Below are 60,948 nucleotides of genomic sequence, written 5' to 3'. Positions count from 1 at the left end.
GTGTTTGTATTTCTTAAGATCCTTGTTTGAAAAGAGAGCCACAAGGAAGTGGGCAGAGAGAGAGAGAGACGAAGGAGAGACGAAGGGAGAGAGACGAAGGGAGAGAGACGAAGGGAGAGAGACGTTGTAAACTTGCCGTGCTCCGCTCCACTTCCACTTCCCCCAAGCCACACCCATATTCCCTCATCCCCATTTTGATTGGCCGCACTGCCAGCAACAGTCTGCTCTCCATCCTCCCTCCTCCTCTCCTTCGCTTCCTCTCTCACTCACTCTGGAGCGAGTGAATGAGTCCAGTCAGACACAAGCTGGTAAAAACAGTGCAGCCTCCTCTCTCTCTCTCTCTCTCTCTTACACGCTCTCATCATCTCTCGCTCTCTCTCTCTCTCTCTCCCTCTCTCTCTCTCTCTGTCCTTTCCCGTCTCGGGAGCAGACAGTCAGCCGAGCATCGGCACGGCAACAGAGGACAGAGGAAACGTCGTTGACAACAACTCAACATTGAGACCATTCACAACAACAACACCAGCAGCAGCAGCAGAGCATCACCTGCGATACAGTTCAAAGCAGAAGCAACAGATTGCCCCTCAGTTGCATTTGTTCCTGCAACTGATGCTCGGGGCTCGGAGAAGCAGCAGATTTGCAGCAGCTCCTGCAGCTGCCGTCCCCCGGGGGTTTGAAAGTCAGGTTCTCTGCTCCTCTGCTGTGTCGGTGCACGAGGAAACGACAGCGCTGTCAGACGCCAACGAGAAGCTTTGATTCAGTCTGAGAGCAACACGTTTTCGAGCGGGGCGTCAACATCACCTCTACCACCAGCAGCGTCTCCTCCCATCCTCCGTCCTTCCTCCGCCAGGATCTGAAGAACGACCAGAGCAATCAGAAGGTGGAGGACGAAGGATTGACATGCAGAGTTCGGGGAGTTTCGCCGTGAAACCAAAAAAGACGAGATAAGGTTTCTTATCGGCGTAAAGACGCAGGTAAGATTCAGACGTCAGGAAGTCCATCAGACTTCTGAGGAGGAGACGGGGATGAAGAGGAGGATGCGCACCAGCATCTGCCTGAGAACGGAAGCAAAACAAGAATCCACAAACTAGAGAAGGGATGACAGCAGGAGGGAGGTATCACTCAGCTACACAAAGCCATAGATAAATATTCAGTTGAAAAACACCGTGAACCAAACAGAAACATATCTTGGTGCCCAGTTTTATTTCTAGGATGATTCTGCACCAGTGGAAATTACATCTCATCTGATGCATCAACATCCAAATCGCTCTTTGACGTCAACTTTTCCCGCCACTTTCACCGCGAGAAAGTTTTCGCGCCGATTTCGGTCGGTGTGAGAATCTTGGGGTTTCTTGCGCGACTCTTCTTTTCGGGGTGAGGTGGATCTGCCGTTGGGGGCAGCTGACAGCCATCCAAGACGCCGCGCGCCGTACTCCGCGTGAAGAATGCCCAGCCGCGCTTGGCCAAGCCGGCCGACCCGGGCCCGACGGCGGGCCTGTACATGGAGAGATCGCAGAGCCGCATCAGCCTGTCGGCGTCCTTCGAGGCCCTCGCCATCTACTTCCCCTGCATGAACTCTTTCGACGAGGATGATGGGGGTGAGTGGGAATGACACACACATGCACACACACATGCACACAACCACAACAGGATTGAGAGGCCATACATAAAACATGGGACACGCAGCACGACATTTGTCACCTGTCAGGCAGCATGAGAGTCACACTCGGTGAATCACATTGCAAAACACACACGTCCTGTAAAAACATTGTGTAGCGTTCACGTTCACGAAGACACATTCTTACCCCAATATGCACAATTGGCATTTCTATTTAATGATGTTTAACCCAAGTAAGTGTTTGATCCTCTGGGTCCTGCCAACATCATTTAGAGCTCAAAACAATTAACTAATTAATGGATGAATCAACCCAGAGAATATGAATCGTCAGCGGTTTGGGTTTGTGGACGGAAGCCAGTAGAGAAAAAGACAAACATTCTCTGGCTGCAGCTTCTGAAAAGTGATGATTTGATTATTTTGTCATTAAAATGAAAATATGTTGCTTCCTGGACGGAACCAGACTGGAAAACTGCAGATTTTTCACTGACCTGAGGTTTTATAGGGAAAATGATTCATATGTGATTCTGAAGATTAAATGCGAGTGAAAATATGTGTTAGTTGATAACATTGAGATATGATGTGATAAACCGGGACAAGGAGTCACATGTCCGTCTATAGTGTTCGGATTTAAATAGATTAAATAGATCTCTCTGTGTGTGTGTGTGTGTGTGTGTGTGTGTGTGTGTGTGTGTGTGTGTATCCACATGTGTGTCTATACTTACTTGACTATCTAAAAAACTATGGTAGAATCAGATTCCATGTTTTTTCGCTGCACACCTGAGGTTATGTCAGTTCTTCTTTGATGAGATCAAATATTTCCTCGAATCGAAAGCATCCGATGATGTAACATATTTTAATCTGAACTATTTTTATTCACTACATTGCTGCTTATTTCCCGTCATATGATTCCAAGTGTACATGCTGGAAAACGTTGGTACCGGATTGTTCTGAAGTACAAGATAACGGGTATTATGAGTGAAGGCCTATATAAGTACAAGTATACGAGTACCTCTGGAAAAACAAGTAGCAGCAAGTCCTGTTAAAAACAATCAAGTATAAAGACAATTCAGCAATTTGATGTTTTTATGAATAAACACGTTGATTGACAACAGATGACAGGACAATAGAGCCAGAAATGGAGGCTAGTGTTGCTAAATTAGAAATTCAAAAATGTTTCAAAAACTTATTTTAAAAAGCATGAATCAGGCGGACGTAGGTTTGATTTTTTTTTTACAAAAGATGAGACTGAAAGAGCCTGAAAATGTCAAGTGGTGTTACCACAAAAGGAATAAGAAATATGAAATGTTTTATGTGTATGTAAGTGTACTCGGACATTTGCCTTCTCACATGCAGTTTCTCCTGAGAATGTCCAGAGGTTCTTAGTTAGTTTGTTTCACATCACCACACGTTCACTGATAAGTTTGGTTTTTAAATTTTATATTTAATGCTGCATAAGCAGGACTTCGATTCTGGCTTCAAAAGCACAAAATAGGTGTTTCAATTCTGAGATTCATGCAGTTTTTAAAACGCCGTTCATTTGACTTTCGTTGTGTTTGTTTCATTGTCTGGAATCATATATCGATTCAATGGTTTTTGTTACTTAAATTTCCCTCTGAAACTGGATCCCAGTGATGTTGAGGCGTCTCAGTGTTAAACCACATAGACACATCCTCACCAAAGCTTCTTGCGATTCCAAGGTTCATGTTTGTGTTGACTGAGGCCAAACAGAGGAGCGTGATGAGGGGCTGCACGCTGGGCGGTCAGAAGGTGTGAGGTGTGAATCCTTCTTTTTACACACTCAGGATTCCAACCTGTCCATGTAATTCTGGGCGTGTCCACGCGAAACAAAACCAATCAAAATCAAAAGCCCTTTAAACGCCCATTTGTACGTTCACAAATACAAACGTGTGTTTCCAGACGCGCACACACACACACACACATGTGAAAGCAGTGTGTGAGGTAATCAGAGCGGAGCGGCAGGCCGGGGTTTGTGGCTCTCAGTCTAATTAAATGCTAATATGGCTGCTGATTGTGGCTGACTGCAGCTAAACAGAGGCCTGATTGCAGGTTAATTCTCTCTCTCTCCCCCCCGCCCTGTCTCATTGTCTCTCGGCCGAGCTTTCCACTCTCTCTCTCCGTCCTCTCGTCACTCTGTGGTCTCATAATCCTGTTTGCAGGTTAACTCCGTCTTTCCACTTTAAATTGGGCTTTAATCACTTTCTCTTTTCATTTCTTTGTCTTTTTTTTTTTTTACTGTCTCCTCACATCTCTCCCTCTGACCTGAATTTGAGTTTGCTGTTATTTTTCCTCTCGTCTCGCACACGATCAACCCACACACACGTTACACACACACACACACACACACACAGTTACACACACACACACACAGTTACACATGTGTTATAGCGGCTCAGGCGTCAGACTGACAGCTGAGGTGATTCTCCTGCATCACACAGTAAATGTAAAACCTGACAAATTAATTGTTCTCATCCATCTCAAAACAACGTCCAGCGTCCACTGTGTTTAAAGCAGAAACTCACTCGCACGCACACACGTTCACAGTAGTGTCGTGTTTTCCAGACATTATTTACCGTCCCTCAGATCTTCTGTTCTTCCACCTCTGGTAACGTTTTTTTTCCGACATTTCCCAGAAGGCTTCTTGATAACTGCCAGATCACATATGTCTACTCATGCTCGTCAGCTGAGGATTTTAAAGTTAAGTGGTGAGGTCGATGCTTAAAAGGAGAAGTTTTCCAGTTCAGAAATGAAATAGGAAACCAGTTGCTGCATTTTATTTGAACCTGTTTCCTGCCTGTTCACAGAGCTGCTTGCCGACGTAGAATAAGTAAGAAATAAAAAAGCATCAAAAGGGAAAATCACAACCTGTGCATGTGCTTTATACTTTAATCAGAGAATGCTGACAATAATTTGCTTGCAAACATTAACGTATTACTACACTACATGACTTAATAATGTTTTAACTTCATGTGAAGTCATGATGACGTCATTCCTTCCTCTTGATCATAAATCCTTTTTCAATCCAAACTCGTTGAGTCTATCGTCCAATAAGATGCAGAGATTCCTCCACAAATGCATTTTTGCAGGATAACTTCCGGATCGACATAAGCTTTATATTGTCTCTTTATTATTTATCTTGGAAAATGTGTCGTTTTGCACATTATTTTGTTGCCCTTTGACCGATCAGCTCCAAAAGTAAATCATCCGGTGAAACACTTTCAAGAAATAGTCACAACAAATTTGGTGAAAATCCAATTATGTGTTGTTGAGTTATTTTGTACATACACACACAGACAGGGGCAATACAAATAGTCCAAGAAGATGTTTACTTGTGTTTTTAGCTGCTCGGACCTATACAATTATTCTCATGTGCTGAGTCCCAATCACAGAGCGATCTTAAATTGCAAAAAAATAAAGTATCATGCAAACACTTCTTAGAAGATTGTACAAATATTTTTTTCATTTAAATACGTGGAGCTGCAGCAGAAGCCTGAACAGTAGATCTGTCTCTCACGTCTCTGTCACTAATCGTGAAACTCCTCAGGGTCTCCAGGTGACTGACCCTCCTTCTGTGAATCCCGTCCGGAGTCAGCGCTGCAGACTCGCGTCTTCGTGTCACGGACTCAGCTGCACACAATTCAAACTGCCAACACAATAATCTGCACTTTGTACAAGTGATTTATGAGCTTGTTGAAGAGTTGTTCACGCTCCTCACAGTGATTTGTGTGATTTCTCCATGAAGTGTTGACTCACGACAAGTGCATCTGCAAGGAAGAGTTCAAGTTTCACACAATGAAAATACTCAAGTATCTACACTCACACATTAATATAAGTAATTTTTTATGTTTATAAACTTACAGTAGTTACTATACTTTCCCTATAATATATTTACCATATACCATATACTTACTGTGCTTTTATTTACACTTCAGTACACTGACATTATCAATTCATTACAAATCCCACTTCACAATACATCATATGATACTTCAACTACAGTGTACTTAAAAAAATACAAGGAAGCAAATGTATAGATTTATAAATATTTTATAATAAATAATATTTAAGTGATTTAAGGAGGAATTTCCCCCCCCGTCTCTTGTTCTGGCTTGTTTCTTCAATTAAAATATAACCTCTAAATATATACGAGCAGAACAGGAGACAAACTTGGATTATATTTTGTTCACTTCTCTGTTCGTAGTTTAAATATTCACACAAGGAAAGAAAAAAGATTTTAATATTTATTTGCATCCACACGAAATTGTTCATACTGTTAGATTTCGGTTTATTAGTTGCACCGTGGGGAAATTAGCCGTGTTACAAAGGGGATATTAAAAATAGACACTCGGTAAAAGTAATGAATAAGTACATTTACAATTTAAAAACAAGGAAATGTAAAAAATTTAAAATAATACATACAATCTAAACAGTGTACAGCAGCATTGCACACATATGAAATGAAATTGCACGGATAGAAAATGACTATTGCACGGTTGAATTAGTGGAAAACCTGCGTGAGGTGCATGTGGTCTACGAAGGCTGAGGGTCAAGTTTCTAACTGAGACAAACGTCAAAGTTTCCTCCAGAAGCCAAGTTCCCCCCCAAAGACACTGAGACTGTTTGTAGATCAATAAGTTACGAGAGTGTCGGCTAAACGACTGTGTGACGTATGAACACGCATCAGGTACGACGGCATCGAAATAGCCGCAAACGGTAATGAGATGTCACTTGTTGTGGGAGGAACTGGAACATTAATCTTCCACGAATTAGGTGGAAGCGAAGGGAGGGAGGGAGGGAAGGAAGGAAGGAAGGACGGACGGACGGAGGGGAGGAGATGGGAGGAGGAAGCTGAGGTGGAGTGACGAGAGAAGAAAGGAAAGGGCTGGAAAGAGGCTGTTAGAAATAGAAAAGGAAAGCAGCATCAATCATACATCAACCGGGCATAGAGGGGGAGATGGAGGGATGGGAGGGAAGAGTGATGGAGGTGAAGGAGGCTGGAAGGAGGGAGGGAGGAAGTGAGAATGGAAAAAATAAAAAATGACTCTGTCTTTGCTCATCACCCTTACATTTCCTTTCTCTCGCATCGTCCTTCCTTCAACCCTCACCGCCCTTATCTTCCCTCTGTCATCCCTCCGTCTTCATTCCTGCCGTCAAAGCACGAGGACGTCCAGCGCAGGAAGGACAGAAGAATAGGTCGGGACGGTACAATAGTCGTTTTATTTTTTTAATGAAAAGATTTTAAACAAAGACGTGTAAAGATTTCTATCCTCGTGAATGTGGCCACGGTGACATGAAAAGGGCGGATTCATGTGTCAGAGGCATGAGTTATAGAGGAGAAAGAGAGGGGGGGGGGGAACGAGAGGAGGAGCGAGGTCCCTGGTGAGCTCCTGAGCTGCAGAGCCGACCCAGAAAAGTCAGGAGTAAAAAATGGACTGCCAGGAAAGGAGGTCTATTCTATGGGGAGGAGGAAGAGGAGGAGGAGGAAGAGGATCATTTGTTATACTGAGGGTTGTGGTCGGCAGCAGCAGAGAAGGTGTTAAGCTTGTTTTGAGTCTGATGCAGGAGCTGCACAGGAAGTACAAACGCTGCACCGAGCAGACGTGAACATCAGCAGCTGCAGCCGGTCCCAGAGGTTCAGTAAAGGTTATAAAGTAATGTGACGTCAAACAGGTCTGATTCTTTGCATCAGAAATATCTTACGTTTCATTCCCTCTTACCCGTCATGTCCACTTTGTTCTTCGTTCGTTTCCCTTCTGCCCTCGTTTTACTCTTCTCAGCCTCGGTCCAACTGTTCCCAGGTGTTACAAGATGAACTGAACTCTACACCTGGCTCACAGCTTTTAAACGCTCGGCCTATTCTCATCGCTAGCTTCATCGTCAAAATGAAATTAAAATAAATTAGCACGTTCACGCAGGTGTCTTGTTTCCATCTCTGCTGTTTGGAGTCGTTTGACCCAGGAGTCAAAGCTGATTGCATCCAGGACAAAAGCAAGATGTTAGTGGGTGTTGCTGGTTTTTTGACGAGTGGGAAAGAGGCTTAATTTCCTATTTTTAATTAAGAAAACTCCATTAGGAGACTCAATGAACCCACAGCCCAGACGACAATGATTTTCTCTGCTGTGAACAAGAACAACCGATGCCTTTATAAATAATCAGCCGGATTTTTAACTGTGTGATTAGTTTTATTCGACCTCATAAACGCCTGAGATCCGGTGGAAATTAAACAAAAGTGTTGGAGGCCGAGGTCGAAAAGGGAAAACAGAAGAAGGAGAATAGAACGAGGGAAAGGAAGAAAAGGAAGAGGAGATAATATCGAGCGATGCACCTCCAGCGAGCTCGGCCGTCCTGACGGGCGTCATTGTGACAGGTTGAGAGCAGGAAGTCCGGTTGTCATGTGAACTTCAAGTGTGAGACAAACGAGACGAACAGCGGTGAAACCCTCTTCAAACACAGCGTTACATAATGAATGACGGCTTCGCTCTTAACGCCACCGACGATTAACAGCGGCGCTTTGTGTCAGGACGACAGGAAATCACAGGGAGGCAATTTGAATGTGTTGATCTGACGAGTCACCTCCCATTGTCTGTGCTGACGGGTGAAATCCTCCCTCTGCTCGGGACCATCGTAAAATCGTCTGATACGAACGCGTGTTAGCGTTGAAATATAAACATTACTGAAGAAGAGACTTTAAACGACGGGTTCTCATATCTTCCTTTCACTTTGACCTGTTTTTAAAAAAAAAATCTAATTTTCTTCTCGTTTGACTTCTCTTGATTTTCTGCTCTCTTCTCCTCTTCCTTTCAATCTTCTCCTTCACCTGTTGCTCTCTCCTTTGTCGTCATCCCTCCCGCTAACGCTCTTCCTCTCACTCTTTTCTTCTTCTCCCATCACCTCCCTCTTCACCTCTTATCTGCACACTCCTCCTTTTTATCTGCCTACTTTCAAAAGCTTCGATGTTGTTGTGTTCAAGTGTCCAGAGTCCTCAGATCATTCGCTGTCTCATATCTTTTATAGGAAATACAATTTCTCGAGTGCCGATTAAAACATTTTTAAATAGGAGAGTCAATGTGTAACAGCTAGTGTTTCTGCTTCAGCTGTGCTAAACAGGTTTTTAGTTTTACCTCATGTTTAATAAACTCAGAGCTGGAGATGGAGCTTTTGGTTAAATATAATGAGTCATTTTTTACTCTTGTGTCACCGTCCTATCTGCATCGCTCCGTACTTTGATTGGCCGCACTTACTGCAGCTCAACCACCCGCGTAGCTAGCTCGTTAGCTTCGTCACCAGGATGGAGTGAATCCTGGGGTTGGTTGGCCAAAGAGAGATCCACCTATTTAAACCTTTGTCACTCGGGATTCTAACAACGGATCTGAACAGTTCGGGACAGTTAAGTTTCACCGCTTGAAACGGTGACAACGTCAAAGATGATGCAAACAACCGCATCTTTCCTCCACCTCGTGTTTCTTTAAGCTGTGAAAATACACACACTGTGCAACACACGTTCGTCTCTCTCGTGTCACGTTTGCTAATTAAATGAAGGGGAAAAAAAACAGATGGAAAATCTGAAATAAATGAGCTTCATGGGATTCTCCGATGTAATCTGCTCTCACTAATGAATCTAATTGACTGCTGTAATCTGCTTACATCACACTTGTGACACCGTCTGACAAACCTCAAGGCACCAGATGTTTCGTCTCCCTTCTCCCGTCAATGCGTTTTCTAAATAGGCCGATGCAAAGACGCCTGCGATGTCGAATTTCATCTTCATCTTTTTTCCTAATTTCTTCATTTTCATGTAAAATGCGGAGCTACAACGTCTCTAACGACCGGCGGCGTCTCCCTCTGCCTCGGTGTGATAATGAAGTGAATGTGAGGACACGTAGAGAATGGCCGTCTCTTCATGACGAGGCGTAACGCGCTGCAGACTGAACCGAGGGCCGAGCAGTAAAAAAAGCACTTTCCTCCGGCACACGGCTCTTTATTGCTGCTCGCTGCCGCGTCCACTCATTATTTGGCAACAAGCTGTTTGTTGCACCCGGTGTTTACGAGCGGGGAAGCATCCGGAGAGCGCGGCGGCTTCTGTGTTTAAAGATCCACCCTGCGATTTTGTTACCGCTCTCAATGTCCTCCATGTCCTCCATGTCTTCTCTCCGCTCAGTGAACAATGTGATGTTTATCACTGAAGACATTCATTCTAACGTGATACTTTCTTATGTTCCGATGAATTTCAGAGATAATAACTTGTTTTTTATATTTATTGACTAGTATATACAATTTTTTTTTCAGATTAGTTTTGTGTTTGACTGATTTTAAACATCATAATGGGATTTGAATTGTTTGTTTTTGAAAAGGAATTCGGTTGATTATAGATAATATATTAGCACAAGGAAAGAAAAAAAACCTTAATATCTCCATTTTGAATTTTCATAACTTAATTCTATTGTTGTTTTGAATATATAGAGTTGAAAAGTGCGATGGCAAAGACTGTAAAATAAAATGAACGTCATGACAGCTCCCCAAAACGTCTTGATCATCCCCAGGCTACAGGATATCTAATAAACTGTCCCTCCTCCATGTTAGTGGATGGGACATGGACCAAATTTAAAGGCAAACTTTTATGTTGTTTTTATCACACTAATATTTGTGTTAGTGTTATTTTGGCCTCATTTTTGTACAGTGGGAGGAAGAGGAAATGCGTCAGCCATCTTTATTCATAGTCCATGTGCCAGGGACACTTGTCAGGGACTCGTTTTACTCGCAGATGTCCGTCAGTAAAAGTGATAAATTACTCAACTTTACTTTAAGTGTATCGGGCTAAACACTCAAAAGGTAAAAAAACTCTAAATATAAGCAGAGGTTGTGAAGCAGCCATTAATTTGTAACGCAGTGAGAACGTTAGCTGAGCCTCAGTCACACATCGCTTCATCCCTGGGGCGTCTTCTGGGATCTGCTCCGAGCGGTGGCAGCTGGGAGGATCTGAGGACGCTGACGTCAGGGTGTTTATACATTATTTATCTGCACAGGCTTTAATATCTCCTGTGAATATCATTTCCATACACAGGCTGAGGCCTCTTATTGCTTTGAATTAAATATAAAACGTTGTTTAACTGTGTAGTTGGGATAAAGGAGTTTATACGGTGAGAGATGGAGGTATAAAGAAAAACCGAGGGCAGGAGGCTGGAAAGTAAAAAATTGTGAAGACACAATTATTAGGAACAAAAGAGCGAGAGAGCAGCAGGACCGAGAGAGAAAGAAGAGTTATAGTTACGAATAAATACAACAATAAGGGACTGACAGCATCACTAAAGCATCATCATAATAGGAGTAAAACAGAAAGATGAAATATCTTTTCTCGTCCAAAGTCCTGCTGTCGCTGAAGCTCGACAACAAACTGATAAAGTTTGTTTCACTGCGGCTCCTTATCTTCACTGTGAGACAGACGAGAAATAAAATAAGACACTGCGAATAGTTTCTCTAAATGTAAATGCTGATCTTTAAACTTCAGTGTTTTCATTCTCCGTCGCGTATACAGTCCACTATAGTGCGGAGCGATGATTGGACAGTTTACATGTTGCTGCAGGGGCAATAAATCACCTTAAAGTGGTGGGGGAGGGTATTAAATACATTTTACATGATTTAGAACACACACCTACACACACCTACACACACAAAAAGCACAAGTGCTAGCACACACACACCAGAGTCCTCTATTATAACTGGCACAGAGGTGATCTGTTCCCGCCAAGGTCTGTGCTGAATCCACGGGGCAGCGCCGAGGACCGACTTTTGAAAATGAGGAAAATGCCTGAGCAAGGACTTTAGGAAATGAAAAGGCTTCTCTGAAGACTCAACCCTAACAAAGACCTGATGGAATTAGGAAAACGCTGCAAAAGAGCTCCTGAAGCCAAGTTTAACTAATGAAATGGTTTCATATCGACAACACAGGACATTTTTAACTGGGACCTGACCTTAAAAAGCACATTTTTTACAAGCATTGCTCACCACTGAAGTTCTTATCAAAGTTTATTTATCTGAGCTTTATCCAACTCCCCCCACCCCCCGAGCACTTTACACTCTGCGACGGCCTCACAGCTGCTACGCCTTAAAACTTTTATTGCATCAGACGATAACATTCTGCTGCTGTTGTGAAGTTCTTGGTGGAGTCACATTCTGAAATGATCCAACACCGTTTGAATTACTGGACAAACCAGATTCAGAATCACTTCATGAACAGTTATGAGGTTCACACATGGAACTGTGGTGCAAATAGATTATCGATACTTATATCTGTATTCTGATTATATGGTGTCATTGTTTTTACCTCTTTGGTTAGTCCACGACTTTGGTTTAATCTGAGTAATATTAGATTGGATGTATATTCATGAGGCCCAGACGCTCAATCTTTTCATAAATATAGCGCCACCAGCAGGACAAAGTTTTCCCATAGTCCAATATCTCAACATTATTAGATTGATTGATTGCAAAAAATTGGATGTAGATATCAGGATTCCTGAAATCCAGTGTTTTTATAGCAGTTGTGGTAAATCCCTGAATCTTTCTCTGAACAGCTATGGAATAAACTGCCGTTAAATTTGATTAAATAGTTTGTTCTCCACCATCAGGTCAAATTTCAAATGTATTCAGTTTGATTCATGACGGACGTTCAGGTATTCTCATTTGAATTTTGTGTAGAAGGCTTTATGTGATATCTGCCAAACATTAGCACGTTAACAACACCACTGTGTGCATTGATTAAGAAGGAAGATAAATAAGAAAATACTCCGATTAACTCCACGTACATTATATCCAGACATTGATTTATGGTTTTTCATAACAAATGCAATATGAGGGTCATAAAATTCCCACACCAGATTCAAATGTTTTTCTTGTGTCAATAGAATAGTTGATTGTTAAGTGTTCTGCGTCTAAAACAAAAGCAGCTGAGTCTCAGTGCAGCAGCTTGAAAACTCATTAACAAACCAATGATGAATGTGAACTTTTACCACAGAAAATGTTTAATCAATACAAAGGTTTAACCAGAGGATTGGCAGCTGCAGGCCCGATCAATAACTTTCCCACAGGTCACTGAGACGCTCCGTTTGCTCCGAGCCCAGACGGTTGAAAACATCCACTTTAATTTTCAGGAGAAATTTCCCCCCTGCAGGGAAGAGGAGGAGGACGTGTGACATGTGAAATCAATCGACTCACGCACAGAAACAGTGTCACCAGCTTTGAATCGATTCCTTTCAACCACACGGTGAACCTTTATTATTTTATAACACTTTGTAACATCAATGCTGCTGTTATTTAATTTCCCTATGAAAGTGTTACGGTTTTCCAATCGATTATTTTATAAGAAATCTCAAGTGATTATTTTGCCAATGACGTACACTAACATGGTGTAAAATGTCAGGAGAGTTGGGAGCATAGACAACATGACGGCTCCTCAAAAGTGAAGCCACAGCGTCTTAATCGCCCCCTAGTGGCAGACTGCAGTATAGGTCACAAATCCCCATCTCCTCCATGTAAGCAGATGGGGCACGGAGTGTTCATGTGTCTGACACGTTTAGTTTTAATTAGTTGTTTGATGATATAAAATGCAGTTAAGCTTCTTATCTCATCAGAGCAAGATGACAGCTTTTGTATCAGGGATATTTTGGCTTCATTTCTGGATAGTGGGAGGAGGATCAGGTGCGTCCACCATCTTTATTTAGTAGTGATGGTGGAGGGACCTTATGTCTGGAGACCTTCAGGTCTGCAACCCAATAGGAATATATTAAAGTCCTCCAGCATCAGGTGCTTCAATCCCATTAGCAACCTTCTGTTTTGTTCCAGTGTTTTTTTTTGTACTTTGTCTTCCTCAGGATTCGAATAGAACATTAAATCAACAGCATCTGTCTTGAATACAAAGACCAGTGGTTCCACTGTTTTGTTTCGTTTTAGTTTCTTTGGCTTTTACAGAGAGGACAGCGCCAACCTCTCGTTCTGAGTGAGAAGGGGCAGGATATTTGCTCTTGTACTTTTGTGGTAGACAAGGAAGTGATGTATCAGGAAATGAGGTCCTACAGGAGTTATTCCACTGGGTAGTATGGCTTGTTTTTGTTCTACTGGCTTGCAGCACTCAGAAATGGTTCTTCACTAATGGTCTTCCGCTGTGCACCACTTCTTCTTGGCATATAGCATTTCTTATTAACATACGTTACCACATAAAGTAATTAAGCCCTGACTCCATCTTCTGGCCCCGCAACATTCTGCTTCGCCCATCGCTTTCAGTGCCAGGTTTCAAAAAGCCGCTTCTTATTCATCTCCGGCCTTAGTCATCACTCATCATCGGCTGTAGCACCTCAACGGGAAAGTAATTTTTCAAATGAATGCCAAACTCTCCCAGTGCCTCCCAGGATCCTCGTTCTCCTCCGTCTCACTCTGACAAACGCCTTACGCCAGAATTTCTCTCTGTTTGAAATGAATGGGCTGAGGGTGACGGAGCGATTTTACCCACTGGATATTGCAGTATATTTATTTTTGTTTTATTTAACAACTCACTCATCCAATATGCAGCATCACCTGGCCCTTGTTTCTGTCATTGTGTTGCTTGTATTTCAGAAGGAGAGAAGGTTTTAGTAGATGGAGAGATAACTTGCTGCTTGGAGAAATGACAGATAACAATGTTTTTTTAAAGAAAGCGGAAATGCAAGCATGTCTTTAATGAAGATGAATGTCTAGAAAGTTCTGAATCTCACCTGAAGAAGCATTTTGAGACGTCTTCTTTTCGTCCTAGACTGCGTGTGTGAAATTAGGTCGAGCTCAAATGCATCGTGATGTTTTATTCTCATTCTCCAGATGAGGAGACGCACCCAGACTGTCTTCATTAGCTGCCAGGGCGAACTCAGTGTGGGGTTATGGGGCCAACACAGCATCAGATGTGTGTGAAGTTTGAGAGTTTTGAAATGTTCTTAAAGGAGTTCAAAAGAGAGAAGGAAGAAGAGTCTGAACAATGCTTCAGTAACACCAGCAGCGTTAGGAGCTCTTTGATTACCCCCCATGTACCTGCTCCCTTCCCCTGTGAGAGTCGTGGATCTATATACTAAATACTGACTCGTATATGAGGTTGCTGTTCAAATGTATAGAAATGTGTAATAAATAGACTCGACAATGCTTTTTATCGCCCACATTCTCCTCCATGTTTTACCCCAATGATTAGCTTTGATGCTATAAAACAGGAGGAGATGTCTCTTCCATCTTTATTAACGATCTGTTGATATTTTAGCTTTCGAGCGTTAGCATGTAAAAACATTCCTGCTGGATATTTAGCCTAGTGTAGCTGTATGTTAACACATTTGATGTTAGCTTACATAGCCTAATTTGTCGTAAAAAAACTATTTGACATTTGTCTTTTGTACGTTGTAGAAGCATTAGCATGTAAAAACTTGCCAAAATCCTATTCATCCTTCATACGCCTTTGTTGTTAGTGAGCTTACACAGCTACGTTTGCTATAAAACTATGAGACATTTTCACTTTGGATAACGTACCTCATCTTTTATATTATCGTAGACCTAATATTATAAACTTTATCTTAATTTACTAACTAGCAACTAACTAACGACTAACTAGGTGTAGCCGGCAAAATTCTCTTGGATCGGTGGCTGCTAGAAACCATCGGCTCTTTGTGGTATTTTTCCTCTGAGGTCTAAATTGGTTCTGAGTCATTTACTAGGCCACAAGGTGCGACCCACCTCGTTACAGCCTCCCTGTCTGTCAGTCAGTGTGTTGGCTGAATGGGGAGCAGCTATTTTTGTATCTGTTCTGCTTTCATTAATGTGTCTCTGCTGGGAGACAAACTAATGAGTCCCCGCTCTCTGATTGCTACATCACAACTTTTTGTGCGTCACATCAGATACTTTTTTGTGCTACATCACAGTGGGTGCTCCGCATCGCACACTGTGATCTACATTCACCAGGATACTTGAGAGTGAAGTGCGTTATTTTCTCATGCATTTTTCTCTCCTTGAAGTACCTGTACAGAGCACAGAGGAAGGCAGATTGTGTTTGAGTAAAATATTACAATCATCCATGATAATGAAATCTTTTCTTGCAGATGTTTAATCATGTTTTGACCTTAGTAGGACACGGGTGTGAGTCACTGACATAGATAGGTTCAAGGAAGGGGAGAAACCAGGTTGTGAAAGTGGATATTAACACACTTTCTGATTCCTGTGACTAGCGACTTCCAGATTTCATGTGAAGGGACCAGACCTGAAACATCTGGAAACAAATAAACAACAGCTGGTCACAGAGGGAAAAAGTGGTCCAGCATGGCTTTCCCAGCAGATGCTAACCTCTGCATTACAATCGAAACACAGTTTATCTTGAGACCTTTTTTTGTGACTTAACTGGCAGAGCGAGCAAGACCCCTTCATTTTAGAAAAACATCTCCGTCCACACAACCTTCGTTTTTCAAAACACAAAAACGACTACAAAATCATACCTGTCCAGCAGGTGTTGATAAAGTCCACATTCATGATTAATCAATTACCAGTGAAAAAACGCTGTGGATTATTGAGTTAGGCAGATGGCTGTGAATGTCGGTAATGTGGTGCAGTGATGCACAATGTAAGCTGCCATTGCTGTTGTTTCAGGGACGTTCTCATGGCACAAAGCAACAGTGAGGATGTGCAAAGTAAACTGTGATGTCAATGTTTCCCAAATGCTCTGATTGACATCTGGATACACAGTTATCAGAGTTTTGGAAAATGCAGAGGGAACTTTTTTTTTGTGTGCTAAATATCTGCGTTAGTGGGAACAGGGGATAATACAAGATGTTAAACAGCTTAAAGACATGGAGAGCGATGAGGAACAGAGGAGGAGCCACAGACCTGAGTGTCGGGGATGAAGAGAATCAGTGTAGAAATATTGTAAATAAGAAAAGCTGCCGATCTGCTAAATTGTAATCTTTTATCCTGATTGCCTGGCAAGATTGCCTTTCACTCCGCGACAGATAAAGCACGTTGAATTGGATTGAATGGAACGGAGATAATATCCCATCAGCGGCATGGAAGGGTCGCAGCGGAACAGAGTGGTTGATGTGTCTCCCGCCATTATCCACCTGCTGTGTTCGTTATGTAAGTCTTACCCTGACTCAATGCAACACCTGTGAGGAGAGGTGACAGGAGGCCACACACACACACACACACACACACACACACACACGCACACACACACACACACACACACACACAGAGTTGTGTCTTTGACTTCAGAGGACATTACATTGACCTACATCCATTTCCTTCTTGGTGTTGTGTGTCTGTGAATGTGTGTTTGTGTACATCTTGGCTGCAAGACAATTTCCCTGTATGGACAATAAACATATTGTTAATCTTTGTCCCCATAAGAACCACAAGTCCTCATAATGTGCAAAAAAGATTTAGGTCCCAACAATATGAGAAATACAAACACCACACACACACACAGAAACAAACCCTCACCCACGGTTTGTTTCTTTCTTTTTGAACCAAATAAAACCTGAAACAATTTTTAACCTGAAACACAAAATCAAGTCTTAACCCTGAAAGTGAGAACTGGCCAAAATGTCCTCACTCTGTAAGGGCTTATAGTCAAAGTGTCTGGAAGTGCACGTACACAAACACACACACACACGGAAAAGTAGAAAATGACATGCCGCTGTGCGTCCTCACTACGGGCTCAGCTTCCACTATGGTCTCCGTAGTAACCACATCATTGTCCTTGGCAACTGTGTCTTTATTTCTGTCCCTGCCGATGACACAAGCTGTGTCCGGAATCACTCCCTTGTTCACTCATTACCCCCAATAAATTGTGCAGCGTTGCATTGTGGCACCATTATTACAAAGTAGGACCCCTGCTGTGGCCACTAGTATTTTTAAAAGAGCACTTTATCAAGCAAACACAGGGTTGAGACAGAAGCACAGATACTGTATAATATTGTATAAGGTTGTGTTTTCTCCCAAAGCAGCAACAACTTTTGTCTGACAGAAGTAAATGCATTGTCAGTTTCGGCAGAATAGAGGACATCCACATAATTATGTAAATGAACACAATGCATGAACAGAAACACTTTTACTTTGCAAACAAATGCATAACTTTACTGGCTGCTGAGGAATTGTGGATTTCTATTATTACATGATAATCAGAAAACAGCTCAAACATTTTACTGGATTTTAACAAAACACTATTTACATTTTACTGAGACGTTTTCAGTAACTTTTTAAGTTTATATATGTTGTATTTTAATTTATACAAATAACAATTTGAAGTGTCCAAAGTCACGAGGTGATTTATGTAAAGAGTAAATTACTGTGAAGGAAAGAAACTACAAAATAAGCAAAGAAGTAGATGTATAATAAAATACTAAGCAAATAAAAACAAACTAACAAAAATACAATACAACAAAATACGAAGACAGGAGAATTATAGGAAGTTATAGACCAGGTTTATATAACGAGTGTTGCAGAGCAAAGGAAGGAGACAGAAGAAAAATAATTAATAGAGAAGAGAACATGTGTTTTTTCTACTCTGTGTGTTCGTGAATATGTTTTTACACGTGTTTTGTGTTCATGCCGTCATGTTCTGTGATACTGTGGAGATCAGGGAGATTTTGGTCTTTGTGTGAGTATTTAGTTTAGAAGAGGATGTTTTCCAGGTTTTATTAAAGACTGGGAACTGTCATTCTCTCTATTGAAACATTTTCTGTATCTAGTTTAATCCTGTGGGTGAAAAGATGTTCTACCTTTCCAGTTTTTTGCATTAGGTAAAGAAATCATTGACTGTGTTTCTGAATTGATGTTTGGTTTCACGAGAGTAACCTGTGTGTGTTTTGATGCTGGTAAAGACGAGCGTGACTCGTGACTGTTCTCAACACAATGGTGCGCATTCGGCTGCAGGGCTGAGAGCAAAGCAGATTTGGTGGCTGGTAAATCCAGATGTGGGGCAAGATTAGGATTAGGAAGTTTATTTTACAACTCCAGGGGTCTGAATGTGGCTGTTCAGGTTGCTCATCAGGTCACACGAGCATTAAAACTTCATTCTGACCTAATTTCTGCTGCTTGTAATCTTTACAACCCTTGAGCTTTAAGCCTCCGTCCTCTACAACTCACAGTTAATCACGCTGAGCGATAACGTTGAGTGGATGTTTGGAATGAAACATGTAAATGCAGGTTCGTATTGTTACGACCTTTGTCATTTGCATTGTGAAATCATTTGAAATGTAAACTTGTGAGTTGCTCATTAGTTGCTCGATAATCTTTAAAATATCCTATGTAGGGACAAGATTTTGGGGCCTTTTAGTTTTTGTTTTAAAATCGGCTTTATGCTTTTTAATTTATCTGCGTTCATATGCTGTTAAAAGAGAAGAGCCAAAATGTCGTCTGGACATAAAACACCTAGAAAATCTATCATTCTTTGTGTTTTTGTGTAGATATCTACTGAATACAACGGATTCCACAAAATGTCGCCTGGTGTCCCCACTGGGTACACGTTCAGCTTCAGTCAGTTTTGGCCCATGTTAGGCCAATGTGAATGTTTCACCTTGTGACAGATTGAACAGTTAAATATATATAAATAAACATTTACAAGATGTCTCCTATAGTTCGTTCTGAGCAGGAAAATATTATTTTTATCTCGGCATCACTTGATTTCTAGGGATCATTATCGTCTGGTGTTTTTTACGCTCACACAGCATGTAACTAAAATGTCTCTGGTTCAATTCTGCTGAAGGACTAATGTGTCTGTCTGCCACCACCATTAAATATGTTTATGTCTGCATTTCCACTTTTGATAGAAGCAACAAATTGCCAACTGATCTCTGGAGCCACAGACTTTTAAAGAAATGAAAACCACAAGCAGACGGAGGGAAAACTAACCTACATTGCTTAAAAAAAAACAAAAGAAGATTAAAGTGGAATGATTATTTCCCGTGATACTAATATACAGTATGTGTAGTTCCAGGTTCTATTGACCTTTGCGCTGGGTCGTGCTGACAGCAGCTGAGTGGCAGCTCTGCTCAGGAGATCACTGATCGTACAGAACCAGTCAGGGAACAGGAGCTTTAACCCAGATCTGCCAACAGCCCGTCCCACGTGGGCACGATAGAAATAGAACCATTCTAGGTCGCGCTTTAATAACTGCAGAACTAACTTCATAATTTGTATGTATGTATGTGTGTGGGAGTGTGTGTGCCAGCGACTTTTCTTTCCATTAAGGGGATTGAAACTGTCTGAGGAGAAAGAGACGACGTCGTCTGGAATTGATCAGGAGCTGCAGGCTGAGGAGGGAGGAGCAGAAAGATGGATCTTAATTCATCGATTTTAACTTTCAGTCAGAAAATTCAGAGTAAAAGAAAATGACCACTCGACCTTTTTAAAGAAAACAGTGTCACATGGTCTCGGTACTGTGTGTGTGTCTGTGTGTGTGTGTGAGTAAGTTAGGTTTAAGTTGAAGTTGACGTTAAGGTTATGGGTGGGTTTAGGTTATTATTAGAATACGGGGGAAGGTTTAGTAGTTGTTATGCTCAAGGTTACAGTAAATCTCCGGAAAATGATTGCAAGTCAATGAAGTCATGATTGTGTGCGTGTGAGATTATGAGTGTGTGTGTGTGTGTGTGTGTGTCCTCACTATTAAAGGAAAACAACTTCCCCGTCCTGTTCTAAAAACAAGGTCAAAGACCTCCTGTAAGAGCACTTCATTATAAACCTAACCTCCATCAGCACACTCACACTCGCACACACACACACTCACACACACACACACACACACACTCTCTCACACACACACACACACACACTCAGAACACCTTGCAGCTCGGTCCCATAAAACGAGCCGTGCATCGATCTCCTGGTCTATTTTGCAATAAGATGTATGTCTTCGCTCTGAGGGGGAATCCGGGGCTTTTGTCCTCGGCCTTGTTAAAGTGATTTCTCATCGCCGTGCTCGTCCTTCTCTGACACTGATGAGGTCACGGCAGGAAAAACACATTAACAGTTACACCACAACAGCAATGAGGGCAAAAACTAAATCCTGCTGAGGGCAGGAGGCAATGAAACGAGGCCCCAACAGCAGATATGCAAACATTTTCTGAAATTTACGAAGATGTTGATGAATGCCCTAGAGACGGTGGAAAAATTATTCTGAATATGCTCTTTCATACGGATCCACGGCTAAATTTAATGGGTTGTTCCGTGGGTCATGGCCCAACCCTTGAAAACACAACCTCTAGCGAAGGTAATGATCCTAAAATAGCAATGAGTTCACCTCAAATCATTTCAAGGACGATACTGTTTTCTTCACTTGCACTGCGCTGTTTTCACACGTGTGTGTTGCAGCTGAACTCAAGATGTATTTGTGTTGGTTTCGCCCACAGTGGACACAGAGGGCAGGAAGTTGAAGGGAGGCATCCAGAGGAGCACAGAGACAGGTCTGGCTGTCGAGATGCCGAGTCGGACGGTCCGTCAGGCCAGTCACGAGTCCATAGAGGACAGCATGAACAGCTACGGCTCCGAGGGCAAGTGAGTAAACAAAACTAACACAAACACAACTTTGAAAACAACTAAATCTGGTTCCGACAGGTTTTCCTTGGCAACAAAAAAGCTGGTCTGCTTTGGTTCAGGCACCGTTTAGGCACCAGTACCTCCAAATTTAAGACTACATCCAAGTTTTTGTTTGAAACTACATTAACTCTGCTACAGATCCGCCTGGAGTTCACACTCCACTTCACACTGGTTCAGAGCCAGTAAAACAGAGAAGGAGGGAAACGCTGCCGACCCTGTTTGAGTTTGAAACACTTTTTGGTCACGATGTAGCCTTCGCTGATTCGTAAGGCTCCCGTCACACAGAAGAAAATCAGCCGGCATCAGCCTCAGTGGAACACAACATGGAGATCAATCACAAGTGTTACTGCCAATTTTTATCTTTGCTCACAAGTCTTGTGCAGCTAAATTCTGTATTTCACAAAGATAAAACTGTTCGTAGGAGACGAGCTGCTATTTTTTACAATCTACCGCAATTCAGGTGTCCAGCAGGAGCGGAGTGAGTGGTCACATGATTTGTGTTTTTAAGCATGTTATTATGGACGGGGATTAAAATTGATAGAGAGACAAAACGCTTGTGTGGACGGAAATAGTTTTACTTTGTGTTTCGGTGCAGTATCGATCTGCAGGACTGTTTAGTGTCGATGAAGGTTTTTCTCTCTGAAACTGCCCTCGAGCGTTTTTCTTTTGTGTTTCCATTTAATTTGCATCGCCGGAGACGATGAACTGATGGTTTCTGTCGTCCATCAAAAAGAAGCAGTCAGCAGGGGTTTGGATTATGGTTCACACACACACACACACACACACACACACACACACACACACACACACACAAAGCATACAGTAAAGCCCGGTGGAAAAGTGTCTATGACATCAGCAATGCAAGTGTAGTACCACACACACACACACACACACACACACACACACAGACACACACAGCCCCATGCAGATCAGTGCCAACCTGGCTACCAGCTTGAATTCCTGCAGTTGCGTAACGAGACACGTCCGCCCGAGCGATGGGGGCTGGGAGGAGCGTTCAGAGACAAACAGTGACGGGAGGAAAACAAGAGGAGAGGTGGACACTCAGAGCGGATGATTGCATCATCGAATGCGTTTGCATGAATATTAATAGTCCCATTTTATTTGGGGAAAATGCAAATATTCTGTTTATGCTGCGAGACAATCTGGTTGAGTTTGTTTCCCATATAATGATAAATATGGCAGCGATGACCGGTTTACTCTCAAGTAGGAACACGACATCCTGTGTAAGGAAGCGAGAGACGCAGGATTTCTTTATGATATCCGGCTTAACTGAACCTAAACCTGAAGTTACCCCGATAACCAAAGATCCTGCTTTGAGGAACAGAAAGTTATCGATTGTTTCATGATAATTCTGGAATTATCAAACTGAGGCTTTGATCTCTTTTCATTTAAGTTCATTTTCAGAAGTGTAAACAAAGACAGAAAAGTAATGAGGAGGCATCAGAACGACAGAGATTCAGAGAGGGAAACTAACAATCTGTGTTTTCACTCTGAGTTTGTTTGGTAGAATTTATTGAAAAGCTTCCGTCTGCTAATTCGCAACTGAAAATAGTGTTTGAAAAGAACCACGATACTTTCTGGAGTACGGATTCAAGAAAAGCTGCTAATTAACGCACACGTTGTGTTTACCAGGTGCCAGATTGTTTATACTAAAACTATTGTTGTACAATATCCCCCCCCCCCCAGCAACTACAGCATGAGTTGTGCATGTGAGCAGTTGAAATATTAGCAAAGAAGCATTTTTTTTAATCCTCGTAAAATACAAACCATAAGCATTTACTGTCTGCAAGCAAAATTGTTGTTTCTGCCTGTGAGTGTGTGTGTGTGTGTGTGTGTGTGTGTGTGTGCGTGTGCGTGTGTGTGTGTGAGCTCCTTGTCCGTCCATGTCTCCATCAGCTGTTTGGCTCCGTGCACCGATTGGAAAGCTCCTTGCTGTGCCTGCCTCTGCATGAAGAAGCACTTTGTTAGCAAACTCCATCCAATCACACTTATGAACTTATTGATGAATGGCTGGTGTGTATGTGTGTGTGTGCACTGGTGCTGGTGATTAATTAATACAGATACACTATTATAGCTTTTAGCAGCCATGTTTGAACTGGGAACTGCCTACTGTTCAGTTTCATTCTCTCAGTTATCCTGACATGTTAAACGATGAGTTGTGTTTTTGTTGTTTCTGGCGGCTTCGTCCAACTTTAACTGTCCTGAAAACACATGGACGCATTTATACAACACCTGGGAACAGGAAACCGAACAGACAGAGTGACAGACTGTGTCTCAAAGACACGACTAGGCCGTCCCATCTCCAAATGCGTCCATGGGAAACACATCAGGGTGAAGCAGACAATCACAGAAGAGACAGACAGGACAGATACAGAAGGTAAAACAAGCAAGAGACATCGGTTAAGAACTACAAAGTAAAACAGGAAGTTCAAAAACTAAACCAAAACTTCCAAAAGTCCCAATTGAACATAAACACGGAGTTCCTAACAAAGAAAACAATCCGTCCATTTCATCAATGTCACTGCCCCCATGCGTCCTTTACGTTGTCATGACCGATAAGAAAAACATCCACTAGAGGGCAGCGCTAGAGTCGAACGTTTCTGAGGTTGTGATATATACGTCTTTAAAAAATGCTGTAAACGGCAGAGGTCCAAGAGGTCCAAGGTCCAGTGGTCGTATCACTTGAACTGTTGGCTACGCTGCCCCCCCATGATTTCAGGTGGTACTGCCCCATTTTGTCCTTTTCGTCCGAAGTTCTCAAAAGATGTGCACAAATCCGCAGAGTACGCACAGAAGGCTTCGTCTGTTCATCTAACGTTGAGCATAAACGAGCCTCTATAGGAGCAGATCCTGACAAGATGTATGATTTCATTCTATTGTAAATGATATAATGCAAAAATACTGGATACGATCTATAAGCCGGAGGCAAACTTGTCACTAGTTTATGATCAATGTAGTAAACATGAAGCCATGAAGTCTTTTGTTGGTTACACATATTTAATCCTGGCATTGTTTTACAGTTATGAAAACTGATGCATGTTTATAAATCCACTCTCACAAAGCTGACGTCTATTTTCATTGGTCCAGATCCTCCAAACATCCAAACCGCTCCATATTTGCCTCTAACTAATCCAGTAAAAAAGTTTCTTCCCTACATTCATTTGTAAAAACTTGATGACAAGTGATTATAAAGAGTTTTGTCTTTCTGAGCTGCAGCAGCGACGGTGAATAATGTATTTATCCAGTGTGCGACCTGCCTCCAGCACAGTTTACATCCAGCATCATCTTTCTGGGAAACAGCAGCATAATCCCCAGATGTGCTTCACACACCAACACTATAATCTAAAGCTCAGGATTTTATCACCCAGTAATACCCACTCCGCGGCTAATGTCGCCTGAATTATTGCATGTCACCGCACTCCTACACACACACACACACACACAAAGGTTTTTATCTTATTACAATTTCTCAGGATTTAACATGTAAATGTAGTAATTGCATGTACTTTAACTTACTTATCACAGCACATACTGCACGTGTATGAAGTGAAAACATACACATAAGAATACGAACATGCAACACACAAAATATGTGATTCTCAGAAAGATACCGTCGTCCATTGGTGTGTGAGCTGCCGTTTTGAAGCCCTTGAGTTTGGACCAGCGCCATCTTGTTTGTTTTTAAACCAGAGGTTACCATATTTGGAGGAGTGGTGTGGGTGGAGCCTGTACTCATTGGACGATACCGGCTGTCAATCACAGGCGGTGTCCACGCCCACTTGCATACTTTGCTTTATCGTCTATTATAAAATGAACATCCTCGTCGTTGACAACAAACAATCCTGCTGCTTCTGCTTCTTTGTCTTTCTTCTGTTTGATGTTGTCTTAATTTCCAGGTTTGGTTTTGAACAGTTTTTCAAATTAGATTTTACACTGAAAACTAATTAACTAATTATTAACTAAGAGATTGAGACATAAACTCCTTCGGAAAAAATACTTATTGACATTATAAATCAAGTGAGAAGTAGAGTCATGTTCTCATAGACTTCTATAGAAACTGACTTCTAAAACCAGTGGAGTCGCCCACTGCTGGTCATCTGAGAGAATGCAGGTTTCAGGCACTTCGCATTGGCTTCGCTCTCTACATCTAAGTGACCACATAAAAACACAAAGCCTGAGATGTTTAACGAGACTTCAGCAGCATGAGGGAATATTAATTATTGAAAATGACCTGTGATAATTTAATGTTTGCTGATGTCTGCACGAAGGACTAATGTTTGCTAAGTGATATTTTGTGTTAATCACACAGGAAGGAGCTGCCTTGTAAATTATTTTGTAATCTCTGCTGAGCTGCTCATTCTGAGGTTAATATTAAATGTCGGCCCGCGAGACTTTGTTTTCTGGAACAATCCAGTAAATATTTAAACTCCCCCTTTCCCGTCATTTAATATTGAAGACAGAGCTACTGTATGAAGTGAGGTTGTCGTCACGGTAAAGGAACTGTTGAGTTTAAATAATAATACACCTGTTTCCTTAAATGTGCAACGCTCCAATCAGAGCAGCGTAAAATAAAACCCAAATGTGACATGAAAGGATGAACGAGGCAGAGAAAGGTTAAAGAGACGAAGAGGAGGAGACATGAGGGATTCTCGTGAGGAGAGAAAGAGGAAAGTGAGAGATTGATGAGAACCCGGGAGAGAAAGTGTGAGGAGGACATGACTCGCTGATCTGCTCCGGTCTTTATCTGCTCAGCCCCGACCACAATCAATCATGTACAGCTACTGAAATAATAAACAAATACACCAGAGTAACATTTATACATTTCAGTAGTTCTGGGACGTCAGCATGTCTGGATAAGGATGCCACCGCGACCGCCATGACGTTATTAATCCAAGTTAAAATCCACAACCTTTAAAGCAGAAAACTGATCACACACAAACTGGTCACTCGTCCCCGGTCTGATGCATGATGGGAATCAAAGAGTGATGCTACACACCAGCATCATCACATATAAGGGAGGATTTGTCCTTTAACTGCTGTGAAACACACAGAGTTGTAGTATAACTGGCAGTCTGCCACTAAAGCACTCTGAGCTGATTCCTTTGCACACACGCAAACACACACAGAAACACACAAACACAAGCAGATGCAAACACACACAAACACGCAGACACACACAAATACACGCAAACACACAAACACATACAAGTGAAGCACACAGGGGGTCAAACAGGCTGAGTTTAGTTGATCTCAGTCTCTTTGTCTCTTCCTGTTTCCTCCTGACTTCTTCTTGTTTTCTGTCGTCGTCCTCTGTCCCTGAGTCACTGTCTCTGTCTGACTGAAGACCTGCGAGTCCCGGTCGTGTTTAACCATCCGTCTCTTTGTCTCTTTGTCCCTTTGTCTCTGCAGCCTGAACTACAGCGGCATGTGTCTGGCATCTGATGCTCAGTTCAGTGACTTCCTGGACGGGATGGGACCCGCCCAGTTCGTTGGGCGACAGACGCTGGCGACGACCTCCATGGGTGAGAGAGGACGTTCCTGTTCTCTCCTCAACAGAGAGAAGCTATATGTTCAATTCCAACAGTCAGACCCGCATCTATTTCTTATAATTACTGCATATCTATGGACTCAAAAGTCTAAACCGTTGATTGGAGGCTTTAAATTATCCGTAGGTGTGAATGTGAGCCGTGATAATCTCGTGTCTCTCTATGTCGGCCCCGTGACACACTGGCGATCTGTCTTGGGTGTAACCCGCCTCTCGCCATGTCGGCTAGGATCGGCTGCAGCTCCCCCTGCGACCCTCACAGGATAAACGGTATCGATTAAAGATGGATGGATGGAAGGTTTATAGAGAAGCACAATGTTGGATCTGTGTCTAAAAGACTTCCACACTCTTGGGTGATGAGCAAACGTTAAGAAAATGAAATGTTCAAGTTATTACGGCCAACAGAAACACGTTCCACACGTTAATGAAGTAAACAGGAGATGTGCTGTCACCTCCAGTGCTCGTGAGGAGCCGTGAGATCGACAGATATATACTATATTCATCCCGAGGGAAATTAAGGGATCTGCTGTAGCTCTAATGACACATCGGTGGGACTCTTGTTCTCGCTTGGACTCGTGGATTCGCTGCTTTGTACCGGATGCAGCCGTGTTTGAGACGTGAAGTCATCGAGAATGTGATTGTGATTGACGGAGCCACTTATGTCGATGAGTTCGAGCCGCGGCTGCTGCAGAGCGCCGGCTGCCTGTTTTTTCTCTAAATGTATTAATATTGAATGTGTCACATGTCTGAACGGCACCAAATGCACAGCACACCTGCCAAGTTTGAAGTAGATTGTATGATTGGTTTCTGGGAAAAGAAAATTGCAAACATGAACTCCAGAAAAGGTGTGGACCCAATTTTCCAGACATTTCCTGGATTTGTGAAGTTTGACATATTATCGCCAAAAGGTCTTGAATCTTTATTGGCGTCAACTACGAGTGTGTTAGAGCCGTGAGTCGGAACCCGTCCAGTCAAATGTTGATATGATATTCAGGGTGAGGTTCAGCTGCTCTCAACATGTGTGACACCTCGTTTTCATCCTGACACGTTTGTAGTCTTCTAGTTTCGCGTCTGTCAGTTGATAGAAAATTCATCAACACGTCCACTCGCTCAATTTTCTGTACATTTTCCTGCTGTGTTCTCACGTGGACTCACTCAGACATTTTTCGGGTTTGATTTACGAGAGAAACCCACACATGCAGACAGAGAATCCTCCCTCTCTTATTCATGTCTGAGCTACAATACAATATTAAGTTTTGAGGGTCAAAATCACCTTAATTCTTCATAAAACTGAACCAGTTGACTTCTCCTTTCACAAAAAAGTGCCTCATAAATCTGAGCCGTGTCCTGCTGCAGTTCCTCCTCATCGTCTCCTGCATTTATTAATTTCCAGGTTATATTTACTGGATATATGCAGCAGTGATTTACTGTAAGTGGGTCAGGTTCCTCTCTGGCAGTCAGACTCTGTCCTTGGCCCGACAACAGTGACACTGACTGGACCGGCTCCGCTCCAAACCTGCTGTCCACTCCAGCGTTATATAATGTCGCAGAACCCAGAATAACTTGGCCGTCATCCGCGCTCCGTCGCTTTCAAAAGAATGCGTTTGTCATTTTGGGAACATTTCGCTGAAACTGTGACTTTCAGTGGGTGGACTGAAGAAAAGTTTGGTTTCACAATGATCCATTTCACGCCAGAGGACACGTTAGCGAACACTTTGTTACTGAAGCATCGAGCGGACACAGAGAAATGTTCATTTAGTCGAGCTCCAGTTATATCTTGGTCTCCATCGACTCTTTTAGTTTCACGTCACCTGCTTGAAGACGGCGGAGGTGCAGCCGAATCAAAACAATGAGCTAAAAGAGAGTATTGTAAAAGTAGATGTTTCCTAATGTCACTCAGGGAGGTTTAAGTCCAGAGATTCACTTGTGTTTTCTGCACCGATGGAAAAGAAAATATTCAATCTGGAACGGCTCAAGATGGAGCAACATCTTTTATTTTGTTCCCTTAAATATCCTTACACACTTAATATAAATGATTTTTCCTTCTGGGTTTACTGGACACCCTAATTTACAAAACAAATATATATTTTTCATCGCTGTGTATTGATGTTAGACTTTGCACTGACACCTCACTAATAAAACTGATTTAAAAGGTACTTACTTGGAATGAAACACACACTGACCTCCTCTGTTCTCACGTGACCTGTGTTCTCATCCGTCCAGGCGATGTAGAGATCGGCCTGATGGAGAGGAACGGAGGTCTGGAGGTGGAGGTCGTCCAGGCCAGAGGACTCACCATGAAACCGGGCTCGAAGGGACCTCCAGGTGAGTCTGACCCAGCTGGACCACAAGGGTCAAAGGTGTCTCTCCACGAAAACGCTGCTTTGCTGATAAATGCATCACGAGCCCGCTACACACACACACACACAGTTTCAACTTTTTCAATTATTATTATTATTATGTCATCAATATCACATCACATCATATCAAGACATTTGTTTGAGAAATTGTCATAATTATCGCTGCAGTTATTGAGCTGTGGCCAAAACCAGTTTCAGACCAAATTCTATAAAACTCTTCCGTCCATAAATAGTTTTTTTTTAATCAATGTAGTTATAAATGTGATATTAAAACCAGCATTAGTGAATTTCATCAAAGTACAGTCACATAAATTTGCTTACAGCTCGAAATAAACATTTAATAATATCAAAAACCAGGTTTACAAAATATTTCACTGATGTAAAAAACAGAAATTACCTGCAGTGCAAATACAGATGTGAACAAGTTAACGAAAGACAATGGATCAAATAAGACAATAAAACAGATAAACGCCTGGTTAAAAATATATAATAATAAAAAATAATAGAAGTGTGTCCATTATGTCTTTGAACGGACTTTCTGTTGTGCTGATGTTTGTATATTTGTATATTCTACTGTATTTGCGATTGTGTAACAACAACAACAACAACTAAAAACTCAGATTGTTGCATAATATTAAAACCAGCCATTGATCCTAATTACATAAGAACAAAACAGCATCAGCAAGCAAAAACTATATCTGGTGAAAACTATGTTCGAGAGATGGAAGGGTGGGGGGGGGGGGGCGTATTTAATGTGAAATGAAAGAAAGAACACATGATGAAAACAAAAGAGGAAGAGAAGAACAGAGAAACTCCAGGTAACACGAAGACCAAGAAGAACCTTGATCCAGATTTTAATGTGGCAGAGTTTAATCTTTAATCTTCTTATGCAACGTGCAGCACAAAAAGCTTCAGAGTGTGTATGTGTGTGTTTGTGTGTGTTTGTACTGTACTATAATTAGTAAGCTGTATTTTCTTCTTCACAGCTGTTTAATGAGTGCGTGGTGCAGGAACACAGTGGAAATCAAAAAACACTCAGTGGACAGCTGATGAATCAATGTCGTGAAAAATGACGGAGCAGTGATTTATTTCAGGTTAATAAAAACCCTTTGTAGAGACGCTATCGTCTCCTCGAGGGGAAGAATCTGCTGCTGACAACAGTTGCTCGTGGGCGGACGTCTAGATTTCAGGGAAGCTAATGATCGGTTCTTTTGCGATTCATTTTTCTTAAACCACTAATTTCCTCTACTTTCCTCTGGGAGACATTTTAGACTTTACATTTCCATACGTCTATTTTGGGCTGTTGGCCGTGTGAGCTCATTTAAAATCAAAGCCAGCAAATGATAGAATTCAAAATCTAAAATCATCAAAATCAAGACAGAAGATAAAATAATAATATAATAACAAGGCAAATGGAAAAAGAAAAGGATAAAGGAATCATAGCTAATAGCAAAAAAAACTAGAAATACTGCACCATGGTTTTATGCCTCCAAAAACACACAAACAGGTCACAGTGACCTTGACCTTTGACCTCGTCACTGAATTCTGTGCAGCCGGTTTGAAAAAGAGCTGCAGAGTCCTGACTTGAGCTTTCTTTGATTTCTTTGATGTGCGGTTCCAGCGGCCTACATCAAAGTTTACCTCCTGGAGAACGGCAGCTGCGTGGCCAAGAAGAAGACCAAGTCGGTGAGGAAGAGTCTGGACCCTCTCTACAACCAGGTCCTGGTCTTCTCCGAGAGCCCACAGGGGAAAGTGGTGCAGGTAGAGACGCAACATTCAACACCACAGTTTCACAACACATAACACACAACACGCTGACACACAAAGAAACTCGTTCTCCGTCAGTTGAGACAAGGTTTGTTTCAGAAAACTGAAATAAATGTGTTTTAAAAGATGGGAATACATTTGCTTTGTTCACCTTCTTAGTTTATGGTGGTAGCAGGCTAACGTTTGACTGAAAATAAAGATTGACGACATGACAGCTCCTTAAAAGTGAAGCCAAATACTCTTGATCGCCCCCTTGTGGCTGTCTGCAGTATAGGTCACACCTCCTCCATGTTAGCAGATGAGACATGGACCAAACGTAATGTTTCTGTAATATGTTTTCTGTCATTTTAGGCTGTTCTTATCACGTGTTCATGTTTCTGATCATTTTAGTTTTAATTTCTTATTTGATGATGTAAAAACAGAGTGAAATGTCATGATTGACAGCTGAGATTGACTCGCGATTGGTCGAGTGCGTGCATCGGTGGGACGTCGATACCGTGGCGCCAAATAATTTCACCAGCACAAGATGGCCGCTGGCACAAAAGGAAGTGACCAACAAAGTGAATTAGGTTAGAAATAAGAAAATGAGCATAAAATAACACCACAGAGAAAACAGTGGCAGAAAACTGATGATGCCGATCATTTACCGATGGTTTACCGATCGTTTACCGAACTCAAACCAACGGCTCTGGATCCTCGCTGTGAAAAGATTCCTCCAGGATCGTGTGTCTCCTGCCGGCGGCAGAACGCAGCCGGAGAGTTTAACATTCACAGCGAGGCTCTGACCCGAGGGACCGACAGACGGTTTGAGCTGATTTCCAGACTTCAGCTGCTCTCACGATCTGAAATGTCACAAAAGGATGAGGACGATGATGAGAGAGGTTTTCTTTTTTTTTTATCTCAGCCGATTCTGAGCTCTCCCACTTCTCTCCTTCCTTTAAACTGCTTTACATTCTTTACCTTTTCCATTTATTCTCTTTTCCTTTCTTTTCAGCTGGGGTATTATTTTTTATACATTTTTTTAATCAACTATTTCAATGTGTTTTCTTCCTTATCATTCTGTTCCACTGCTGTTTCATTTCCACACGACGCGTGTGTTTTAAGCTGTGTTTCCTCGCTGGGTGCAGAGGCCTCTGCCTCAGGCGGCTCCACTGATCCTTTCTCTGTGTAATTAGCCACTAAACGCCTCCCTCTTAATTATCCGCTGTCTCTGTCGCTGTCCTCTGAGTTTCATCAAACTCATTCACGCTGCATAATGAAAATCGCTGAAATCAGCAGCGCTTTTCAATTTGTCACTTCCTGATTTTGCAGAGAGCCGAGAAAGTTCATTCAAAATCTTTCCTTAACTCCCACACACGTCACGTGGGGGGGGAACCAAGTTTTAATTCACTGCACGTGATGTTTGACACGTGTTAATCAAAACGTCACCATGTATTCATCTTATATTCGAGTATTAACTTTAGTTGTTGGTGGTCGTTGCTCAACAGATTAAATACTGGAAATATATCAGAGTTAGCTGAACAGGCTAATTATCACCTGTTATAAGTAATAAACTCAACTTAAAAGAAATATCTATGGATAATAAATGTTGAGCGTCTGCCATCATCACCAAAAGCTCTTGAAACTCGTTATTAACACGCCCACTCGCACACTGTGGATGTTCTTGCTGTATTCTCACACTACACTTGATAAAACACAATAGAAATCACAGCAGATTAATAGTGACAGAGGTCGGAGCTGTGGGTTTTTAAAGGCGTCGGGGAAAAAAGCCTTAAAACAGCCCGAGGACGCTCGGCTGCTGTCGCTGAGTAATTAGCTGCTAAACACCTCCTTTCTAATTATCAGCTGTCTTCTCCTCCGCTCTGCTCTCCATCTTCTCATTTCCTCTCCCTTATCTCCGACTGGAGGAAGTTTCATTGTGTTCTCCACGTGTGTTCGGTCGGTGTTTTCTGGTTTGTCCATGTAAAACTACAGACTTCATTTACATAGAATAAAAGACATTGTTGCTAAAAAAGAAGATTTGAATTTAAGCAATAAAAAGTGAACCAACAATAGATCTAGGTTTTAGTGTATTTCTATAAAAACGTGTCACTTTTATCTCTCTTTTCTCGTTCTTTATTATTCTGTCTTGTTTATGCAGCGATAGAGTCGTGTCAAGTATTTGATGGAGACTTGTCGTGTTATACCTTCAAATGACCACTGTCACTGTATCTAGAATATCATCGTACTCGCTGACATTAAGATTCATCATCGTAGAACAAAGTCACTTAAAACAGTTTTTATATTATGTTTCTTGCTGCTGCCATGGTAACATTATGTCGCACCATCCTTCACTTCAACGTCCACGAAAAAAAAAGGCTTAAAATGTTGTAAGCCTCTGTAAATTGTTTCAGTGTCATGTGTAAAGTTGTTTCTGTGAACGATTCTCAAAAACGCTGCAACCGGCGTCACCGCAGCCCAACAACAGCTTTGCAAACAGCCTTGTTTAGAACCAGCTCTGCACCGTTACTGTGTGTTTTCAAAGGATGTCTGAATATTGTGCACTTTCTGGTGCGGCTGTCCACTCAATGTTTCCTCGAATCCGTCACTCGTCTGTACTTATCCTCACTTCAATGCATCACGCGGTTTTCAAAATAAATCAGGTTTTGTCTGCCGTACATATATTTTTAACTTTGTTCTAATTCCCAGAGAGTAGAACTGTATTTTTCATCTTCCACCCGTTTCTCGTCCCTCTCTCTCTTTGTCTCTCCTCAGTCGTAGTGGTTGAGGTCAGGGCCTTGTTCGGATTGAGCTGATCGCAGGCCGACAGAAAGAGAGAAAGATTCTCCCTCTTTAGAGATGGAGGGAATAGATTGAAGCAGATTTGGCCTCTGAGTCCCTGTGGAAATCACAGACACACAGACGCACACACAGACACACAACGGCCAGAGAAATTGGCATGCTGGCATGCACGGACACACAAGGCCGCCACGTGAGAGGACTGATATTGATTATTTTGTCCACTGGTTGACAAGATGTGGGACCGTCTCTGTTTCAGCCCCGATGTGATCAGGGTGTCAGGAGACAGAGGACAGCTAACGTACAGACTCACACAGGTTTCCAGGCACATATCAGCATTATAACGCGCACACACACACACACACACGCACACACACACAATCCCTCTTCATTCACCGACTGACATCTCTGCTCTGTGCTGAGATCCTCTCCTGCTTCAGAACAGATTAAAAACCATCTGGATTATAGTAATTATCATCTAAACCTCGTCAGTTCATCAGTTTGTTCATCACCCGCTGACGGTTTTATGTGTTAGATTTACGGACCTTGTCGTGTTCACGTAAATCCTTTGTAAAAAAAAACTGAATTCTGATGAGTAGCAGACTGAGCTTTGCTGATTTGAACAGTATATTCTGGATAATGTGATATTTATACAGGTATACTAAAGGTATAATGATGGTATTTATTATAAACACTGCAGGTTTAATGCTTTTATGTATCTGTGCGACATGGAAATGAACCTTTGTCTTGGGACTTTCTCTTGTAGGTGATCGTTTGGGGAAACTACGGACGAATGGACCGCAAATGCTTCATGGGTGTAGCTCGAATCCTATTGGAGGAGCTGGACCTGAGCACGATGGTGATTGGCTGGTACAAGCTCTTCCCTACCTCCTCCATGGTGGACCCGACAATGGCGCCACTTATTCGCCACTCGTCCCAGATGTCCCTGGAGAGCACCATCGGGCCGTGTTGCGAGCGATCCTAAGACTCACGCAGAGATGTTTAATTTTTGTTGTTTGCGAGATGCTCTTGCTGTTTGGACACGTTTTTTATACAGCCTGTAGACCTGCGCCAGGGTCGACCAGGGGGAACTGCCCCTGGAGTGGGAGGTTGTTCAGTATCTTACACAACGGCACTCCGACAAGTCCAACCACACCAGGGAATGAATCACTCCCCTCATCTGGAAATTATTTTACAAATCAGTAGGTAATCCTGGCGCTCACTGGAAATGCGCTGTATTTCTTTTGATATTGTATCAGACTGTTTTCCAGAGACTCGTGGGAGGCACATTTCTTTTGTTGTTGCAACAGATCGCCCCTCAGACTTACGAGAACTTTTTGCTCTCCTCGGATCTCTTTGACGAAAAAAACAAAAAAACATTACTTAATGAGAAAACTTCAAAGGACGGCTCAGTTGCCGACATTGATCACATCCTGTTGGGACCACGATACACTGCGGGCTCGGCTTTGCTTCAGCTACGCGCCTTCTTCACAGCTACCTTTGATTCTCACTCCCAGGACTGCTTGTTGTCTTTCAGTGTCCTCATTAAGGGGATGGGTGGCCCCTGAGTGTTTTCTGTCCATCCACCAGTCTGGGAAGTGTGGGAGACTGTCCCCAGATAGTTTGAGACACCCAGCCTCCCAGTTTGCAGGAGCATGGGGTCAACCGGTTGTACGTGAATGCATCTGTGCGCCGCAGGACTAAAGAAGACTTCCAGAGACTCATTTGTTGTAACCAACCGAGACATCTTGGTTTCGAACACATTGACTTGAGCAGTTTTCGTATGTTCTCTGTCACACATTTGGCCCCTTCGGTGTTCTGCAGGTTTTCTATCCTCCCAGTTTGTTAGCACTGTAGTAAAAATGTGTTTTACCTGCACTGCCAGCTGTTCAATTGGTTCCTGGGTGGAACTATTCAGCTCACAAGCAAGTTCTGAGTTCCCAAAGACCATGTGCCATAATGCTCGAAGGGCCTGTACATTTTCATTGCAATCGATGAAGACATTAGCTGATTTAACTGATTATAGTCATTTTTGGGGGGCAGGGGCACTTTTAAAGGCTCATTTATGCTCAACATTAGATATGGAACCGAATGGAGCCGTCTAACGAACACAGAAGAAACAGACTAAACAGAGAAGTACCACCAGAAAAACATACGGTTGTGACGTTTACATTGTTTAAGATGGATTCATCTCTTGTCCTACGTCAATGCAGCAACAATGAGCCTTAAGTCAAATCAGTAAGTGTTATGTTTGGTAGGAATGAAAATGAAAATTGTGATTCAAGGCCCTAGTTTACCTGGTGGTTCGTCAAATTTGAAATCTGATCGTCTGAACCACTATAACAGTTGATTCTGTTTGAGCCAAAAGGGATTAATTGAAATTCGTATAAATATAAAAGACCCAGAACCTTTTTTCTCACATGTGCATTGGTGCATATCAACGGAAGCCCAACGTGGAAACACTGTAAGTTCAAACATCTGGTGTTACATCTGGATTCTGTCTGAATCTTCTGCATTTAATATAGTATGTGACGGAAATTACAATTCTAAGATCTTACCACAGAAATGTGTGACTTTCTCGTCTTTAAACAGTCTTGAACCAGCCAGGTTTCAATGGGCTCTGAACTCCACTTGGTTGTGCAGGTTACATCAAATGCAGGGGGCAGTATTGTTCCCATGTAGCAGCACTGACACGTGACATCACAGTTGCTTCCAAAAGCATGGGGGTGGGGGAGTAGTGGCTTGTGGCTGACAGTGTAGGGCTGAAAACTTGCTGTATATCCCAGTTTAATTGTAGTATTGAAACGCTTTTCAATTAGCTGCAACTCTAGAAGTAGATTTTTAACATTCCTCCTCCCTCTTTCAAACTAAAAAAAAGGCTTCGGCTAACGATTATAAAAAAAAAAACAGGTTCTACTTTGCCAATCTCAACCAGCAAGTGTCTTCTTCTTCCTTCCTCTTCTTCAGTTACCTAATGGCACGTGCCATCCCGAGGAAGGAACAGAAACAACCACGTGGCCGCAGCGTTCAGGGCCGTGCGGAGAAGCAGCCCCTTTATTCTAAATTACAGCCCTAATCCACAGGCACCCGGTGATTAACCATGGTACGACTCAGAGTGGAGTGAGGGGAAAGAGAGGGAGGAAGAGGAAGCATGAAATGTTCTTTGCATCATCCGAGACAAAGGATCTGTCTGGACCCATGTCAGGTTTCACCGATTTCAGAAACAAGGACACAAAAATAGGAATTTAAAGGGAACACAACGTGCACAACGTCGAGACATTTATAGTTTGTTGAATAACAGTGTATGTATTTAATTTGGGAACTTTATGATTCATTTTTTTTAACAAGTGAATTCTATGGTTGTTAGTGTCCTTTGGAGTGAGCCAAAGTTAATCTATAAGGATTTAGTTGACTTGTGTTAAACCTCGGAGGGAGGGAAAGGATAGCCTTGCTAGTTAACCGTTAACGATTGTAGCATTAGCTGTTAGCATCCGCATGCCTGATTACACGTCTAATTAATTAGCAGACAAATTGATAAGGCTAAGCATGAGCTAAACGCTACACAGAGAGAGGAGAAACTAATTTATGTACTTTGGGTTTAGAACCAATGTAAATGAAGGAAAACATAGATATGTAGCAATTTAAGCAAGATTTTTTTACAGAAGTGTCTGAATTTAATTTTTGGCTTATTTTCCTTTCACGGACATAAAGTGAAAGATGGTAGAAAAACAAGAAAGAAAAAAAAAAAGAAGATATTTTGCTAAGTAATTTCTGTGTTTTAACTTCAAGGCAATATTTCAGATGAAAGTTTCTCTCACACTCATCAACTTACATCGCAATCAAACCATCCAACAGAGTGTTTCACTCTGTTTTGCCAGTAGCAGCGTTGCAGGGATATTAAATCTATTTCCAGACAAATTAGCTACATTCTGTAAAGCAATAATCACAACAGCATCAAGTCATTACTGTTTTTTAGTTGCTCTGTACAAACTGTGGGAAATGAGAAGCCGGTGGTTTTCAGGGCAGTCGGATTAAGAGAAATTAAGTTATGTGGCAAACGTCCTGTCGTCAATATGATTTAAAGGAGACATATTTCTTCTCATATTCAGGTTGATCATTTTATTAAATGAAAAATGTTTTCATGCTCAAATGTTCAGAAAACACGTCACCATCCTTAAACTGTCCATCGCTGCTGCTCCTCTTTTCAGCCTCTGTCTCAAACACTCGGTTTTAGCTCCTGTCTCTTTAAGGGTCCGCCTCCTGATAAAGCCCAGTCTGCTCTGATTGGCCAGCTGCTGGTTCTCTCTGTTGTGATTGGTCAACCACTTTCAGCACATGTAGGAAATGTTTGGCTCCATTCTCTCTTCCCCTGATTTTGTCAGAGTAGCCATGAGGCGTATTTTATGCAACTATGGTGGATCACAAGTATCGTCCAGACTTCGGACTGAGGTGTTTCAGGAGCTTCAGTGTTTTCTGTGGAGGAGACGAGCTCCCTTCACCCTTATGTTAAATAAACAACCTTTATAATTCACTGGAGGGAAGAAGAACTGAAAAATCATCATCTGTCTCCTTTAAAACATCTTGAAAAGCCGATCGCAGGAAACTGAAAACCACTTTTTCAAGGTCTGTCATTTTACTGCAGCACATTCACGTTGTTCTCTGTAACTTGTTGGAGGGAGAGCGTCGCTCAGTCTGAGGATCTCTGTGAAAATCATCATAAGCTAAAATTTAATTCCCTTATTCAACATGAGAATTTCAGATTTGAAAAAATGCAGGATCATTTTTCACAAGTCAAATTAAATTGGAGAAGCATGGATTTTAAAGTAACGACTGCCTGGTAGCTAGAACAAGAAGGTTTTTTAATAAAAGGGAATGAATTAAAAAATGGTGATATTAGAAGAGTTGTATAACTCAAATATATTTGAAAAATCAATCAATGTCTTTGACTGTGACTTTAGGAATGTGGGGGGTTTTTTTGTCCGTGTTCTTTTGTGCCAAAATTCAAACATATTTCGAGGGCTGATTTCCCAATCGAGGACCAATCAAAGAGGAACGATTACACAAGTGGCATTAAAATTCTCAATAACCCATGAAGCAGAGTGCATTCTGGGGGAAAGAACAGGGACTGTGGTGTAAACAGAAAGTTATATTGCATGATAATGAGCAACATTTTACTGCAGATGGATGATATGAGGGTTTTGTAAATTAGCAGTGGTAACCATCCTGGAAGTTTCCCATCTCTGGACATCTAACCTGCAGCAGCTGCCTTTATAACACACGTATTTTATACAAATTGAAATACCATCTAAAGTACTTTCCGTGCCTCTTGGGACGGAGCAGCATGGCAGCAGTAGTCTGAATAGCATGCAGTGAGCGATGGGTCGTCTATGATGGTTACGTGTGCAGACATTGGCGGACACATGAACACAGCTGAGCCACGCAAGAGCATTGTTCAGACATGAATGCCGACATTGCCAGCCGGGTTAAGAGTTCCTGTTTGTTCACTAAAATTGATTCTGTAATTTTGTTCTTCAACGGCTTCTTGTTCACGTGTCTGAGTTCGTTTGAGACATTGTGTAACTTCAAATGGAAACGATGATCATGTACATTTTTCTTTTTTTCATGTTTTTGCATTCCCCCCCGTATTCTGATTGTATCCGCCACATGGATGTTCATGATGTATCCACTACTATCAATTGTAATGTAAGTAGAGGCCTTAAACACACGGATATACATTTTGTCAGGGCTAAGGACTAAGAAATGTCACGTCAAGCGAATCGAAACCACGCAAAAAAAAACAAACCATCACTAAAAGTAATTCAAGTGTCATCGAGGGAGACGATTAACTTTGCGAATGTTCTTACTGAATTTCTGACACGCAGGTATTTCAACGTTTGTGTATTCTTCTCCCTCCGTGGTGTGTAAACCATCTGAGCAAAAAAAAAAAAGGGAAAAAGTTTTTGCAGCATAGATAGTCGAGGATTCTGACCTATTTCTAAACAAGACTTATTTTCTAAACTTAGAAAAATGATTCTACTGTTTCTTTATTGATGTTTAAATGCTCGTTATGGTGTCGTGTGGTTTCAATCAAGTAGAGTACATTGAAAAAAAAAAGATCTGTCGGGGTCTTTTTCAACCCTCGCTGGCTTTTAGGTCGTCATTCTGCAAAAACAGACATTTTCGCTCACTTCCTTTAAGATATATAGGGAAAACAGTTGGTTTATATATATGCTATCATAGATACTCACATTTAGCAGCGGTTGACAGGTATTTCCCTAAAATGTTCCAATGCCATTCACCTTTACTGACTTCATCTGCATGTGCACAACAACGTGGCTGTTGTAGCAAACATTTACAGGATTCGTGTTAGAGACGGTGGAACCACGAGTCCCTCATACATTTTCCTGAACTGTACATTAAAGGCCGTCTGTGCAGCAGCTTGTTAAGACCCAAAGAAGAGCAAAGCAAAAGACGATTTTCTATAACGAGCAACAGACTCCACGTTTGCAGGAGGACGGTCGGGTTTCGATGGATGCGTCAACAAATCCCAGTAATTTCACACAGGAGACCGTTATTCATTACTGGTGTAAAAAAAAACTAAACCATTTGTTTCTGTTATCCGTGACTGTTCCTCAACTTATAACACATTTTCAATTCTGCAACCATGACAAAGAACGTCCTGTAATCTAAAGGAACGAGATCTGTTCCCAAACCTAAAGCCTATTACTGTAACTATGACGACCAAGGTTCGTTATGCCTGTCGATACTTCAGACGTCCTGTGGGTCGTATCAGCAGGAAGTAACAAACGACCTTGGGAATATGGTCACTCGGTTTGGAGGATGTTGGTGAATTTACAGTTCAGGATAAACACATAAGCAAAATGCAAACAAATCTAAAAGGGCCATAACTATAACAATACATTTTAAATGGATTTATTAAGATACAGTTACATCAATGCTCTCTCAATGAAAACGTCTCTCAGGCTTTCTGGTGCTTTTGCATTTCCTGGGTCCAAATAGCAACATATAATAGGAACAACTCAGGTAGATACGATTTGAGGAAAACGTACATTGAAAAACAAACTTCTGGAAATATCAGCCACCATATCCAACATATGTTTGTGGTCTGTGGACCCCTCAGAGCAAATGTCAGTGAAAAACTCATATTTATTAATCCTGATTATTCCAGACGGCCTGTTTTTGCAGAAGATCAAACTAAAAGCGAATCCTTAGCGTAAATTGTCCATATCGTTTTTTTTCCTCATAAGTACATGGGTTTTAATTATATAGAAAGGAAGCGTGCACTGTTTGTGTCCCTTTCCTTTTAGCACCACACTGTGTACATTTGTAGACACATATCATGTCCTCTCCTGGGGAGGAGGTGCAGGAGTGGGAGGATGAAAGAGAAGCTGCAGCTCCTCTGTGGCTGTTACGAAACGGCGGCTGCTGGATCCCGACAGCAACTCGTCTCCTCCGGTCCACTGTGCCGCGGAGGCTCCCAACGAAACCCCGGCCCTAATAAAAGCCTCCCTCACACGCCATCTGCTCCATCCCCTCATCCGAAGTGTTCCACGTTAACACGAGGGAATACATTTTTAGGTCGGGTGACCCCAGTGGGAATCAAAGTGCCATGGAGTTCTGTAACTTGTGTTTCTCCACACGGCCCCCCGATAAATTGACCCTTCACCTTTTTGCTGTGAGTTCACGTTTCAGTCCGGTGTCGACGCTCTTTGGGCTCCAGCCACAGCAAATCCTCCTCGTGATTTGTCCTTTGATACAAAGCCATTTTATCTTCAGCATTCACAGCCTTAAAATCGACAACACTAAACCATCATTTGAGGCCTTTTGAGGACACTTGTCATTTCCCCCCGAGGCCCCTTAGATTATATGTAGGTGATGTTTTTTGGTTTTGAGATATGATCTTTCATGTCATAGGGACAACGTTTGAAAGCAACGTCCATGGAAAATGTAATTTTGTCACTAATAATAGTTTATCCAGATCATATAAGGACATTTATTCTCACCTACACCCGCCACGTTCAATGTCAACTGTTGGCTTCATTCAAATGACCTTGCTGCATTGGTTGATCGATCAAAAACTGAGCAGCCATTGGATTTCAAACTTCCACTTACAAGTAAACACTGTTCATCCCATCGATAAACGTCAACGCAAACTATTGTTAGCAAAGCATTACGCAGCATTGTTTTCCATTTCGTTGTTCATGTTCTACAGCCTCGAGGACCTGAATGTTACCGGAAGAGAAGCAAACTTGTGCAACTTTAAGTTTTACTCACCATTCTGTCAGTATATTTGCAGATTCTTTGGAAAAACTGTTATATTGTTGAGTAAATGCACAATTTGGTGTATTGTTATTCTATTCCAGCCGTCAATAAACTTGTTTAAATCCATCATTAGATGCTTGATTGTGTGTTTTTATTGTGTATTTGTTGAATTTGTGGTGGTAACATCATCTGACTCAATTTGAAGGTGGTCCATCAGAAGAAGGTGTCGCTACTGTGCCGACTATTCTGGCTTCATTTCTGGTTAGCGGGAGGAAGTGTCGACATGTCGTCCATCTTTGTTCACATATTCCTCACACCCTGATTTACTGCCCCCCACTGTTCATGTGCTCAACCGCATAATCGAGAGCATAGAATTCATTTCTGATGTCATGCATGGGAAGTTAAAAGCAAAGAACAGATCAAGGCGGCTGAACTGAAAATAACCTGCAGAACTCGGGATGGGAACAGACGAGAACGGGAGGGAAAGAACAGAGCAAAGACACAGGGGAGGAGGAGGAGGAGGAGGAGGAGGAGGAGGAGGAGGAGGAGGAAGAGGAGGAGGAGGAGGAGGAGGAGGAGGGAGAACACAATAATAAGAATGAGACGGGAGCTGGAGAGAGAAGCAGAGGAGAGGAGGGATTCATTTTGTTTGACAGCGAAGGACGAGCGAGTACGAAGCTTCGGCCCGTCTAGAAGGAATACTCTCTCCCTACATCCTCCCTCTCTCCATATTGTTTTCTGTCGCTCTCTCTCTCTCCTTTATTTCTCTCATTGTATCTCTGTTGTTCTCTTTCCATCGTTCTCTCCACATCACTCACAATATCTCTCTCCCTCCGTCGCTCTCTCTCTCTCTCTCTCTCTTTGGCAGACATCCAGACTCCCCGGCGACCAAACTGATCAGATTGTATTAATGTCTCTCTCTCTATCTCACTCACACACACACACACACACACACACACACACACACACACACACACACACACACACACACACACACACTCCTATCTTACCAACAGGGGGCTGCCAGGCTTCACCGACCAAATTTGGACGACAGTTTCTCTTGATTGTGGAAAACACTTTTTGTTTGGGAGACCTGCGGTAATTGAGCCACAGCAAATTGAAGATCTGCTGCTGAACCTAAGAGCTGTTCAACTCTTCACTCAAAGTGGAGTCGGCCCGTGAACACGCTGTTGTCGTCGTCACTTAGGTCGATGAGTCCCAGCCGCCGAGCTCTGGTCATCCGTCTGCACAGAGCTTATTAATATTGAAAGTATCACGTGTTCAAATTCAACTCTGCTCTTCCTTGGGTTACGAACGATACACCTGCTGAGTGTGAAGCTGAGGAGACACACACAGATATTTCTGGAAATAGTAGATAGATCGTTTCATGACGTAACTACAAACCTGTTTCTGTAGTTCTTTCCCAGTAGCAGGAGGTTGGGAGGCATCGCAGCAGGATTGGTTTTGACACATCTGGTACGTGAACAGATAAGATTTGAACCTCAAGCTGCTTCACGAGTGCCGTGAAGATTCACACGAACACACAATGCTCCTGACTGCACTTTCAGTTTTAACTTTGTGTTCCAGAAATACACAAATAATCCCTGGACGCCCTGAATTCTTTGGACAGACACTTCAATTTATTCAACATAATTTCAACGTGATTCATAACACGACCAGCACTGGTCTGCAGGATGTCCCCTGTTGGCTCAGCAGTCGTTTTTTAAGTGTGTAACAACTGGCAGGTCCACTGTTGGATAGATATGGAATCACACACACACACACACACACCAACACACATGCACACGCTGAGGCATGACTCATGCACAGACTTACGGACGAATAAGTTACCACATCACACACTTTCTCTCTCTCTCTCTCTCTCGTACACACACACACACACACACTGAGCTCCAGCGTGACTTGCATGCACGACGACACAGAGACACATTCACACAGTAAAATTGGATGAAGCAGCGAGGGGCCTTCAGATGGTGCAAATGCAAATGGAGACAAACTGTAAATCATTTTGTCCGCAGGGGAAATTACGATTCAAACAACAGCGTGTTTCACCTCAGTAACACACTGACGCCACAGAGGACAGAGTTCGATACAGACGAGTCTCTTCTTTGTTTTGCCATCTGATATTTTCAGGTACTTAGATTTGTACATAAGGAGGAAATAAAGATATGAGACTGCCTTTGTGCTATATCAACTTTTTTCCTTTCTCTAATATCCTCCACTTCTCTTGTTTTGTCTATTTCACAGATATCATTCTTTCTTGCTCTCTTCCGACATTTAAAAATATGCTTTGAGCTCTATGCATATTCTCACAAAATGGCAGAAATATCCAAATATGAGAATCAAGAAATGATGAATATAGGTTTTGGTGATAAACATTAAATGTAAAGGAATCTTATAAATCCACAGCAGGGATCTGGGATGTCTCAGGCGGCCTCTGCTCTCCCCTCACCCCTCCTCTGGGAGACACCCCGGTCGCAGAGGTGGGTGTAGTGAGGAGGAAAAGTGAAAAAGCTCAGCGATCTGCCAACTGAGTCTGGACTGACAGCCGCAAAGACTGCGAGGGCTTAAGACTGTCTCACTGCAGCATCAGCAGGCGCTTAAGGGCTCTGGCATGAACTTCTGGAGACTCCCCCCCAAGGATTTTTTTTCAGCGAGTGTGCAACCCTGTAGACTTTCAGAGTGAATGGGCCATAATTCACTGCAGCGGTGACATCAGAAAATGAGGACACCGGGGAGGCGTCCAAGAAGCTGAGCATTAACCCACTGGAATACAAAGTTAAACCTACAACTGTGAACAACCGTTCTGACGTCTTTAATTGTTTCTGGTCTTATTTTAGGATGAAGGGTTGTCATCAAACGGCATTACGGCACCGTCATGACCCGTGAATCATTTCATTCAAACGGCGAGGTAGAGTATTGTTTCACTGCTGCGACACACAGACACGTTTCAGTGTAAATCTGATGTGAGGCTCCACTGATTTAAATCTGTCAGAAACACCGTTTAATTTGTTTTGATGAGTTGCATAAAAGTTGTGAAAACCTAATCCAAAGAAAAGTAATCATTAAGCTTGTGGAGTCTGTCCAAAATTCAAAATGAGGTAAATTATATTTCACAATTATTTTCTTGTAAACAGTCACACATCAAACATTCAGTCAGTTGACGTACATGTAAATTCACAGATCACTTGCGACCGCCTATGTAAAGATAAACACATTTTAATGTAACATACTAAACATACATATAATAACACAAGTGTTTTTTTTTAAAAAAAGTATATTCACAAATTTCCTAATCTTAATGTAGATATTAGCTCAATCACGTAACTTGAGCTCTGCTAGTGAGAAACATTCAGGTCATATTGTTGTGTAATTCTTGTTTTTCGACCTGTTTTCATTAACTTAATCCAAAACACTTAAACGTCTCAATATTCCGTGTGTCGGGGGTTGAGCTTTCAAACGTGACGGATGTGATGGATTCTCAGGCCGTGTAGCGTGTAGCATAGTTAGCGAGGCGAGCATGGTTAGCATGCTAGGGATAGTTTCCCTTCACCGGACGACCCGTCAGGTACATGAGAAGAACTAATGAGTCTGGTGTGAGTGTAGATTACACTCATATGTCTGGACAGTAATTTATGTATATTAAACATTTGAGCAGTTTAAAGTATGAACAAAATAAAGTTTTTTTGATTTTGTGTTTAGATTTTGGGGCTTTTTACTAATTAAACTATTATTTCCTTACAGTTCATCACTGAAGCTGCGTGTAATGTGTGGATTATTTTTATGTCTCTCTCAAATATTCATCCTAGCGTTTCGTTGTTTCTCAGTTCGGGCTATTGTGGGAGATTTGTCGTGTTTGTTGTTTGTGTATTGTTTCGGATGTTTGTACGATGTCACGTCCGTCCTCAGTCCCTCAGTGTGATGAGGACGGCATCGTCCTGTCCTTTCCACAGCATTTCCCCCTCAAAGTCCAGCATCTTGTGCTTGCGGCAACGCAGCAGGATGCCCACCACCTTATCCGAGATCTTCACGTAGCGGTCGAAGAGCCGGCCGAAGCTAATGATGGTCCTCCCCTCCTTGTCCGTCAAGCCCAATTCTCTGATAATCCACACCATCTCCTCCATCTCCCTGTAGATGTGTTTCTGGGCCCGGTCGCCCCTCTCCGCCGTCTTAGAGCCATCTTTGGGTCGACCGTAGCCGGAGTCGCCCTTGCGGAGGCGCTGGGCCATGGCGTACTCCTGATCAAACTCCTCACTGAAGGGGTTGAGCTTCTGGCCCTCCATGTGCTGGTTGGACCACTGCTGCCAGCGGCTTTTGATGTCGCCCATCGTGGCAAGCTTGATCTGGAAATACATGACGGCATACAGGTTAACATCAGGGTGCAAGGATCGGTCTGATTTCACACCGTTAATTAGCTTGATGTTGGCCAGTGATGGTGAGAACTTCCAGCTTGTGGAAACAGAGATATTGTATCTTCTGTAGCTGTGTAGGACCTTTGTCAAGTCGGAGAACATAACCCAGGTTAATGTCACGGAGATGTTATCAGAACAGAATTATCATGATTTGGGCTTCGAGAATACACATTTCGTTGAGCTGCACTCTGGGAACAGTAGGATTCAGGATATCTTGACCTTTCCTGCACAAGTTTAAATGTTGGTTTCAATGTCCTTCACTTGCTGCCACTTTCCCTGACGTGCAAAACGAAATAGTTTTAGCGTCTTCGATTACTTTTCCAACACACCCTCTGTATCCTGTTTGAAGATGTTGCTGATCTGTAGGTTGTTGTTGTTGTTACAGTGCTGTGTATGGATATTGATTGACGACCCTCCACCTTAAAATAAACTTTCTAAGTTCAACTTAGTGTAATAGATGCCGTGCTTGGCCTTTGCTTTGCACATATGTGTTAATGGAAGTTATCAAACATTACACGACCTTAAGGACTCAGGACTTTAAATATTAAAGAATAAGGGTTTTGTTGCTCTTCAGATAATTCAAACTTTGAAGTGATTATAGAATCTGCCTCTTATTTCCTCTCTTTATTCTTTTTCTACCCTCTCAGACTCTCCTCCTCACGTTCTTCCTCGATGCCCTCGTTCATCACAACCTCCCTCTTGTTATTGCCTTTGTTTTGTTGTCTCTTCTCTTCCTTTCCACTCAGTTCTCTCCTTCCTCTCTCCAATCATGCCGTGTCCTCCTCGCTCCTTCCTCCCTCCCTCCCTCCCTCCCTCCACCTCTCTTGGTATTTTCCTCAGCTTGCCAGGCCTTCACAGCAGTGTCACCAGATCTCCTTGGTATTTGGTCTGTGAAAAGTGAAGACTTGTATCTGTGGAACCTTTCACGAAACTCTGTGAACCCTTCGACTGATCGTGTCCCGATTCCCCTTTAAAAAAAAAAAATCTGTGCTTCTTGGGGGGTGCGATGAATCATTATTTTCTCAGTCAGATTTGAGGTACTTGTACTGTACTTGAATATTTCCGTTATACCGTATAGTATTTACTACACCGGAATTAACATCTTAAAGGAAAATATTGTACCTTTTACTTTCAAATATTCAGTAGAATCATAATCAGTCCTTTGTAATATTATAAACAAATTTACACTGAAGTACATTTCTCACAGAGCGCAGTCGTCACGTACTTTTACTTTTGGTACTGACATGTTCAGGCAAACTTAAAAGATTATTTACAATTAACATGTTCAGGCTGATGTTTTTGTTTCATATATATATATATTTTCATATATGTTTTTAGGTGATATCTCTTATTACCATGAAATTTGGCACAGACATCAATGATTAAGATGAAAACTGTCCAGCAAAAATAAATCCTTATCAACCTACTTTTTGTTTCGTGGTAATTTGCTCATGTTAGCACGATAAACCAAGATGAGGCTGTGGCTGTTAACCAGTATAACCATCCTACTCATTCCCAGCAATAGGCGGCCAGTTTTAACATTAAACTCTAACAACACCAGTGTGCAGTGACCCTATTAATAACTTCTCATGCAGCCCGACTCAGAGCTGCTGTTTGTTTGCCTCTGATCAGCTCGACTGTCGAGATGTCTTCATGAAGTACGATGCTATAATAAGCACAAACCCTGAATGATAAAAACATGCCTTAGTCGTAAAAAACAAAGTTTGGCAGCACATTCATTAACAGTTCTGCCAGAGGCCAACATTATACTTTACAACCCTTTCTCCATCTTGTTCTTATTAACATGAGAGTGTTATTATTCAAATATCCCAGCACTGCCTCTGGTTAATATATTTATCAAGTCACTGTGATTCATTTTACATTTACAATATGAAATTAACGATATAAAACGTCTTAATACGGTTTCTGGAATCTCTGGAAGGAGTCTTATATTTCTCTGCTCTAGTTGTTGTGGTCTCTCTCTCTCTCTCTCTCTCTCTCTCTCTCTCTCTCTCTCTCTCTCTCTCTCTCTCTGTCCCTCGCTGCTCTCTCGCCCTCACCCCGTTTCCCCCCCCTCGCCGGCTGTGCCACCTGAAGGTCAGGTGGGGGAAACACGTTGCAGTGCACGACTATATTTATTTGCGCATATATTCCATTGCGCTGCAGTACAGCTTGTGTTTTTATGATCTGGCCCCGCTCTCTGGCGACCCCTGTGACACGCCGCGGCCCCCCTCCGGCTGCTGCCTTTGCCTTTTATAGGAGAGGTTTGAGTCCCGGAGTTATGTTGTTTGGTGACAGTGAGGGAGTTGGATTTCTGCAGGTGACATCAAAGGGACTTCTGCTCTACCTTGTTTATTCACGCTGTGCGACTGTGTGGGAGTATTTATGCCCCCCCCCTGTGTTTGATTCAGGGACGGACGAAACATTTATTGTGGTCATAGAACGCCGACAGAAGGGCCTCGTACGGGTCCTGTCAAAACTTGTGTATAACAGATTGCCTCATACTTAAAAAATGTAATTAAAGGGTAATTATGCAGGGTTATATTATCTCCTCCGTAAGCCTGTGTCTAACAACACGTGAATGCGCAAAGGACCAAGTGCAAATGACCTCTATCACGAAATAAGTGGTTTTTGGATGTTAGCCAGAGAAATAAAAGAGTTTGGCCTTTTCCGTCATCGCGTCACTTTCACTTGTCTTTCCACACTTTGAAAGGACGAATGACCGAAAAAATGCCTCCAGCAGCTTCGTCCCTCGGTATTATTTCAGCTTCCGTTGATATTTGGAAAGGACACTCACCAGAGGTTCAGTTAAGCCCGTAGCTACGGGAGGTGGAAGTCAATGCAGGGAAACGTGTTTCGTACAGGACAGTCAGGGTTGACGTTATTTTTCAAACGGTTACATATTTAATGAGATGAAATAAAACTTACAAGGACTTTTAGGAGATAATTAATTAAAAGACGACCTCTCTTGGTCAAGTTAGTTATCACGTAAAAGTATTAATTGATGTTATTTTTGGGCCACTAGGGGGCAGCAGAACAAGCACCTGATCCATATCCTGTGGAAGGTTTTAGCAAACGCTTGCGAACGCTTATCAACACATCAAGCAGCCAATCACCAATCATTAAGTACTTCCACCAAAGAGGTTATCATCTCTTCTGTTTGTGCATTTGTTTGTTTGTTTGTTTGTTTGTTTGTTTGTTTATTTGTTTTTTAACAGGTTAATAAAGAAAACTACTGATCTGATCTTTGAGTGTTTGTAATCTGGTGCGACGTGAAAGACTTGTGAAGACTGTTTGACCTCGGCCATGTTGTGCCCTCTACACTACGTCTATTTTAGTTTGGAGTGTAGTGTTTTTGTTAGATACGTTCAGGGGCTGGTTGCAAATATAGTCTTGGGTGGTGGGTTGCATGTATTTTGCTTATCACAGTATATTATGATTTTTTTTCCATCTGTAACATTTGTGATTAGCGACTCTACCTTGGGCTTGTTGGTTTGTTTCTTGGACAGAATGTCACCCGGCTCGGTTTTGGATTCACTGTTGTCGCTGAGCCCGGCCTCCTCTCCCAGTCCACTGTCCTCTGTGTCCACACTGCTGCTCCTGGACCCCAGCTTCCTCTCCTGGAGGAGCTGCTTCCTGTCTCCTCCTCCTCCTCCTCCTCCTCCTGCGCTCTGTAGTAACCTCATTTGGCGCCGCCGTGTCGGTGACTCGTTGCCCAGGAACGGCTTGCTCTCCTCGGGACCTGACTCCATCTTGCCGCGGATGGCGTTGACCACGTCACTGCTGCTGCACTCGCTGCGCTTTGGCTGGACGGTCTTGTGGACAGAAACAGTCCTAATTTTCCCGCTGTCGTCGGAGGCGTCACCTGCGATAACACGTGGGGTGACGGTAAGTTTGACCACATGCTGGCGTTCTTTCTCGTCTTTCTCCTCGATAGATTCAGGCATCCAGCCGCTCGGGATAGCATCCTGCTGGTCTGAGTGTTCGTTGGCCCAACCCTGCCAGCTCTTCGCCAAGTTGGCCACCATGGCGGCGCATTTTATCTTCCGCACCGCTCGTTTGAAAGCCTGAGGCTCCTGTGGCGAAACCGTGGTGGTGCCCCCGCTGCTCATCGCGACAGGACTCCAGATGAGACCTTTTTTTCCAGAAATCCTTGTTTTACTTTACTTATGTTTTTTCCAGGACTTTGGAAACAAATTCTAAAAAGAATAAGTTGTCAATTGTCCTCGAGTTAGCCAGGTCCAAGATGTCAAGGGTGAGTGTTATCAAACACTTAAAACACTTTGGATCAACAAAAAAAGTTTCAAATTGTGTTCTCTGACATTTCGAGATGAGTTAATAAAGAAAAGTTGAATCTGAAGAATTTGCTTCCGTTTGATTATCAGCTTCCTTTGACTCCAGATTCGGACTCGTATCTTAAAAACTCGTCCTAACGTTCCAGCTGATCGCGTCCACACGTCTCAGCCTTTATAGCCGCGATGCATCCTCACAAAAACATGCAGCGCCTCTCAGATCGTCAGTCGGTCAGTGGGTGAGCCGCTGGTGTGAAGAGTGCGAGGACTTTGGCTTTAATCCGCTGCTGAAGCCCCTCTGGCTCCAGACGGGCCTTTAAATAGGGACGGGGAGTAGAGGAAGTGGTGTCCACATGAGACATGAAAGGCCGGTGTCAACATTCCTGTCACTGACACCCGCCCACACACACACACACACACACACTCGGTGACAGGGGAGTTGAATTTCCTCCGGTGGGATCCAGGGAACAGGTGCCCAGTGTTTTTAGTGACTTGGAGGTTTCTGTCCTTAGACACAAATAAAGGACCTCTGCTGTGAGTCAGCTCAGGAGGAACAGTATGTGCATGTATGTGCTCACCGTGTATTTATGTATGGGGATGTTTTCATTTAAACACTTGATGCTTGGATAACGCAGATGTGGATTGTGGGTCACATGAAAAGCATGCGAGGTGTTGGTCTGTGCATGTGCAGCTGAAGCTATTTCAGTCTCTCTGTGTATTTGTGGGTATGTGAGAGTGAATTTCTGGATTATGATTCATATTCACTAAATTTAATCAAGTAGCTGCCTTCGTTTTTTTGTTTCGTGACCTGATTGTTTGACTTTGAAATTGATTAACTGTGGTAGCAGAGCGGATATAAATCTTTATTCTCAGGCGGCTTTTAAAAGTCTAAGTGAGATAAAGTTATTCAGGAGAATGAACTTATTAAATTTGACCATATACTGTTGACATAGCTGTTCCATAAATAAGAAGTCAGATTAAAACATTTGTTACCGTACAAAAAAAGCTTCTTCATTTATGAAACCACATTTAAACTCAATAGATTATTATTTGCACAGAATTGGAAACACTCATCGATACCAACCCCCTTGATATGTCTTATTATTTCCATCAAGATCCACACATATTTAAAAACAAAATTTAAATGGAGGCACGTGGACGAACACACAGAGAAAGTAACCATGACAGTGGATAAATGAAATGTGTCAGAACTGAAGTGTAACATTAAATAATTATATTGTGTCTAAATCTATTTGTTGTACATGAATCAAAAAGTAACAATGATTCGATAATAATCTAAATCCCATCGTGACGAGCTTCCTTCTTCTGTGTCTGCATCTGAACCCGTCGTGTGTAATAAGCAAAGAAATGAACTAACGAACCTGTTTATTTCTCACTGAATATTCCCTGGTGGGTTCCTCTCCCACGACTTGTTATGTAATATGTAAACCGGTGTAAGTTTCTGCCTGGAAAAGCTCATTAGTTCCAGTCATTATAATCAGCGCAGGGGGAAGTGGAATGAAAGCAGCCACGTTACTGCGGATTGATTGACAGGTTGTCACTTGGTTTTTATTACGTGATTAAACGATTAATTAGCAGCACCAGGTCGTTAGCGCTTATTAAACGGAATTAAATGAGACGTTTCATCAAAGCCATATGAGAACTTTAAAACATGATATCACTTCACTAACATTTAATTGAACCTTCCATCATTGTAAAAAAGGACAAACTGTAAATTGTTCGGCTTATTACTGTTTTTAAATAAAGAGAACAAAGAATATATTTTTTATAGGGAAGTATTTGCTTCAACTAACTTTATTAAGTTTGTAAAGTTACCAACTTTATACTTTTTAATTTAAGGTGACAAAACACAAGATTTTAACTTTTAACCAGAGGTAAAAACAGAATTTTCTAAACCTTTTCATTGTTGTATCACAGTTATTTACAAAATACATTTGACCATAAAGATAAGTCAATACCTGTTATTGAATTATATTATAATATAATATTATTAATTAGTAAATGATGAGTTCATCGTCGTTTGTGACAACTACTCTTCTTCGCCGTGCAAAACATTTCTATCTGTGTCTGACGCAGATCCACACAAAGACGAGTGCGTCTGTCGACTTAAATAACCGTCCAGGGTCCAAGCCGCCACCGGGTCAGGTTGCCGGCGTGTGTGTGTGTGTGTGTGTGTGTGTGTGTGTGTGTGTGTGTGTGTGTGTGTGTGTGTGCTTCAGATTCCTGGCCCCTCGTCTGCAGCTGCCTCACATGCACGCTCCCTCCACATCAGACCTCCACAGAAATAGACCACGGACCTGCCACTCGTCACTGATGAGGGACGTGTGATCACAGTGTGTAACAAGTATTTATACGTGACTTAATCAGAGGAAAATAACTTCTGGGTCTGAATGTGGGTCATGACGATGAGTTGTTGATCCTCACCTGCAGTGTTGAGGTTCAGGTTCTGCAGCGTCTGCGTCTTGCTTAAGAGCACTTTGGTAAGTCGTAGGTTCACCGATATAAGGACTTTGTCACATAATGTATAAACGATCTGTACTGTACATGGATACGTTAATAATTTTAATGCACTGACAAATTACACAGGGGCGTCGCGACTGGACTGACGTTTATTTTCTGTCCTCCCCTCATCCCCTGGACTTGTCAGGGAGGAAAATGAATCATGTTTCAGTTTGTGACGTAAAACAGGCGCCACTTGGGTTCGGTCACAATGGGCACTGCTCATTGCTGGTGTTAACGGATCACTTCATGTCTGCCTCCTCAAAATCCAGCGAGTTGGATCCGGTTTCTCGGTGCAGGGAGGGTTTGCATCGTGCGGCCAAACTGGCAAAAGAAGGACATCATGAAAAATGCTGTTTGACAGCGAAGCAGCTGAGCGACTGAGTCGGTTTGTCTGATGACAAAGTTTTATTTTTATTGCCAGTGCTTCGGCTCTGCCCGTGCTCGCTGCCCGTTTCTCAGCGGTGGGCAGCAAAGGGTCTTATCCACTCTCTTGAGGTAAACAGGGAAGCAAGCTTGTGCCATATTGTTATTATCATTACAGTGAAGCTGTCCAGGGGGACAGGACAGTAGCTGCGTCTCAATTCAGGGGCTGCATCCTTTAGAGGCTGCATTTCAAGACCGACCGGTGCGACCGGACTGTCCCATTTCCAAAGGTCCCTCAAATGCATCCTTAGATCCTCGAGAGACAAAGGATTTAACAGATGGATTCTTCCCTTGCACTTCAGTGATTAACCATTCTTCAAAGAGTTAATGGTGCCAAGGGACGAGAACTCCGATACAACTGTAAACATGTTAATATAACCAAGGGGCATTAAAACTTTCTCATCATGTCCAACTGCAGCTCTGCTCGCCAAGAGCGGGACAAGCTAGTGACGCAGATCACGGAAATCCTCTGTAGACGAGATCGTCTCATTTCGGTTTCGGACTTTGCGGTCTACATGGCCCAGGAAGACAGACATAGATAGTGTCTGCTGCTTTCTATGGTTTGTGCAGGAATCATGTCTGATGATGGAGTTTCTGTGTAGTGTCCATCTGTCCAATCCACCTGAAGACCCGCGAGAAAATGTCTTGTCCACTGGGCCTTAACAAATAAGCAGCATTCCCACTGTTGTCCTGCAGGGGAGGTAGTTAACATTGCTTGTTTTCAATGTTCATGGATACATCTTTTAGTTGTGTTTTTCAAGTTATAGATGCCGTCCATGTATCCATACGGTCCCTCGATATAGATTGTTGTTGTTTGTTCTTACGGGAGAAAGAGTTTCAGTCGTTGTGCCGTGTGTGGTTGTTCCTTGTTGTTTCTGTGGTTCGGCTCCTCCAGGGTCCTCGAGTGCTGCTGATTCCACTGCTGCTCATCAGAGTCAAGTGGATAAAGACTGGGAGCCTCCAGACACTGTGTGTAATGGTGTGAGCTGAGGTGTGGTGATCCCAGATTAGTAGTGTTGGTCCCTTTCTGGAGGTTTGGTGATTATTGGTTGTTTTCATGATGAGAAACTCAGTTTAGTTTGTCTTAATTTTCTTGGTGTTTGAGACACAGGCTGAAAGGAGGAGCTGCAGCGACGGACAGTTTGAGGAAAGTGATGCGTGTGATGTGTGTCCGAGTAATAACTCTAACTAAAATCAACATGAATATGAGCAGAATATATCTACTTTAAATCTGTTGTTGGGATTCAAATAAGAAATAAATAGAATAAATAAAATCATTACAAATAATATGAATTTACAATCTAGTTATTTCCAGGAAGGACCTGATGCCCAAATCTTAGCCTCAAATAATGTGTCTCTATAATTCTCTTTTCAGGAGAAATAATCTGCCAGTAACCTTTCACACCGATGAGCCATAATACTGTGATAATCCGAACCTCATGTGGTGTTGATCCACATTGTGCTGCCGGTGGAGAAAAGGTGGATCAGACCGGATCCACACGAACAAACCTCACCTCACCTCATAATTTACTGATTTACGTTCTGGGGACTATTAAATCTTTCCCCATGTGAAGGACACGTCCCCGTAATGTGTTTAAGCAGATTACGGTCCCCGCTTTATGAGTAATACCTGGACTACACACACACACACACACACACACACACACAGATATTCTGTCCAAGTGTCGTCGTGTGAAGACAGATTGGAGTCAGCGTGAGAGGGGAACGTTTCTCTGGCTGCCCGTGACGACGGTGACATCATGGTGGCGGTGAACAGCGTGTTCTGATCCGTCTCTGGCAAAAAAAGAGCAACGTTCGCTGGACCCTCTTCAGTCTGGATCCGCACAGGAAGCTGTTACACAAACACGGTACAGTGTGAAACAAAACAACTGATCGCACACAACTCGTCTTTGTGTTAGTTTTTTGTTTTTCATCAAGTGCTCCAACTTAAACGTCCATATAAAGGTCATTTTCCCCCTCGGACACTACGGACCTTCATCCATTCCTCCATCCTCAACACCAACTTCCTCCTATACAGACTCTCTCTCTCTCTCTCTCTTTAAACTACGTCACTAAACTTCCTGCTCTGCTCCCGTCATAATCACTCCACCCTTCGATGTCGCCGAACAATAAAACTTAACTGCGAGTCGTAATTAGCTGCTCGCAGATTAACTGTGGGGTCGTGTTTTTTACAGTTTCCTCTTTTTCTATACTTGGAAACTCACCGTGCTGATGTTTTCAAGGACACTCGGACCAGACTGGTGAATAAGGTGAACACACTAAATGTCCCTTTGTCTGTCCTACAGGGAGGAGGATTTTATTCACATCACGATAACGTTCTGCTAATGAACTCTGATTAGTCAATAATTTAAATGGTTATTCAGATTTTGCTCAATAATTTATGACAGGACTATGACAGGACACCTCGGTCGATGGCACTTGACTGTGAGTAGAAGATGGACGACATGACAGCTCCACAAAAGTGAAGCCAAAGTGCCCCTCAAACCCCGCCTCCTCCATGTTAGTGGATGACACATGGACTGCACTAAAAAGTCAAACCCCAAGTCAAAGAGGAAGTGGAGACGTGTTGTTTATACTTACGTGTAAAACCAAAATGTCACAAAGTTTTTCACTGCGATTGAATCTATTGTTTCTATCCCTTGTATTGAAAACAAGAAGAAAAATGGAAAACTTTATTGCACCTTAAATGTTAAGTTTTCAGGCTAAAGCTTCACAGGCCTCAATTCGGTCTGGATGACCTCGTGAGCGCCCCCTATACAACCAGTGTGTAAATACTGCTGTCCACTTTTCAGAGTTTTAAATATTATGTGTTGCCTTTAGGTGAAAAGAACCTGTGAACGCTGCAGCACTTTTACTGGTTGTTTGTAGATTTGTATTTTACAGGAGGAGAGAGAGAGAGAGAGAGAGAGAGAGAGAGAGAGAGAGAGAGAGAGAGAGAGAGAGAGAGAGAGAGAGAGAGAGAGAGAGGGAGAGAGGAGAAGTGGGACAGAGGCAGATCAGAGCATGAAGCTGCAGAGATGGAAATAAACCTGACAGTCGTTCCTTCGTTCTGCACTCGACTCTCCGTTCCCCCTCAACTGTGAATATGACACAGCTGAGTCACACAGCAGCAGTGTGTGTGTGTGTGTGTGTGTGTGTGTGTGTGTGTGTGTGTGAAGCTCCTCCAGGTGTGTGTTCACACGTGTGCATTACAAGAGAAACACCTAATAGGATCAGTCACCTTCAATCTTCTGTCTTAACAATACACCTACGCACAAACGCACATCTCCTCTCTGAAGTGTGTCTGTGTGTGTGTGTGTGTGTGTGTGTGTGTGTGTGTGTGTGTGTGTGTGTGTGTGTGTGTGCGTGTGTGTGTGTGAGAGTCCAACACCCAGCAGCTTGTCCTTATTTCCTTCCATAGAGAACAGATTATATCAGTTCTCCTCTTTGTCGTCTCTGATGTGATTGAACAGACGATGCAGTGATTTGTGTGACACTTTTATTCAACTGTTATTAAATTCTTCGGTTTCGGCATCAGCACAGGGTCACGTGGTTCCAGTTTCTCATGAGTTTTCACGTCTGTCCTCCTCTTGTCGGCAAATTAAGACAAATATTCATGAGGTGACTACAGAGTGGCAGAAATATATTTATGATCTTTTTTAATCCCAAACATTCATCACAAATCACACGTGTCGATACTGGAGAAGCCTCTAAAGGAAAATGTTGTAGCAGGAAATCATCACATTAAACACACATAGAATTGAATACATCACTTCAACTATAATGTGGCCGAAACAGTTTATTAAATTTCACTTTAATTTATGTTTTTTTCTTTTCATTAAAAGATTCTGAACGCGTTAGTTCCTATTTTGTTTTGATAGTCGTCATCGTTATTATTGTGGTTTGCAACTTGCACTGAACGTTGAGGACGATCATCCTGTTAGAACCTTCCAGATGTTCTGGATCTTTCCCATAAACAAACACTGATCAAACTGTGAAAGTCTCTTTGAGCTTCTCTTTGAAAATGTGGTAAAACTTATAAACTCTCAGGTACCGAGCTCTGAACTGTCCCTGCTGGTCGCTGCAGGCGGTTTGTCAGGTTCAATCAGTCGCTCGCACAATCGAACACGAGTTACTTTTACCAAACGAAACAGGTATCGACAAAACCCTGCCACTCGTCATCTGCAGCCCTTCTGAAGATCAGGGAATCTGCAGTCATCGTGTGCGGCCGGGGACCAGGAGAGGAGAACCGGGAGAGAGGTGCTGTGGCCTGGAGACACCGGAGGAAAAACACCGACCGCTGCAGGGACGGCAGCTGGGTGGACTTGGTCCGTTACCAGCTCGGTGTCCTCTGGCGGCTGCTGGCATCGCACCGAGGGTGTTTGTTTGGTTCCTCGTACCTTCACCGTGTCGTCTGCCAAGCGCCGCTGAACGGCCTGAGGTCACACACAGCTCCTGTTGAACCTGGAAGCATCGTCCTCTGTGTGCATTCACTTGCACTCCGACATAGAAGTTTGGCTTTTGCAAATATCCCACCAGCAATAACTTTTCATCTATATTTACCTCCTCTAAAAAATGTTCTGTTTTCGGCCCTGTCCGTTGATTTGTCAGCAGGATTACACCGAAACTGCTGAACAGATTTACATGAAACTTGGTTGAAGGATGGAACATGGACCAAGAAAGAACCCGTTCAATTTTCACCTATTTCCAGTCCCCAATTAATAGATACAAATATCAGGCTATTTAGAAGACTGATCTCTTTAAGTGTGTATTTCCATTGAATTTAAGGTTGACTGTTGGGCCTTGGTCACTGATTTTCATTCTAGTTTTGGATTAGATTGTCCTAAACTGGGGTGGCAGCTGCAAACTGCCCTTGTATAACATTGCTCCATATATTCGTATTTAAAGGGACATTTTTCCTTATCATCTTGCGGCATCTGCCATATCTGCCTCTCTAGGTCTGTTCTTCATCTTAGATCATGAGATATTATTATATTAGTTGTTATATATAACATATATATTGTTATATTTGTCCACAGTTTACCCTCTAGTGGACCTTGCTGATAGATCTGTGATGCAACTGCAAAATTGTAGCAGCACCAACATTTACCTCCTCTCTCACTTTCCGCCTCAGTCCTGTTCTGTGTATGTAGCTCTGTGAAAACCAGCAGCTAAACATGTGGTTTATAGTTGCAGTATTTTTCACACACACACACACACACACACACACACACACACACACACACACACACACACACACACACACACACACTCTTCTAGTTCTCTCTTAGTGAGGAAACTCATTGCCATATTGTGTCACCCTAATCTTAACCATCACAGCTTAATGCAAAACCATTTCTCCTCATCACGTTATCACAGCCACACTGAGCCGCGCCTGAGACTCACACCTTTTTCTGGGGTTTCGCCTATTTTCAACACTCACTGTGCACCGGTCACAGCAAAGTGAAAATTATCTTTACCACAGTTTAAATCTCTTTAATTTTATAACATTCATATATTTGCATCACTTTCTGTACCTGTTTCAAAGTAAAAGCCCTCTGCCTGTGACTGTGACACTTTGAGACTTTGCACAATCCAGTCTCTCGTGTTTACTTACAACCTATTGCACAATCCCTCCCCTGGTGCTTAAAGTCTTTTTTATATTTATATTTGCACAAATACACCTTTAAACCTGCTGAGCAATAAATCCTGATTCTGATTCTTTAGGGTTTCTGTTGTCTGAGTCCATTCAGTTTTATTGTGATGTAACTGCAGGAGCTGAAGATGGAGGTAGTGTCCTGGCATGTAGTTGGGTACATAGCTCTTTACTCTTATTTGAGGAAATACAGTAGTCATGACTGAAACCTCACACAGCCGCTCCACAGCAGACACGTCACTGTGGGAACAACTGACACATGCAAGAAGCAGAAGTCACACACTGCACACACACACCCAGTGTGGCCCGGGTGTTACCCTGAACTAAACCTAATTCTAACCCCGACACCCTCCCTTTACCAAAATATCCTCAGTCCATAAGGTCTGTGCTCAGAATGGTTCTCAGAAAGATAAAAGTACGAGAACACACATACACACACTGCAGCTGTGGATCACGTGCATGTTTCTTACTTCAGTCTTTTTTCTGTTGGTTTTCACTTCAGCTTCTTCTGAACCTTTAGCACTGATGTGTTTGTGTAATTATCAGATTCTGTGGCCTCTGCTCTGCCTGGGAACAGTTTCAGCATCGTGCTGGTGAGCGACGGCAGCGAAGCTCCACACTGTAAATAACATGTTCCACTAAAATGCCACAGAATTTAGATTCTGTCGCAGCAGCAGTTCCCCACGGCTTTTTTAAGAAAAAATAATTAGAGGATCTACAAGAGGCACACACACACACGCACACACACACACACACACACACGCACACGCACACACGCACACACGCACTACAAGGTCTTTGATGAGGCAGGGCGGCAATTATCTGCACTGAAAGACAAAAATACCCACATGCTACTGAATCATCCCCAGTTCTTCTTCTGTTCTGTGAAAAAAAACCCGCCTGAACTGAGCCGCAGCCTTCGGGAGAGGCCGAGTCACAGCTGTGCGACTACCGGCTGTTTCATTTCACAGGTTTCTTCGAATGCGTTGTTCCATCACAGAGCAACAAAGGAGCCGACGGGCGGGTCCTTCTCCGGCCAACCTTTCCCAGGATGCATTGCGATAGAGAGCGGGTGTGGTTGTTCACACCCGTTCACCTTTATGTCCAAAATAACGCAGCAATGCATCGAAGGATATTTAATAAACTTGGCAGGAATATTTCTTGGGAAAAGCTACGATGCTTTTGTAAAGTTGCTCAAAACGAGTGGATGCAGCTGCGTACATTCTGAACGTTGTCTTGGTTTCAGAGGTTGAACTCCAGTTGAAACGCATTAAAAAACAAACTCGTTTAAATGTTATTTGAGGTTTAAGTTGTCCTAACATTTTCTCTCTGTCTGATGAAGGGACCTTGGCTACACAACACAGACACACTAACACCACAATGTGCTGCGGCAGGAAAACCGTTCTGCTTGTATAGCTCTGCAGGATTTAGCAAAGTGAAATCCACGACAGCGTGCCAACACTCGTTTCTCTTCCATTCCCCCTCTTCCGTCGTCGCTCTCTCCGTTTCTCTGTCTTCCCTCCTGCGGTTGTGATTCCAGGAGAAACGAGTCACGCGTCCTCGTGACGGAGATTAATAAAGTGATAATAAAAGCAGCGTCGACGTCGTTTATCACTTTTCAGCTTCTCTCCTCCCGCCGCAATAATCAACCCA

At 42.6% G+C, this 60,948-nt stretch overlaps 2 protein-coding genes across 2 annotated transcripts; one reads left to right on the top strand and one right to left on the bottom strand.

Annotated features, from left to right (window-relative positions):
• The first annotated feature begins 357 nt into the window (after nucleotides 1-357).
• rims4 (regulating synaptic membrane exocytosis 4) lies at nucleotides 358-36,381 on the top strand. The gene is made up of 6 exons (XM_035151175.2): nucleotides 358-1,595; nucleotides 21,028-21,172; nucleotides 26,645-26,757; nucleotides 29,004-29,105; nucleotides 30,762-30,901; nucleotides 34,452-36,381. Exons 1-6 carry the CDS (start codon nucleotides 1,499-1,501, stop codon nucleotides 34,668-34,670), a joined length of 816 nt encoding a protein of 271 aa, XP_035007066.1. The 5' UTR covers nucleotides 358-1,498; the 3' UTR covers nucleotides 34,671-36,381.
• Nucleotides 36,382-45,074: 8,693 nt separating this feature from the next.
• On the bottom strand, nucleotides 45,075-50,998 carry abraa (actin binding Rho activating protein a). Its single transcript, XM_035151174.2, has 2 exons — nucleotides 49,881-50,998; nucleotides 45,075-46,332 (listed from the first exon to the last, which is right to left on the bottom strand). Exons 1-2 carry the CDS (start codon nucleotides 50,511-50,513, stop codon nucleotides 45,895-45,897), a joined length of 1,071 nt encoding a protein of 356 aa, XP_035007065.1. The 5' UTR covers nucleotides 50,514-50,998; the 3' UTR covers nucleotides 45,075-45,894.
• Between the last annotated feature and the right edge of the window lie 9,950 nt (nucleotides 50,999-60,948).

This window comes from Hippoglossus stenolepis, chromosome 3 (genome assembly GCF_022539355.2).
Source record: "Hippoglossus stenolepis isolate QCI-W04-F060 chromosome 3, HSTE1.2, whole genome shotgun sequence".
In the NCBI taxonomy this organism is placed as follows: Eukaryota; Metazoa; Chordata; class Actinopteri; order Pleuronectiformes; family Pleuronectidae; genus Hippoglossus; species Hippoglossus stenolepis.
This window is presented reverse-complemented; position numbering and strand designations above follow the sequence as displayed.

Bases quoted from the DNA above. Each gene is read 5' to 3' on its own strand.
- abraa (XM_035151174.2), bottom strand. From the start codon at position 50,513: ATGAGCAGCGGGGGCACCACCACGGTTTCGCCACAGGAGCCTCAGGCT. The intron at 46,333-49,880 runs GTAGAGTCGCTA...ATGTATTTCCAG, and splicing joins AACAAACCAACAAGCCCAAG to ATCAAGCTTGCCACGATGGG.
- rims4 (XM_035151175.2), top strand. From the start codon at position 1,499: ATGGAGAGATCGCAGAGCCGCATCAGCCTGTCGGCGTCCTTCGAGGCC. The intron at 26,758-29,003 runs GTGAGAGAGGAC...TCATCCGTCCAG, and splicing joins GCTGGCGACGACCTCCATGG to GCGATGTAGAGATCGGCCTG. The intron at 29,106-30,761 runs GTGAGTCTGACC...GTGCGGTTCCAG, and splicing joins GGGCTCGAAGGGACCTCCAG to CGGCCTACATCAAAGTTTAC.